The sequence below is a fragment of the Zea mays genome, chromosome 2, assembly GCF_902167145.1.
Source record: "Zea mays cultivar B73 chromosome 2, Zm-B73-REFERENCE-NAM-5.0, whole genome shotgun sequence".
NCBI lineage: Eukaryota > Viridiplantae > Streptophyta > Magnoliopsida > Poales > Poaceae > Zea > Zea mays.
Window position 1 is genome coordinate 203,948,699 of NC_050097.1, and position 70,116 is coordinate 204,018,814.

At 53.5% G+C, this 70,116-nt stretch overlaps 2 protein-coding genes and 1 long non-coding RNA gene across 7 annotated transcripts; 1 reads left to right on the forward strand and 2 right to left on the reverse strand.

Moving 5' to 3' along the window:
* Positions 1–23,298: 23,298 nt before the first annotated feature.
* Positions 23,299–28,881, reverse strand: LOC103647637 (uncharacterized). Its single transcript, XR_004856409.1, has 3 exons — positions 27,936–28,881; positions 27,753–27,851; positions 23,299–23,706 (listed from the first exon to the last, which is right to left on the reverse strand). It is a non-coding gene; the product is annotated as an uncharacterized lncRNA (long non-coding RNA).
* LOC100285205 (NIN-like protein 1) lies at positions 27,948–33,479 on the forward strand. 5 transcript variants are annotated; one of them, XR_561755.4, is made up of 5 exons: positions 27,948–29,269; positions 29,647–29,694; positions 29,984–30,863; positions 31,881–33,017; positions 33,095–33,479. XR_561755.4 is itself a non-coding variant. In XM_008669899.4 (5 exons), the coding sequence occupies exons 2-5, from the start codon at positions 28,463–28,465 to the stop codon at positions 32,762–32,764; spliced, it is 2,619 nt and encodes an 872-aa protein (XP_008668121.1). In that variant the 5' UTR covers positions 27,992–28,209; positions 28,299–28,462; the 3' UTR covers positions 32,765–33,422. The 5 variants fall into 5 exon arrangements, 4 of the variants coding, with proteins under 4 accessions (XP_008668121.1, XP_008668122.1, XP_008668123.1 ...); XM_008669899.4 differs by having other exon boundaries at positions 27,992–28,209; positions 28,299–29,269; positions 31,881–33,422; XM_008669900.2 differs by having other exon boundaries at positions 27,992–28,209; positions 28,497–29,269; positions 31,881–33,422.
* A 1,821-nt stretch (positions 33,480–35,300) lies between these two features.
* LOC100283922 (RNA binding protein) lies at positions 35,301–36,307 on the reverse strand. Its single transcript, NM_001156820.2, has one exon. The coding sequence runs from the start codon at positions 36,230–36,232 to the stop codon at positions 35,429–35,431; it is 804 nt and encodes a 267-aa protein (NP_001150292.1). The 5' UTR covers positions 36,233–36,307; the 3' UTR covers positions 35,301–35,428.
* Between the last annotated feature and the right edge of the window lie 33,809 nt (positions 36,308–70,116).

A 70,116-nucleotide genomic window follows, 5' to 3' on the forward strand; every position in this document is an offset into this window, starting at 1 on the left:
AGATTGTCTAACTTTGTAAAGGGCAAGGCTCCCATGCCTCAGGATAACGAGGGTTACATTTTGTACCCTGCCGGTTATCCCGAGAGCAAAATTAGGAAAATTCATTCTAGGAAGTCTCACTCTGGCCCTAATCATGCTTTTATGTATAAGGGTGAGACATCTAGCCCTAAGAAATCAACCCGTGCAAAATTGCCTAAAAAGAAAACTCAAATTGCATCAAATGATTCTAAAATTTCATTTAAAACTTTTGATGCATCTTATGTTTTAACTAACAAATCCGGCAAGATAGTTGCCAAGTTTGTTGGGGGTAAGCACAAGGGGTCAAAGACTTGTGTTTGGGTACCCAAAGTTCTTGTATCTAATGTCAAAGGACCCAAAACCATTTGGGTACCTAAAATCAAGAACTAAACTTGTTTTGTAGGTTTATGCATCCGGGGGCTCAAGTTGGATCATCGATAGCGGGTGCACAAACCATATGACAGGGGAGAAGAAGATGTTCTCCTCCTACGAGAAAAACCAAGATCCCGAAAGAGCTATTACATTCGGGGATGAGAATCAAGGTTTGGTCAAAGGATTGGGTAAAATTGCTATATCACCTGACCACTCCATTTCCAATGTTTTTCTTGTAGATTCTTTAGATTACAACTTGCTTTCAGTTTTGCAATTATGTAAAATGGGCTACAACTATCTTTTTACGGATACAGGTGTCACTGTCTTTAGAAGAAGTGATGATTCAATAGCATTTAAGTGAGTGTTAGAGGGTCAGCTATACTTAGTAGATTTTGATGGAGCTGAACTCGACACTTGCTTAATTGCTAAGACTAACATGGGCTGGCTCTGGCATCGCCGACTAGCACATGTTGGAATGAAGAATCTTCACAAGCTTCTAAAGGGAGAACACATTTTGGGACTAACAAATGTTCATTTTGAGAAAGACAGGATCTATAGCGCATGTCAGGCAGGGAAGCAAGTTGGTGTTCATCATCCACACAAGAACATATGACGACTGACAGGCCACTCGAGCTCCTTCACATAGACCTATTCGGCCCGATTGCTTACATAAGCATCGGTGGGAGTAAGTACTGTCTAGTTATTGTGGATGACTATTCTCGCTTCACTTGGGTGTTCTTTTTGCAGGAAAATCTCATACCCAAGAGACCTTAAAGGGATTCTTGAGACGGGCTCAAAATGAGTTCGGCTTAAGGATCAAAAAGATTAGAAGCGACAACGGGACGAAGTTCAAAAACTCTCAAATTGAAGGCTTCCTTGAGGAGGAGGGCATCAAGCATGAGTTCTCTTCTCCCTACACCCCACAACAAAATGGTGTAGTGGAGAGGAAGAATCAAACTCTATTGGACATGGCAAGAACCATGCTTGATGAGTACAAGACTTCGGATCGGTTTTGGGCTGAGGCGGTCAACACCTCTTGCTACGCCATCAACCGGTTATATCTTCACCGAATCCTCAAGAAGACATCATACGAACTCCTAACCGGTAAAAAGCCCAATGTTTCATATTTTAGAGTCTTTGGTAGCAAATGTTTTATTCTTGTTAAAAGAGGTAGAAAATCTAAATTTGCTCCTAAGGCTGTAGAAGGCTTTTTACTTGGATATGACTCAAACACAAGGGCATATAGAGTCTTTAACAAGTTTTCTGGACTAGTTGAAGTTTCTTATGACATTGTGTTTGATGAGACTAACGGCTCTCAAGTAGAGCAAGTTGATCTTGATGAGATAGGTGATGAAGAGGCTCCGTGCGTCGCGCTAAGGAACATGTCCATTGGGGATGTGTGTCCTAAGGAATCCGAAGAGCCATCACATGCACAAGATCAACCATCTTCCTCCACACAAGCATCTCCACCAACACAAGATGAGGATGGGGCTCAAAATGATGAAGGAGAAGATCAGGACATTGAGCCACCTCAAGAGGAGAGCAATGAGCAAGGGGGAGATGCCCATGATCAAGATGAGGAAGATGAACAAGTTCCAAGACCGCCACACCCAAGAGTCCACCAAGCAATTCAACGAGATCACCCCGTGAACACCATCCTCGGCGATATTCAAAAGGGGGTAACTACTCGATCTCGTGTTGCTCATTTTTGTGAACATTACTCTTTTGTTTCCTTTATTGAGCCACACAGGGTAGAGGAAGCACTACAAGATTCAGATTGGGTGGTGGCGATGCAAGAGGAGCTCAACAACTTCACCAGGAATGAGGTATGGCATTTAGTTCCACGTCCTAATCAAAATGTTGTAGGAACCAAGTGGGTCTTCCGCAACAAGCAAGATGAGCATGGTGTGGTGACAAGGAACAAAGCCTGACTTGTGGCCAAGGGATATTCACAAGTCGAAGGTTTGGATTTCGGTGAAACCTATGCACCCGTAGCTAGGCTTGAGTCAATTCGCATTTTACTTGCCTATGCTACTTACCATGGCTTTAAGCTCTACCAAATGGACGTGAAAAGTGCCTTCCTCAATGGACCAATCAAGGAGGAGGTCTATGTTGAGCAACCTCACGGCTTTGAAGATAGTGAGTACCCTAACCATGTGTATAAACTCTCTAAGGCGCTTTATGGGCTCAAGCAAGCCCCAATAGCATGGTATGAATGCCTAAGAGATTTTCTTATCACTAATGGCTTCAAAGTCAGAAAGGCCGATCCTACTCTATTTACTAAAACCCTTGACAATGATTTGTTTGTATGCCAAATTTATGTTGATGATATTATATTTGGGTCTACTAACGAATCTACATGTGAGGAATTTAGTAGGATCATGACACAGAAATTCGAGATGTCGATGATGGGGGAGTTGAAGTATTTCTTAGAATTTCAAGTGAAGCAACTCCAAGAGGGCACCTTCCTTAGCCAAACGAAGTATATTCAAGAGATTCTCAACAAGTTTGGAATGAAGGATGCCAAGCCCATCAAGACAGCCATGGGAACTAATGGGCATCTCGACCTCGACATGAGAGGTAAATCCGTAGATCAAAAGGTATACCGGTCGATGATAGGTTCTTTACTCTATTTATGTGCATCTCGACCGGATATTATGCTTTCTGTATGCATGTGTGCAAGATTCCAAGCCGACCCTAAGGAAGCTCACCTTACGGCCGTAAAACGAATCTTGAGATATCTAGTTCATACTCCTAAGTTTGGGCTTTGGTACCCTCGGGGATCCACATTTGATTTAATTGGTTATTCGGATGCCGATTGGGCGGAGTGTAAAATTAATAGAAAGAGCACATCGGGGACTTGCCAGTTCTTGGGAAGGTCTCTGGTGTCATGGGCTTCAAAGAAGCAAAATTATGTGGCTCTTTCTACCGCTGAAGCCGAGTATATTGCCGCAGGCCATTGTTGCGCGCAACTGCTTTGGATGAGGCAAACCCTTAGGGACTACGATTACAAATTAACCAAAGTTCCTCTTCTATGTGATAATGAGAGTGCAATTCGCATGGCGGATAATCCCGTTGAGCATAGCCGCACTAAACACATAGCCATTTGGTATCATTTTCTAAGGGGTCACCAACAAAAGGGAGATATCGAGATTGCATATATTAACACCAAGGAACAATTAGCTGATATCTTTACCAAGCCACTAGATGAACAAACCTTTAACAAACTTAGGCATGAGCTAAATATTCTTGATTCTCGGTATTTCTTTTGATGTTTTGCACACATAGCTCATAATTATACCTTTGATCATGTCCCTTTTATATGCTATGACTAATGTGCTGTCAAGTATATTTCAAACCAAGTCATATATTGAAAGGGCATTCGAGTCTTCGGCGAAGACAACGGCTTCCACTCCACTCCATCAATTACTCACCCTTCGCCGTCTCTCCGAGCAACTCTCCATCTTTGGTATAATCTTCACTCATATTTTGTTTGTCAAAGGGGAGAAAGTAATCATAAAGGGCTTATATTTCACTCAAGTATCTGTTTTTGGCGATTCATGCCAAAGGGGGAGAAAGTATTAGCCCAAAGCAAAAGGACCGCACCACCACCTAATTTTACAAAAAATGATGTCTTCAAATTGGTATCTTATTATGTTCAACAGGGGAGAAAATTTCAAATCTTCAAAATGCTTCTCAAAATCTTATTCATTTACCCTTGACTATTTGCAAAAGGACTTTGAAAAGAATTTACAAAAGAATTTGCAAAAACAAAACATATGGTGCAAGCGTGGTCCAAAATGTTAAAAATAAAGATACAATCCATGCATATCTTATGAAAATTTACATTGGCTCAATTCTAAGTAACCTTTGCACTTACAATTATACAAACTAGTTCAATTATGCACTTCTATACTTGCTTTGGTTTGTGTTGGCATCAATCACCAAAAAGGAGGAGATTGAAAGGGAATTAGGCTTACACCTTTTTCCTAATTGATTTTGGTGGTTGAATTGCCCAACACAAATAATTGGACTAATTAGTTTGCTCTAGTCTATAAGTTTTACAGGTGCCAAAGGTTCACAATATGCCAATAAAAAGACCAAGAAAGGGTTCAAACAAAGAGGGCTAAAGAGATCCCAAAGGCACCCTGGTCTGGTGCACCGGACTGTCCGGTGTGCCACCGGACAGTGTCCGGTGCACCAGGGCACTCAAAGCAGAACTCGCTACATTCGGGAAAATCAGAGGGCGCTCCGCTATAATTCACCGGACTGTCCGGTGTGCCAGTGGAGCAACGGCTACTTCGCGCGCAATGGTCGTCTGCAACCGCATTCAATGCGCTACAGTTCGCGCCAGAGTCAGAGCACGCGCAGTTGGCGCACTGGACAGTCTACAGGACTTGTCCGGTGCACCACCGGACAGCCCAGAGGCCCCACAAGTCAGAGCTCCAACGGTCGAACCCCAACGGCTGGCTGACGTTGCTGGCGCACCGGACTGTCCGGTACGCCATGCGACAGCAGTCTTCCAACGGCCATTTTTGGTGGTTGTGGCTATAAATACCCCAACCACCCCACATTCAATAGCATCCAAGTTTCTACACTTCTACGCCTTACAAGAGTTATAGCATTCAATACAAGACACACCAAAGAGATCAAATCCTCTCCCAACTCCACACAAAGCTTTAGTGATTAGAGAGAGAGATTTGTTGTGTTCATTTGAGCTCTTGCGCTTGGATTGCTTCTTTTCTTTCTCATTCTTCTTGTGATCAAACTCAATTGTAACCGAGGCAAGAGACACCAATTGTGTGATGGTCCTTGCGGAAACTTCGTGTTCCGTTTGATTGAGAAGAGAAGCTCACTTGGTCTAAGTGATCGTTTGAGAGAGGGAAGGGTTGAAAGAGACCTTGGTAAAACAAATCATCGTGTCTCGCTCTTTGTTTGCTCACGATTTGTTTTGCGCCCTCTCTCTCGGACTCGTTTATATTTCTAACGCTAACCCGGCTTGTAGTTGTGCTTAAGTTTATTAATTTCAGATTCGCCTTATTCACCCTCTCTCTAGGCGACTTTCAGCGATATATATAAATATATGATGCCACATAACACAATCAAACAAAATATAGAGCGAAAAAATTGTTTACGAAGGTTGCGCGACAAAGTAACCTTAGGGGCTCAGATAACCCACCACATTCTACGCGAGTATAAGCTCCAGCGTAACTGGTGTCAATGCGTGTGCGGCCATCAGGCCTACGACAATACATCAAGCCTTCGTAATAAGCGCAACAGGCACAATTGTGGCTTAATAGTCGGGGTATAAGATAAGTCCACGCGACATGTGCAACAGGCGCAACTGTGGCTCGATGATCACGACAGATGAACAATACCTACAGGGCATGCGAAAATACGCGACTCGGCGATGGAGGTCCGACTCAACGGGAGTGATTCGATTAAACGAGAGTGCGACATGGCAATCATATGGCGCAGCCAAGTTCGTACGACACAAATATTGTGTCGTGTTGCCAGGGCGCAGCCAATGCTCAGCCATTGACATAGCTCAGTCAATTAATAATATAGTCTGATCAACGTGTCTCAGTACCCACTATATCATTTAATCGCTCGACGTGAGTCCAAAAGCTCAACATAATATAAATATTTATAGCGATTTAAATATGCACAATAAAGCCTTCATATGTATTTTAATTTTCTGCTAAGTATCTACTACAGGAAATAAAAGCAGAAAACAAACACAATAATTAATGAATAAACATAACACATCATATGTAAAAGACAATTTCCCATATTTAAGCACATATTTTCTACTAATTATTTGTGACATGAAATAATTAATTAAGGTAGAAAATATGTCTTATTCTATTTGTTATTTTCAACATGAAATAAATAGAATAAATAATATAGAGCGTGCATACAGAATAAAATTGTATCATAATTAATTAATACAACAAACATTCAATGGGAAAGCTGTATATATATTATATCTAAACGAATAGTATGGAGGACCATTATAGAGATGAATATGTATTGCACACATGGGGTAATAATGTCGCATGCAATATTTTGCACTTTCCTTTTTTTTTCTCCTGAGTCTTTCTAAGCCGCACAGCTAAGGATTTTCATCCAATCAAAATCCGTTTTCCAGGAGACGCTTTTCTCGGCTATAGGCTAGGCCTACAGCCTCTAGGTGTGGTCATGTCATGCAACTGTGCAAGCGCTCGCCTAGAGGGTATTAGGCTAGAGCAGCCCCATTTCGCGGTCGGAACACGTCAACGCTGGCCCCTTTAATCTCACTCCCTTTGACCGTTAACCGATGTGAATGGGAGCATTTTTTTCAACTGCTCCACGTATACACCACTCCTTTCTTTCACTGCGGCAACCGCTTTGACCAGGAACCATTAACGCTACTATATTTCGTCCAGTAGTAGACTCGTGGGCTCGCCAGCAGAGCCGTCGGCGGTGTGCTGCACCGCGTACATATGGCGCGGACACGCCTTGCTTCATGCCGGGGCGAGCGTTGGCTGAGGCGTGACCGACGCGAGCACTCGCGACTAGGGCAGCAGGCCCTCGACGACGACGACATGCGTCACCATTTTTTTGATGAACAGATCAAGAACATTGAATCTATTCTACTTAGAAGACTGTCGGCGTTTCGAGACCGGGGGGTCCCTGGGCCGACGAGTGAAATGTCGTCGCGTGCCCCAGCCCAGATGGGTCGGCGCGAGGCCGAGCGCGAAGGGGGGAAAAGGCGGCCGGAGACGGGCGTGAGAGAGAGGTGGAAATCCCGCGGCCTTCGTGTTCGTCCCGCGCCCAGGTCGGGTGCGCTTGCAGTAGGGGGTTAAAAGCGTCCACACGGGTGAGGGAGCGAGCGGCCTCACGCGAGCGCCTGTCCCGTCCTCTTCCCCGCGCGGCCCCTCTGTAAGAGGGCCCTGGTCCTTCCTTTTATAGGCGTAAGGAGAGGATCCAGGTGTACAATGGGGGGTGTAGCAAGTGCTACGTGTCTAGCGGAGGAGAGCTAGCGCCCTAAGTACATGCCGTCGTGGCAGCCGGAGAGGTTTTGGCACCCGGTTCGTGTGGTGTCGTGGCCGTCGGAGGAGCGCTGGAGCCTAGCGGAAGGACAACTGTCGGGGCTGTCGAGTCCTTGTTGACGTCCTCTTGCTTCCGTAAGGGGGCTGAGAGCCGCCGTTGTCATAGAGCGTGCGGGGCGCCATCATTGCCTATCTGGCGGAGTGAGCCAGATGGGACGCCGCTCTTGTTTCTCGTAGCCTGAGCTAGCTTGGGGTAGGGTAATGATGGCGCCTCCTGTTGACGTGGTCGGCCCGCGCCCTAGGTCGGGCGATGTGGAGGCTCCTCCGAGGTCGAGGTCGACTCTGTCTTCCGTGGCCGAGGTTGAGTCCGAGCCCCTGGGTCGGGCGAGGCGGAGACCGTCGACTGAAGCCAGGGCTGAGTCCGAGCCCTGGGGTCGGGCGAAGCGGAGTTCGTCGTCTTCTGGGGCTGAGCCCAAGTCCGAGCCCTAGGTCGGGCGGAGCGGAGTTCGTCGTCTTCTGGGGCTGAGCCCAAGTCCGAGCCCTGGGTCGGGCGGAGCGGAGTTCGCCGTCTTCCGGGGCTGAGCCCAAGTCCGAGCCCTGGGTCGGGCGGAGCGGAGTTCGCCGTCTTCCGGAGCTGAGCCCAAGTCCGAGCCCTGGGTCGGGCGGAGCGGAGTTCGCCGTCTTCTGGGGCTGAGCCCGAGTCCGAGCCCTGGGTCGGGCGGAGCGGAGTTCGCCGTCTTCCGGGGCTGAGCCCGAGTCCGAGCCCTGGGTCGGGCGGAGCGGAGTTCACCGTCTTCCGGGGCTGAGCCCGAGTCCGAGCCCTGGGTCGGGCGAAGCGGAGCTTCCTATGGTGCCTGAACCTGGGCCTGACTGCCTGTTAGCCTCACTCTGTCGAGCGGCACAGCAGTCGGAGTGGCGCAGGCGGCGCTGTCCTTCTGTCAGGCCGGTCAGTGGAGCGGCGAAGTGACTGCGGTCACTTCGGCTCTGTCGACTGGAGGACGCGTGTCAGGATAAAGGTGTCAGGCCACCTTTGCATTAAATGCTCCTGCGATCTGGTTGGTTGGCGCGGCGATTTGATCAGGGTTGCTTCTCGGCGAAGATAGGGCCTTGGGCGAGCCGGAAGTATGTTCGTCGCTGGAGAGGGGCCTCGGGCGAGACGGAGATCCTCCGGGGTCGGCTGCCCTTGTCCGAGGCTAGGCTCAGGCGAGGCGTGATCGAGTCCCTCGAATGGACCGATCCCTGACTTAATCGCACCCATCAGGCCTTTGCAGCTTTATGCTGATGGGGGTTACCAGCTGAGAATTAGAAGACTTGAGGGTACCCCGAATTATGGTCCCCGACAGTAGCCCCCGAGCCTCGAAGGGAGTGTTAACACTCGCTTGGAGGCTTTCGTCTCATTTTTTTGCAAGGGGACCAGCCTTTCTCGGTTGCGTTTTGTTCCGGTGGGTGTAGCCCCCGAGGCCTCGGAGGAGTGGTTTGACTCCTCCGAGGTCTTAATGCCTCGTGTAATGCTTCGGCTGGTCTGGTCGTTCCCTCATGCGAGCTGGCCGTAGCCCGGGTGCACGGTCGGGTTCCAAGTTCTCGGGCTGGTATGTTGACGCTGTCAACGGTTTGGCCGGAGCCGGGTTTGCGAGAGCAGCCCCCGAGCCTCTGCACAGGGCGAGAGGACGATCAGGGACAGACTCGACTTGTTTACATATGCCCCTGCGTCGCCTTTCCGCAAGGACGAGGGGGAAAGCGCCATGTTGCCCTCGGTGGGCGCCGAACATGGTGTCTCCGGTGAGCTGCTGGCGGGTAATCCAAGCGGACGTCCGTGCCCCATTTGTTAGGGGTCGGCTAGAGGCCCAGAGGCGCGCCCAAAAGTACCTACGGGTGATCTGCCGGACCCGGTCCCCTGTCGACGGGGTCAGAGGGCTCGATGCCTCCCTCTGATGGGATTCCGTTACAAGATCGTTCCCGCTGGTCTCAGAAATGTCCTAGGGTACCTCGGGAGCGCAGCCCGAGCCTTGGTTATGTATCGAACGTACCCATGGTCATCCCTCGCTCTGTGTCTGAGGCGGCTGTGAACCCTTCGAGGGCCAGCCTTCGAACCCCTAATCAGTAGTGGGCACGGAGCCCGAGTGGCCTGAGGCGGCCGTTGAACCCTTCCGAGGGGCCGGCCTTCGAACCTCTGACCAGTAGTGGGTGTGGAGCCCACGCGCTCTGAGGCGGCTGTTAAACCCCTCCGAGGGGCCAGCCTTCGAACCTCTGATCAGTAGGGAGGCTCGGAGCCTGTTTCCTTCACGGAGAAGGATCCTTTTTGGGGTATCCCCCTTTACCGGTCCCAGTTGTAAGAGAGAGAAAGAGGAAAAAGATACGAAATCGAATGACGCGGCGTACCTTTTTTGACGCGGTCATTATGGCGAAGGCGAAGCGTCGCTCGCTTCCCCTGCCAGAGACGTCGTCTGTCCCGCCGCGGAGTTAATGCGACGGGGCGAGTGGTTCGCGGGGCGGCCGTTGCGCGTGCGCGAGCCGTTCGAGGAACGGTCGTTTCGCCTTGGGTTTTTGAATCCCGCGGCGGGTCCGGGCGAAACGTTGAACGGGTCTCGCCTTGGTCTTTATATACTTGGGGGAGGGTCTGGCGATGGTCCTTTGCTCCGCTTCTCGCCTCCTTCTTAGGTTTTCGCAACCTGAGAGGTTCAGCCGGAGAAAAGGAAACCGCCCACCCAGTCCTTTCCGCCGCCACCCCTTTTGCTCGGCGATGGCCGACCGGGTGGCCATCATCTCGCCGCGCGATCCATGGCCCTTCTCCACAGTCACAGCGGAGGACCTGGAGGATCTTGTTGCCGAGGGTTTACTTCGCCCTCTCTCTGATGAGAGGCAGCCGGAGTGGATTCCTCCCGCGAGCGAAACCGCCCCGTCCCCGCCGCCGGGGTACGTCGTGAGCTTCGTCTCCTTCCACGAGCGGGGGTTCGGTGTGCCGGCGAGCTGCTTTATGCGGGCGATCCTGTACAACTATGAGGTGGAGTTGCACAACCTCAGTCCCAACTCCATTTCGCAGGCCGCCATCTTCGTAGCGTTGTGCGAAGGATACTTGGGGATCGCCCCCCACTGGGACTTGTGGACTCATCTCTTCTCCGCGGAGCTTTTTGCTTCGCCGACGGGAGAGAGAAGGGTCCGCGCGGCAGTGTGGGCCGGCGGTTGTATTCTCCAACTGAGGCAGTCGCGGGCGTCGCTGTACATCCCCGCCATCCTCGCGTCCTCGAACAAAGGGTGGCAGCGCCGGTGGTTCTACCTCCGGAATGACGGCGAGATGCTTCCGCCATTTTCTCAACGAGTGGTCACCGCCGCCGCCGATGCCTGGCGCTACGGGACCCCGCACGACAGGCAGAAAAACCTCGAGCCCCTTCTCAAGGCCCTGGAGGTGTTGCGGAAAGGAGGACTCACTGCCGCGGGAGTGATTACCGCCATTCACCGCCGTAGGGTGCTTCCCTTGGCGGAGCGGCGGTTGCCGCTTTGGGAGATGACACCGGAGGCTGACTTGGAGGGCTCGCGGATGTCCTCGGATCCTCTTCCCATCGACGTTCTCCACGGGCGGGTGGCCGTCGCGTTGGGAAAACTGGACGCCAGCGCCTTCTCTCAGCCCTTGATGCGCCCCGACCACGGGTGTGTGGCCCTGGTGAGTGTTCGCTCTTTCCTTCTCCTTGCGTCAGGTTGCCCTTGGTCCTTACGGTCGGGATTTCCGTCCGTCTCCAGGAGGTAGGGTGGCACAAGCCTTCCCGGCCACGGGTCCCGGAGGACGCGGTGGACCGAGCAGCGCGGCGGGTTGCCGCGGAGGAGAAGAAGAAGAAGGACGCGGAGAAAGCCCGGGCCCGCGAGCGGACGTGGGCCCGAGACGCCTTGGAGAAGCTCCGTCGTCGGCAGGAGAGGGAAGGGCTCCCGAGGGAGCCGTCGCCGGAGACGCCTGACGACGACGACGATGAAGATGATGACGAGGACGACGACATGGCTGCCCGCCTCGGCCTCAGCCCGGGTTTGAGGCTAGGCCAGGAGTCATCAAGCCAGCCCCCGAGTGGGCTGGCGCCGTCAGTTCCCGGAGTCGGGACGCCGAGGTCCCGACCCGACGGGCGGGGCAGACCGAGGGGGTACTTGACCCCTCGGCCGGGGAAGTCGAGGTGACCCCGGGGAGTGAGGCCGAGGCGTCTGTTTCTCGGGAGCCGTCGGCCATGCCGGCAGCGCAGGAGGGTGACCCTCAGGTCGCCGTGGCAGCGCCCGGGCAATCCGTCTCCCGGGCGTCCAAGGTGCCCAAGGCGAGGGTGATGCCGAAGCTGGCGGCGAGGCGGACCTCGGCGGTGTCTTCGGGGGTCGAGATCCGAGAGACCTCCCCTCAGGCACGGTTGATCATGGCCCGGAGCGGGTAAGTATCTTGGAGCGTCTTCGTCCTGGCTTCTCATTCGTATGTCCCGACCGCGACTTTTCTTTCCTCCTCAGCAAGTGAAGCCATGGCCTGACCGATCTGGCTCCCCGGAAGGCCGTTAAGACGGCGTCGGCTTCTGCAGCCAGTGCCGCGCCGGGCCTCGCTGTTCAGCTGACCTTCTCGCAAGGCGCTCCACAGCGGGGGGCTCTGGCGGCACTAGCCGCCGTGGAGCGAGTTCCCGAGGCTGGCTCTTCTGCTGAGGCGGCCATCGTGCTGGAGGAGGCGGCTGGCGCAGACGTGGCCCCGGGCCCACCGGACATGCCGCCGGTGCCGGCGCCTACTGCTGCTGATGTCGCTGTCGTCCCAGTTGGGGAGCGACCCGTTGCTGCCGACGCTAAGATGGCCGAGGCGTCGGCGCTCGGTGCCTCGGAGGAGGGGGCGTGGAAACGCGATCCGTCCCACCGAGCGGCAGCCTTGTCGCTGCGCGGCGGAGCTCCGAGGGGCGGCGCCAGTTGCTCCGGTTCCAGACCCGTGGGGCTTCAGATTCCTTCTTCGTTCTCGACGATGAGCGGGAGGAGCAGTCTTGGGACGAGCTTCGCGAGTGCGCCGAAGCAACGGTGGGGTCGCTCCGGTCATCGCTGGAGGTCTTCTGCAGGGACATCCCCAAAATCCTCCAGGTAATGGTTTCAGGCATAGCTTTTTGTGACCAAGGCGTCTCTTGTGACGCCCCGCTTCCTTCCCTCAGGGTCTGACGGATCTGAGCGCCGCCAAGTCGTCGTTCATCCGTCACGAGGTCGATATCTAGGGCTCGCTGCGATCCCTGAGGACCTCGCTTGCCGGGGCTACTGCGCGCCTCTCCCAGCAGGGCGCCGAAGTGGCGGACCTTCGGTTGCTCTGTGCCGATCTAAGAGCAAAGGCGCCAGCGGCCCGCGCAGAGGCGGCAACGGCACGCGCAGAGGTGCAGCGACGGCAGTCGGAGTTCGACCAGGTCGCCGATGAGCGAGACCAATCCCGAGGCCGAAAGCCGGGCTGGAGCCCTTGCAGCGGACCTAGCCGTAGCCCAGGCCGCAGCTTCGGAGCAGCGTGCCCGAGCCGGAGGTATGTCCTGGCCATTTCCGGTTTTCGTTTCAGCTTGTTTCCTCCGCTTGTGTTTGAGGCCTTGCGTTCTGGCTGTTCGTAGAGCTTGAGTCCGCCCTTGATGAGTCCACCAGGGCGCTTGTCGGGGCGGCCGAGCAGAGGGAGGCCGACCACGTGGCCATGTCCGAGGCCATCTCGGACTTCTGCCGGGTCTTTGGCTTCGGCGACGTCCCCTCAGGAAGCTCCCCTCAAAGTCGCCTGCAGGCCTTGGGCGATCATGTGCGTGGCAGACTCCGCGAGGCGCTACACCACGGCATCAGGCGGGCCTTCGCCGTGCTCGCTTCCCACTACGTCGTGGACCTAGAGCGGGTCAGCGAGGGGTATTGCCTTCCTGACGAAGATGAAGCCGCCCTGGCTGAAGTCTAGAGGCTCGACGCGGCCGCCGCGGGTCCGAGCGCAGTGCTGGTGACCACCTTCGAGGCAGAGATCCTCCCGCTTGCGCCGTCGTCCGAAGCCGGGGTGGACTTTGCCGAGGGCGGGGACGAAGCCGAAGGCGCGGCTCCTTCCCCGGGCGACGCCTAACTCTGTCGGAGCAGTTTCTTTTGGATGCACGTGTGTCTTTTTGCGGCCGCTGAGGCATGAACACTTTATTATCGTTGCATAAAGGCGTGCCCCTTTTCCTTTCATTTTGCGTGTCCGGCCCCGCCCGTCAGTAGCAGGGTGGCTTCCCCAAGCAGGAGTCACTTTTCGTGGTGGGTGACGAGTGAGGTATCCGTAACCCAGAGGCGTAGGAGTCCCTCGGCTCAGTCAGCCTTGCCACTTACATGCACCCGCGTTCGCTTCTTGGGGTCCTGCTTCCAACATAGTCGAGGGGAACGCAAAAGCCTTTTTGATTGAAAATTTTGACGCAGAGGGGGTTCCCCCCTTTTAGCCCCCGAGGGAGGGTCAGGCTCTGCCGAGAGAAGGCTGACCCTTCCTTGATGACTAAACCTTGCGTGGGAGCGAGGTATATGAACAACTTGAAAGCATCTTAAGGGTAGAGGCGACGTAGCTGTTGGACGTTCCAAGTGTTGGTGTAGACCTCGCCTTGACTGTCGGCCAGTTTGTTTGTTCCGGGCTTCAGAACTTTGGCGATGACGAGCGGCCCTTCCCAGGGGTGCGTGTAGCCCCCGGGTGTCTGACGCCCTTCGCGGGTGTGGACAATTCGGGTGGCGTCGGCCACCACCGTCGGCCATTAGAAACCTTGTCGGAAGGCGTCTCCAACAAGGGTTCGGGGTGCTGCATGATGGTCGCAAGCCCCCGAGTGTACCTCTAGTAGGAGCTCCTAGCCTTCGGCGATGGAAATGCATCACTGGAGGATGCCTGAGGGGCTGCGGTGGTGGAGCTCCTTCCCATCTCCCAGCAAGACGAACGACTTGGCGCGCCGCGCCAACCGCCGAGCTTCGGCTCGGTCGAGGGGTAGCTCTCCTCGGTGGAGATATTGCAGGTACGGGGTCTGCCAGTTTCGATTAGGCGTGACCCCGCTTCGCTCCTCCTCGACGCGCAGTGCCTCACCCTCGGGGGCCGAGGGTACCTCGGGCTGAACCGTGGGTGCCTCAGACTGAGCCGAGGGTACCTCGGGCTCGGGCGTGTCGTCGATCTTGACGGAGGGTTGATGCGGGTCTCGGGAGAAGGCGTCCGGGGGAACCGTTGTTCGCCCCGAGGCTATTTTAGCCTGCTCCTCCAGCAGCGGGGGGCACCAAGACGGGCGCGTTCATGAGGAGCGCCTTCAGGTTCCCGAGGGCTTCCTCGGCGTCAGGGGTCCAAGTGAAGCACTCGGCCTTCCTTAAGAGGCGGTACAGAGGCAGGCCTCTTTCGCCGAGGCGCGAGATGAAGCGGCTCAGAGCCGCAAGACATCCCATGACTCTCTGTACGCCTTTCAAGTCCTTGATGGGCCCCATGCTGGTGATGGTTGCGATCTTCTCCGGGTTGGCTTCGATGCCCCGCTCGGAGACGATGAACCCCAAGAGCATGCCTCGGGGCACCCCGAAGACACACTTTTCGGGATTGAGCTTCACGCCTTTCGCCTTGAGACATCGGAATGTCACTTCAAGGTCGAAAAGGAGGTCGGAGGCTTTCCTCGTCTTGACTACGATGTCATCGACGTAGGCCTCGACCGTCCGGCCAATGTGTTGGCCAAACACATGGTTCATGCACCGCTGGTACGTCACGCCCGCATTCCTCAAGCGGAACGGCATGGTGACATAGCAGTACATGCCGAAGGGCGTGATGAAAAAAGTCATGAGCTGGTCGGACTCCTTCATCCTGATTTGGTGATACCCTCTTTGATGAACCCTGCCGTCATTAGTTTGTGGATCTCCTCGCCTATGGCTCTGCGCTTTTCTTTGTCGAATCGGCGCAGAGGCTGCTTGATGGGTCGGGCTCTGGCTCGGATGTCCAGCGAGTGCTCGGCGACATCCTTCGGTATGCCGGGCATGTCCGAGGGACTCCACGCGAAGACGTCGGCATTCGCGCGGAGAAAGTCGACGAGCACTGCTTCCTATTTGGGATCGAGCTCGGAGCCGATCCGGATCTGCTTGGAGGCGTCGCTGCTGGGGTCGAGGGGGACAGACTTAACCGTCTCCGCTGGCTCCAGGTTGCCGGCGTGACGCTTCACGTCTGGCACCTCCTTAGAGAGGCTCTCCAGGTCGGCGATGAGGGCCTCGGATTCGGCGAGGGCCTCGGCATACTCCACGCACTCCACGTCGCATTCGAACGCATGTTTGTATGTGGGGCCGACGGTGATGACCCCGTTGGGGCCCGACATCTTGAGCTTGAGGTAGGTGTAGTTGGGGACGGCCATGAACTTCGCGTAGCATGGCCTACCTAGTACCGCGTGGTAGGTTCCTCGGAACCCGACCACCTCGAACGTGAGGGTCTCCCTTCGGAAGTTGGAGGGCGTTCCGAAGCAGACGGGAAGGTCGAGTTGTCCGAGGGGCTGGACGCGCTTCCCGGGGATGATCCCGTGGAAAGGCGCAGCGCCTGCCCGGACCGAGGACAGATCAACACGCAGGAGCCCGAGGGTCTCGGCGTAGATGGTGTTGAGGCTGCTGCCTCCGTCCATGAGGACCTTGGTGAGCCTGACGTCGCCGATGACGGGGTCGACAACGAGCGGGTATTTCCCCGGGCTTGGCACGTGATCGGGGTGGTCGGCTTGGTCGAATGTGATGGGCTTGTCGGACCAGTCTAGGTAGACTGGTGCCGCCACCTTCACCGAACAGACCTCCCGACGCTCTTGCTTGCGGTGCCGAGCCGAGGCGTTCGCCGCTTGCCCACCGTATATCACGAAGCAGTCGCGGACCTCGGGGAACTCTCCTGCCTGGTGATCTTCCTTCTTGTCGTCGTCGTGAGCCCCGCCACCCTCCGCGGGTGGCCCGGCCCTGTGGAAGTGGCGCCGAAGCATGGCGCACTCCTCAAGGGTGTGCTTGACGGGCCCCTGGTGATAGGGGCATGGCTCCTTGAGCATCTTGTCGAAGAGGTTGGCACCTCCGGGGGGTTTCCGAGGGTTCTTGTACTCGGCGGCGGCGACAAGGTCCGCGTTGACGGCGTCGCGTTTCGCTTGCGACTTCCTCTTGCCCTTCTTCTTGGCGCCGCGCTGAGTTGACGCCTCGGGGGCATCTTCCGGTGGGCGGCCCTGGGGCTGCTTGTCCTTCCGGAAGATAGCCTCAACCGCCTCCTGGCCAGAGGCGAACTTGGTGGCGATGTCCATCAGCTCGCTCGCCCTGGTGGGGGTCTTGCGACCCAGCTTGCTCACCAGGTCGCGGCAGGTGGTGCCGGCGAGGAACACGCCGATGACATCCGAATCGGTGATGTTGGGCAGCTCGGTGCGCTGCTTCGAGAATCGCCGGATGTAGTCCCGGAGAGACTCTCCCGGCTGCTGCCGGCAGCTTAGGAGGTCCCAGGAGTTTCCAGGGCGTACGTACGTGCCCTGGAAATTGCCGGCAAAGGCTTGGACCAAGTCGTCCCAGTTGGAGATCTGCCCCGGAGGCAGGTGCTCCAACCAGGCGTGAGTGGTGTCGGAGAGGAACAGGGGGAGGTTGCGGATGATGAGGTTGTCATCGTCCGTTCCACCCAGTTGGCAGGCCAGCCGGTAGTCCGCGAGCCACAGTTCTGGTCTCGTCTCCCCCGAGTACTTTGTGATAGTAGTCGGGGGTCGGAACCGGGTTGGGAACGGCGCCCGTCGTATGGCGCGGCTGAAAGCCTGCGGACCGGGTGGTTCGGGCGAGGGACTCCGATCCTCCCCGCTGTCGTAGCATCCTCCACGCCTGGGGTGGTAGCCTCGGCGCACCCTCTCGTCGAGGTGGGCCCGACGGTCGCGGTGATGGTGCTCGTTGCCGAGGCGACCCGGGGCCGCAGGCGCTGTGTTGCGCGTGCGCCCGGTGTGGACCGAGGCTTCCCGCATGAATCGGGAAGTCACGGCGCGATGTTCCGAGGGGTATCCCTGCCTTCGGGAGGCGGAGCTTTTGGCCCGTCGGACCGTGGCGCCCTCCAGGAGATTCTTGAGCTCTCCCTGGATTCGCCGCCCCTCGGTGGTTGATGGCTCTGGCATCGCGCAGAGAAGCATTGCCGCTGCAGCCAGGTTCTGGCCGACCCCACTGGAAGCAGGTGGCGGCCTTACCCTGACATCGTCGGCGATGCGGTGCTGGACACCCTGGGGTAGGTGACGCATTTCTCCGGCCGGAGGTTGGCCCGCCCATTCCTGCCCGACGTCCCGGCGGATCGGCTCAAGTGCTCCTGCTCCCTCGTCGAGCCTGGCCTGCACCCCGCGGATTTGCTCGAGCTGTGGGTCATGACCCCCCGCCGGAACGGGGACCACAACTAGCTCCCGTAGGATGTCAACGCGTGGCACAGGCCTAGGGAGATCACCGTTCTCCAGCATACCGAGATGGTTGCCCTCAGAGGGACCCCCTAGATCGACGTGGAAACATTCACGACTTGGGTCGTAGTCCTCGTCGCCGAGGCTGCGACTACCGTCGGAACAGTCGGAAAGGCAGTAGTCGCATGCGGTCATGAAGTCCCGCATGGCACTGGGGTTGCCAAGTCCGGAGAAATCCCAACAGAAGTCGGGCTCATCATCTTCCTAGGACCCTGAGGGCCCGTAGGTCGAGACGTCCGTCAGCCGGTCCCAGGGTGACCGCATACGATACCCCAGAGGGTTTGGACTCACCCCTACGAGAGCGTCCGCCAAAGCGAAGCCGCTTGGCGGGTCGAGGCTGAATCCAAGGGGCGTGAGATGGGAATCGGTCGGTACCTCTTGGTCGACGGGCGGTGATGAAGTCACGTCAGGGACTGACTGCACTGTCGTCTCAGGTGCGAGGGTGACGCCCAGCAAGCCTTTCGCGAGCGTGCTGGCGTCGTCCGTTTGCTCGGAATTGGCGTGTTGCGGGGAGACGGCGCTCGTCTTCGTCTCAAGCGCGAGGTCGATGCCCGACGCGCCCCCCGTTGGGGCGCCGGCGTCGTCGACTTGCTCGACAGCCGACGAGGGGCCGCCTCCTGCTTGGCCTTGGTTGCCCCGCTTCCTCCTCCGTCGGCGGGGGAGAGGGCGGGGTGAGCTTGAATGTTGTTCTTCCACCACGCGGGGAAGACGTCGTCGATTCCGCCGCCGGCGGGCGGGCTGTCGGCCGCCATTGTCGCTGTCGCACGGCGGGGGAAGGAGTATCATGTCGTAGCTGCCGTCGAGGGACATGAACTCAAGACTCCCGAAACGGAGCACCGTCCCGGGCTGGAAAGGTTGCTGAAGACTGCCCATCTGGAACTTGACGGGAAGCTATTCGTCAACACGCAGCAGGCCCCTACCTGGCGCGCCAACTGTCGGCGTTTCGAGACCGGGGGGTCCCTGGGCCGACGAGTGAAATGTCGCCGCGTGCCCCAGCCCAGATGGGTCGGCGCGAGGCCGAGCGCGAAGGGGGGAAAAGGCGGCCGGAGACGGGCGTGAGAGAGAGGTGGAAATTCCACGGCCTTCGTGTTCGTCCTGCGCCCAGGTCGGGTGCGCTTGCAGTAGGGGGTTACAAGCGTCCACGCGGGTGAGGGAGCGAGCGGCCTCACGCGAGCGCCTGTCCCGTCCTCTTCCCCGCGCGGCCAACCCTCTATAAGAGGGCCCTGGTCCTTCCTTTTATAGGCGTAAGGAGAGGATCCAGGTGTACAATGGGGGGTGTAGCAGAGTGCTACGTGTCTAGTGGAGGAGAGCTAACGCCCTAAGTACATGCCGTCGTGGCAGCCGGAGAGGTTTTGGCACCCGGTTCGTGTGGTGTCGTGGCCGTCGGAGGAGCGCTGGAGCCTGGCGGAAGGACAGCTGTCGGGGCTGTCGAGTCCTTGCTGACGTCCTCTTGCTCCCGTAAGGGGGCTGAGAGCCGCCGTCATCACAGAGCGTGCGGGGCGCCATCATTGCCTATCTGGCGGAGCGAGCCAGATGGGACGCCGGTCTTGTTTCTCGTAGCCTGAGCCAGCTTGGGGTAGGGTAATGATGGCGCCTCCTGTTGACGTGGTCGGCCCGCGCCCTAGGTCGGGCGATGTGGAGGCTCCTCCGAGGTCGAGGTCGAGTCTGTCTTCTGTGGCCGAGGTTGAGTCCGAGCCCCTGGGTCGGGCGAGGCGGAGACCGTCGGCTGAAGCCAGGGCTGAGTCCGAGCCCTGGGGTCGGGCGAAGCGGAGTTCGTCGTCTTCTGGGGCTGAGCCCAAGTCCGAGCCCTGGGTCGGGCGGAGCAGAGTTCGTCGTCTTCTGGGGCTGAGCCCAAGTCCGAGCCCTGGGTCGGGCGGAGCGGAGTTCGCCGTCTTCCGGGGCTGAGCCCGAGTCCGAGCCCTGGGTCGGGCGGAGCGGAGTTTGCCGTCTTCCGGGGCTGAGCCCGAGTCGAGCCCTGGGTCGGGCGAAGCGGAGCTTCCTATGGTGCCTGAGGCTGGGCCTGACTGCCTGTCAGCCTCACTCTGTCGAGCGACACAGCAATCGGAGCGGCGCAGGCGGCGCTGTCCTTCTGTCAGGCCAGTCAGTGGAGCGGCGAAGTGACTGCGGTCACTTCGGCTCTGTCGACTGGAGGACGCGCGTCAGGATAAAGGTGTCAGGCCACCTTTGCATTAAATGCTCTTGCGATCTGGTTGGTTGGCGCGGCGATTTGGTCAGGGTTGCTTCTCGGCGAAGACAGGACCTTGGGCGAGCCGGAAGTATGTTCGTCGCTGGAGGGGGGCCTCAGGCGAGACGGAGATCCTCCGGGGTCGGCTGCCCTTGTCCGAGGCTAGGCTCGGGCGAGGCGTGATCGAGTCCCTCGAATGGACCGATCCCTGACTTAATCGCACCCATCAGGCCTTTGCAGCTTTATGCTGATGGGGTTACCAGCTGAGAATTAGGAGACTTGAGGGTACCCCTAATTATGGTCCCCGACAAAGACATACCGCTCGATTACGTGGAGGAATCGAAGGCTGTCGCGTATAGTGCTGAGAATTGGGCCGTGCCGGGCCGGCCCGGCCCAAGCCCATCGTGCTTCGTGCCAAACGGGTTCGGGCTAAGAAAGCCCAAACAATTTTTGGGTCGTGCCGTGCCAGCCCGAAGTGTAAAAACAGTGGCCCAGCCCGGCCCTAAACCACGTCGTGCCTTCGTTGGGCCGTGCCGGCCCAAGCCCGGCCCGTATATTTGACCACATAAAATCAAAATATTATAACCATATAAAATTCATATCTTACTAAATTAAAGATATTAAACAATTATAGCATCATTTAACCACATAAACTCTAAATATAACAACAATATAAACTCAATATCTTACTAAATTAAAGAGATTAAACCGTTTGGGCTTAATTGGGCCGTGCCGGCCCAAGCCCGGCCCATCTATGCGTGCCGTGCTGGGGGCCCGACGGGTCGGAATTTGAGGCCCGGCCCAGGCCCGCATTCGGGCCGTGCTAGCCCGGCCCATATTATTTCGTGCCGGGCCGTGCTTTGGGCTCTTATTTTCGGGCCGTGCTCGTGCTGGCCCGAAAAGCCCGACCCAGATTCCCAGCACTAGTCGCGTATGACAGTTTGGCTAGGCCGGGGACCTGCCGACTTGACGGAGAGTTGATGCAGATCTGATCTCGCAGCAACGTCGAGGTAAAGCGTGCTAATAACGTATTGAGAACTATGTTATCACGGATCACCAGATCTGCTCCCTTCTCTCCCGTCAACAGTAGAGGCGCAAGAAGCTGTAGAGAACCCGTCTCCCTTCCCATAAGCACGACAGAGGAAACACATAAGACACAAGATATAGGGTTGGGTCTCTCGCCTCTTTCTGTTCTCTGTCATATAAAGGGGTGTACAGGTTCCTTATATAGAGATGTGAGACCCCTCAGGGGCAAAGTCAGTATTTGTCCACATAACCCTAACTAGGGTTACTTAACATATAGGACTGCTTTAAAGTTAAGAAAAAATTGCGAGCCAATCTCCGTTCAGATATGTGCTGCATTGATGTAGACAGTACCGGTATATTTCTACGGATGCTTCATCTTCGGAATTCTGCCAAAAATGAAAAAATGTCAACTCCGTAAGATCGAGGCAAGCCAAGTAGTACGTAATTTGTGAGTGCTAATGCTAGCTCACCAGGACACTACCTCGCAGTGACCTCACAGTGTGGTGCCCACTACTCCTGTGCCTCAAAAGTTCCTACTGTTGCTGTTACCAGTGCAGAATCACGTGATGCGCCAGGTACTGCTACTCTTGTGTCTCTGTTTTTTTTAATGCAGTTACACAGTTCACTGCAGTCAAACTGGGTCTCACTGTCTCTGCCGGCATTCTCGAGGAATAGTGAAACAACTGCTCGGTTCTAGAGTAACAGAGAAAGGCTTATTGCGATTTTATCTTATATTTTGTGCTTTATAACTCTTGATCCGGTCTGTGCCATCCATTGGTCAAACCAGGCCTGCCAGTTAGCTAGAGAAACAGGCAGCCAATATATTGATTGAGGAAGGTCTGATTTTGTCAGCTTTGAAGTTCTATTCCATAACTACTCCAGTTTTGCTATAGCCCCCACCTATCAATAGTGTTCTTGAATGACCTGACCTCTTTATGAACACATGAGCTTCTTGGCTTGACAATTACTTGTCTTATTATGCGCTTCAGGATGGGAGCCGCAGAATATGCAAGTTCTGAATGTACTGGGCAAGCTTTCGCCCAGTAATCCTCCATGATCTCCGACTCAGCAGCACCATTCAGTGAACGCACAGGCCATATGAGCGGTCTGCTGGCCATAGCCTTCTGTCTCCACCATATTATTCACAACCCGTGCAATTGTGATCTCAAAAGTCTAACCGGATCGGAGGAAAGAGAAGTGTGTTGGACCAGCGAACACTGCCGGAAATGTTTATGCAACTGCTTCAAAATAAAGATTGTGTTGGCGTGGATACAGACAGTACCATTATATTATTGCGGATACTGCGTCTCGTTTAATTTTTCACGGGGACATTAGGTACCAAATAAGAATGAGATCGGTGGCAATCTGACCATTTCAGGCAGCCGAGATGCTTCGTTATTGATGCTTACGACTAGCCATGTCGACATAATTGATAATTTACAAAGGCTATCACCAAAATGAATTCTGGCTCTCTGCTAAGCAGCATGTTGTCTTGTTTGGTATTGGTACAGCTTTTCTGAGTAGCGATTCTCTGAAAATCTAACTGCTCTGAGAAGTTGCTGTCTACGGAATTTGCTGGTGTGAGAAGCTGACAATTTGACAATCTTGATTATTTTTGGGGGTTATCTGTACAAACTGTTCAATCTCTGAAACATAGCATTTTATCTCTAACCTAAATAGTACTACCTCCGTTCTCTGAAACATAGCATTTTATCTGTACAAACTGTGCAAGCCGGAATAAATACTCAAAGAAAGGGGGAGCGTGCTGATGGCATATTGGTGTGCCACTAAAGAACACACAGGCTTTTGGTCAAACAATGAGCAGGTAGCAAATATATGTATCCGCAATGGGCTGTGTGGCAGTGACCCAACCAATATAAGGAAAGGGAAAGCGAGCAGGGAAAAGTGGCCATCCATTCGTTCTATTTTCTGGATTGTGCCAAGGCACTCCTCGCAGATGAGCATTATTTCTTGGTGCCTTGCACTTTATCACTCTTCATCCAATGGAGCCAAGCAATGTGCACCTGTCTGGCCGTCTCTCTCTACGCACGCAGCCACAAACAAGTGCAGCTTAAACAACCACACGATGTCCTGTCACTAGAAAACAGACTAGCTCAGGTAAAACCGTAAAAGACTGCTTCCATGCTAGATTAAACCAGAATTACAGCAGGTGCAAACTAAACTGTAGCCTGTAAAGTACTAACCTGGATGTGTAATATACACATACCATTTCCTGAAAACAGTGTTAGAATACTGGAAGGAAATAAAAAAAATGTTGAAAGTCAATATAAAAAGGCAGACTTGTATTACAGTACTACTACACCTGTACTGTTCTGACTTGTAGCATTACAAAGAGGCGTCAAGATTCCTGTACATGTCACGGAATAATGAACCAAAGCACTATTTTATCGTGTTCCTCCCTGTCCCTGATCAGGGGATCAGGGCGCAGAAACATGTTCACATGGGAGGAATAATATAGTAAGTGACGTCTTGAAAATATTTAAAGCAGTTCCTAAATTTGGAACAGCCTTGGGAATAAAAATTTATTGCTCCATCATATGATTAACCTTTCATTTGGACTTTGGTATCCAGATCACATGTACCTCCACCCAAACCACAATTATGTTACTAGTTTATTGACCTTTGATCACAAGAGCCTTGGAATAACTCCCCAAGTAAAGAACTGCAGAAAATAAATGGAAGCAAAGATCAAAGGCGATTAAATTAAATGACTAGCCAATCCCAAATAGACAAGTATGTGACCGTACGCATGTAGCTTTATGAGATGCAATCCTAGGAGCATGCACAAATCATATTTAACTAAGCGAGTGCTTCTATGATTTCTAGGAATATTGTTGAGCTCGTAAATCGTGTACCATTAAAATAAAATTGGTGCCAAATAGTCCCACAGCTTATTACCGTGATCCAGTATGAAGTGATGGCATTTTGTCTCTTCTTTTTACCAGAAATGTCTAAACATGACGAGCGTGACCCAAAATCAGTTTGGTTTCATGTCTGGGAGATCAACTATGGAGGTCATTTTCTTACTAAGACAACTTATGGAGAGATTCAGAGAACAAAAAAAAGACCTGCATATGGTCTTCATAGACTTGGAGAAGGCTTATGACAAAGTACCTAGGAGTGTAATGTGGTGGGCCTTGGAAAAACACAAAGTATCAACAAAGTACATTAATCTTATTAAAGATATGTACACTAATGTTGTGACAAGTGTCCGAACAAGTGATGGAGACACCGATGACTTTCCAATTAACATAGGACTACATCAAGGGTCGGCTTTGAGCTCTTATCTTTTCGCTTTGGTGATAGATGAGGTCACAAGTGACATACAAGGAGATATACCGTGGTGTATGTTTTTGCCGATGATGTGGTACTTATTGAGGAGAGTAGGAGTGGTGTTTCGCAAAAGTTGGAATTGTGGAGGCAGACGCTGGAAGCAAAAAGTTTTAGGCTTAGTAGGTCTAAAACAGAGTACATGAAGCGTAATTTCAGTGCCATGGGGTATGAGGATGGCGATGTTAGTCTTGATGGGCAAGTGGTACCCAAGAAAGACACTTTTCGTTACTTAGGATCAATGCTTCAGAAGGAGGGAGACATCGATGAGAATGTCAGTCATAGAATTAAAGCTGGATGGTTGAAGTGGCAGCAAGCTGCGGATGTCTTATGCGACCCCCGGGTGCCACACAAACAAAAAGGCAAGTTTTACAGGACAACAATCCGGCCGACTATGTTGTATGGAGCAGAATGTTGGCCCACTAAAAGACGACATGTCATGGACCTTCGGTCCACGGGGATAGTTGTCTTCTCCGGCGAGGTCAGTGGCGGACCCAGAAATTAGCCAAGCCCCGGGCCGAAGCAACATAGACTCTAATAGTAGTATATAAAAAAAAATTGTACCATGAAACAATGTTTCTATAAATGTTAAAGATGATATTCCGCAACTCAATTTTAATAATATTCATAGATAAGAAAGCTCTCTCCACAGATGCTGTTGTCACTGATAAAATCAAAGCTAATTTAATTTAATGAGACGATATACAAATGGAAAGACAACATGCCTGTCACTAGAGATGACAATGGGTACCCGCTACCCGAAACCCGGTGGGTTTTTGCTCTATTAGGGTATGGGTTTGGGTCAATTTCTCTACTCATGGGTTTGTTAATGGGTTCAAATGGAAACCCAACGGGTACGTGGGCATGGATTTGTTCTTCCACTACCCATACCCGCAAACCCATGGGTTTTTAAAACCCGCCTTAAAATCAAAATTTCTTATAAATATGTCTCATAATATTATTAATTAAATATGTTCTAATTGAAATAAACTTCATGTAACAAATTTTAAGCTAAAATTAGTTATCACTTGTTCCTTTTATCCTAGCTTATTAATGTATTGATTGTTATTTACATGATGAATTATTTTTTATGTTGATGTTAGTGGGTATGGAAAACCCGTTGAGTACCCGAAACCCGCATGGGTATGCCATCTCTACCTGTCACTCTGAACCACCGGTAAAATCAAAATAATGAACAATGACTGGCCATTTTTCAAAGACAAGAAATGACTGTCGTCTGCAGGCTGCGGCGGTGGCGCGGGCGCCGGGCGGGCAAGGCGAGCCGGCGAGCCACTTAGCCGCTCAGGCTCCAGCCGCAAGCAGCACCGCGGCAGCCGGCAGGCCGCAGCCGCAGTCGCACGGCGCGTCCGCGCGTGGCCGGACGGCGGACAGGCGACGCCGGCGACTAGGCGAGGCCGTTGGCCGCACGCGGCACGCACAATCCGGCGAGTGCGTGATGGCGCACGGCACGACCGCACGACGCTTGGGCGCTTGGCCGGACGACTGGGCGTGGGCGAGGACGGCTGGACGGGGTCAAGAGTCAAGACTCACCGGATTGCGCGTGCCGGCATGCCCTGCGTGACCGTACGACTCGGCGGAACTGAATTCTGATGGCTGGCGGCTAGGGTTCTGAGGCTGCATCGCACTGATTGTTCGTGGGCCGTGGGCTGCGTATATTTTCTATTTTTTTACCCGCGCCCCGGGCCGTGGCCCAGGTGGCCATGGGCCTGGGTCCGCCCCTGGGCGAGGTTATACCCCTCTGCCGCAGGCTTGGTTCTAGGGTAGCAGCCCTAGGCGCTTGAGAGGATCATTGCAAGAGAGAGATTGGTTTGATAATAATCTTGCTTGATTTATTCCCTGCTGCCATGCGGCTTATAAATAGCCCTATGGCTAACCAACTTCTCCTACAAACTCTCAACTAACTCCTACTTTTTTGGACTTATCTGCTGCTAACCAACTCTCTACAATTCTCTCATCTCAATCTTATTCTCTAGCCTTATCCCAGCTCATCTCAATCTTATTCTTTCCTTTCCTGTGGGTGCGGACTGCATGGTGGTGACCGCTCCCTATGATGCCCATGACACGACATGTCCAACAACTAAGTGTGGCAGAGATGAGTATGTTGCGCTGGATATGTGGCCACACAAGGAGAGATCGAGTCTGGAATGATGATATACGAGAGAGAGTAGGAGTGGCGCCAATTGAGGAGAAGCTTATGCAACATCGTTTGAGATGGTTTGGACATATCCAACGAAGACCTGGAGAGGCACCAGTGCATATTGGAATAATTAGGCGTCCCGAGAATGTGAAGAGAGGTAGAGGTCGACCAACCTTGACGTGGACAGAGGCTATGAAAAGGGACCTGAAGGAGTGAAATATTGATAAAGAGCTCGCCGTGGATAGGAAGGAGTGGAAGTGTGCAATTCACGTGCCAGAACCCTGATTTGTAGTTTCGCTTTTCCTCCTTAATCATTTGACCTTTTCTTGTGCCCCTTTAGATCTTGCTGGTTCTTGTGGGTTTTATTTATTTTTATGTGTTTCCCCGTTTCGTCGTTTTTCGGTTCTCCTTTGCCTTTGTCTCCCTTTTCTTTTCTTTGGGGTTGAGCTCTGAGATTTTCATATGGGGTTTCATCTCTAGCCTACCCCAACGTGCTTGGGACAAAAAGGCTTTGTTGTTGTTGTTGTCTAAACATTTTTACATAGGCATTTGCAAAAGTGGTTCATTTTAAATTGGACATGATTAGAAACAAACGAGATGATAGCATAATTACAAATGTATCTATTGATTTGTTTCAATCAAAGTAAAGGAAAATGTAATCGTTAATAAAGAAGAGAATTATACCATATAAGTTGAGATAACCAGAAAAGAAAATTTCTACTATGACTTTTTCTGTTAGACAGAACCATGTATTTGATGGCAAGGTAGTGGGGGTATTTTACATATAAAATTCCAACCTTTTCAGAAACAGTTGTCCCGGAATTTGTGGTTTGCCTTTATTTGAGTAGAGAGGACAAATTTTGATTGGCCCTACACCAATATATGCTAGAATCTCTAATCAAGAGACCACCCCTGATCCCCTGTTTTCACCACTGAGGTTAGGCCCTGTTGCCTGCATTTCAGTGGTCATGCTTGTGTCACCGGAATCAGAATTGACAAATGAATTTGGTGAGTTATTCAACAATAGTTACAAGTACAAGGCACCTTTTCTACAAAATTCCCAAAATCTACCACAGCATGAATAGACAGTTTGGGTCTCAGTTCCTCTTGTTTATATGTGAAAAACGGCCGTCCCCAGTTCCTCCTGTTTGCAAACCACCATTTTAAAAAAAAAATCTCAAAAAACACTCGTGGTATTGTGCAAGAGAGGATTTTCTTACCAAGGAATCCTTCTGAAGCTGCAGAATCACCCTTGCAAGTTGACTTTATATATGGAAAATATGGAAGCGCCAAGCGGGTATGGACCTATGATTGGATTCCTGCGTGGTGCAGCTGGGCCCTCAGTGAAAGGGAAAGATTCTAACAAATAAATAAAAACAAAATTACGATGGTGTCCCCACAACCTTTGTTGTAACGACGACGCCAAAAAATAAGGGCAACACCAAGCGAAGCCCGGCCAAGCAATTTTTTTTGTTCTCCTTTCCGTTTCGCAGCGCAGCAGGATCCACTAGGACCACTAGATGCAGTGGAGCATCGAGCCATTTCCGGGGGTGAGTTGAGGTGAGCAGAACCGAGCTACCTGGTGGAGGCTGGCACCTAGCTAATCCACAGGAGGAAGAGAGGAGAACGGGAGCCTTTTTGATGACAAGAACGGAGGCGTCAGGCGTGTGATTAACAGTGAGCTGCTTGCTACCTAACTATCAATCTCTTTCGCTGCTTGCTTTCCATTGAAAATGATGTGTTCTCCCACACCCTGCAACCTGAAGGCAACATGCCTAGCACAAAATTCTCCCAAGGATTCCCATGGTTTCCTAGCCCAAGATGTGCATGGAGCCTTGCTTCTTGATCTCCAGCAGAACAGAAGTGAAGCACTGTGGCCTTGCATGCCCAAGTTTTGTTGTTAGCGTTACCAAGATCATAGCTACCACTGATGCAGTGCGTTCGCGATGAACTGTGTAGAGCAGGTTCTGAAGAGAGTGTTACCTGCATCTGCATGGAAGAGGGAGGAGACCCGCAGCTTCCGAGCATCTCCGTGGCACGCACCACGTCCGAAGGCGCGGGGGCCGTCGACTTGGATCTCCTTGAGCAGCTACTGTCCGGCGACAACGGTTGGCTCGAGGTGGTCTCGCGCTCGCCCAACTCGGTAGCGTTTCCTCCACCCTCGGCCTTCTTCTCGGCTGACGCGACGGCCACCACAGTGACGACGACGGCGGCGCCGGCCGCGAACGCCAGCTGGTTGATTCAGACGGGCGGCGCGAGCACCCCCTCCGTGCGGGAGCGGTTCAGCCAGGCCCTGTCCTACATCCGTGATACGCAGAGCGACGGCGACGTCCTCGTGCAGCTCTGGGTGCCGGTCAACCGCGATGACGGGAAGCTGGTGCTGACCACCAGCGGTCAGCCGTTCACGCTCGACCACCGCTCCGACAGCCTCATCCGGTTCAGGGAGGTGTCCACCAAGTACCAGTTCCCAGCCGACGTTAGGTCAGGGGAGTCACCAGGGTTGCCAGGGAGGGTCTTCATCGGCAGGCTCCCTGAGTGGTCGCCGGACATCAGGTGCTTCACCAGCTACGAGTACGCCAGGGTGACAGATGCAAAGTACCTCGATGTCCACGGCACCATGGGGCTGCCAGTGTTCGAGAAAAGAAGTTACAGTTGCCTGGGCGTTATCGAGCTGATCATGACAAAGCAGAAGCTCAACTTCACCTCTGAGCTCAACACCATCTGCAGTGCTCTACAGGTAGGAGACCTCAATCTCACTGCCCCTGAAAGTTCAGAGAAGTATACCGCAAATGCGTTAGGTTAGGAGATCCACTCACCAGCTTAGGACATGTTTAGAAGCACCCAATTTTTAATAAACTTATGGAGGACATATTTAGAAGCACCCAATTTTTAATAAACTTATGGAAATTGAGGTGGTTCCAAACATATGGCTCGGTTTATAGAAATTGAATTCTCAATTTCTTAAAACCAAGAAGCTAATTTCTCCTAACTAAAATATAAAAACCAGTTTTTTAAAAACCGGCTTGAAATACCTGCACGACAATTATTTACTGTAGAAAATCAATAGAGTGTTTCCAGATCTGGGCTTTCCTATTATGACAAGGGTCTTTGCAGGCAGTTAATCTCAGAAGTACAGAAGTTTCGAGCATTCCACGCAAAAAGGTGAGCAGAAAATAAATTATACACTCGTTGTATCGCAGCTTTGAAAAATTTGGCAAATATCTCATTTTTACAAAGATAAGAATCGCAGGACCTCTATATTCCAATTTAATGTAGGCATGTATGAAAATCTACTTTAAATTGCATGTTTGTGAAAAAAAAACTTTGGACGTTTCAATTTACCTACCCTAGCTCAAATATAAAGCAAGTGTATAAGATATTGAGACATGAAACGGCGATGCTTATATATGCTCACATGACTTCATGGCCACTCTTATTGATTGTCCACCAGTTTAGCACTGCTTCCTACAAAGATGCTTTACCAGAGATACTGGAGGTCCTGAGGGCAGCCTGCTTGACCCACAAGCTGCCATTAGCTCAGACATGGGTCACATGTACTCAACAAGGGAAACGAGGCAGCCGACATTCTGACGAGAACTACAGGTACTGCATTTCCACCATCGACGAAGCATGCTTTGTGAATGAAGCCGAGATGCGGGGCTTCCATGAGGCCTGCTCCGAACACCATCTGCTGCGTGGCGAGGGGGTGGCAGGGAAGGCCCTCACGACAAACCAGCCATGCTTCCTGCCGGACATTGGATCCTCAACTAAATTGGAATACCCCTTGTCTCACCATGCTAAGATCTTCAGGTTAAAAGGTGCAGTGGCGATCCGACTGCGGTGCACACGCACTGGGATAGCAGACTTCGTGCTGGAATTCTTTCTTCCAACAGATTGTGAAGCACTGGAGGAGCAGAAGACAGTGCTGGACTCCTTGTCAGGCACCATGCGAAGTGTTTGCCAGACCCTACGTGTGGTCACAGATAGAGAGATGGAAGGCGAAGCGGCGCTGGAAATGAACGAGCTGAACTCTTTTACTCCTCCTGAGAAGGACAAAGATGAGTTGTCCTTTGGAGGCAATTCAGCAGATCGTAGAGGGGCCTCTTGGACAAGTCTGGCAGGAACTTCACAGCAAGAACCCGAGTTAGCTGCATTGCGGATGCATGGAACGTTCTCACCTGTGGGGCAGGGTCCATCTCTATCTGGTGTTCAGGCAACTGCTGAAGGCAGTAAGACAAAAAGGCGCACAAAGGCCGAGAAGACCGTTAGTTTGCAGGTTCTTCGGCAGTACTTCGCTGGTAGCCTCAAAGATGCAGCGAGAAGCCTTGGAGGTGAGTGAATCATCAGATAAACGCAAGATTCAGCAAATGATAGTTTACTACCATCAGGCACTTAGATGGTGTTTGAATGCACTAGGGCTAATAGTTAGTGGCTAAAATTAGCTAGATTCATCCAAACACTCTAGCTAATATTTTAGCTATTAGCTATTTTTAGTAAATTAGCTACTAGTTAGCTATTTGTTACCTAGCTAATTCCACTAGCATTTTTTTAGCCAACTAACTATTAGCTCTAGTGCATCCAAACACCCCCTTAATTATAGTAGTACAACTAATGCAGCCAGCATCCTAATCTGATTAAATAATATATAGTGTTACTTTCCATCAGAGAGTCAACCATCACATGCATCCCATAGTCAGAAGATGAACATTCTTATCAGCATTATCGTGATCTGTGTTTCCTTTCCATGTATAGTATACCACTAGTCCACTATATAGAAAGCACATGAACATGAAGAGATATAATGCAAGTACAGCACAGCAGAAAGTCAACTTTCAAGAGCTGACATAGCAAATAATAATATTGAATCAGCGAGCAGATCAACCTTATGGTTTGTAGCTGATTGAGCAAACAGTGCACATAACCTAGAAATGAGTTGATCAGTTTCAGTATCATTCATTGCTTGCAGTTAAAAAGCAACCGGATAAAACAAAACACTCTGCATAGAAATTATGAAATGATCAATATGATGATCTCACCCTTAGGCCCACAAAGTAACTTATCATGATGGCAATTTTGGCATACATGTAGGAAGACATACATTCCAAATTAAGCCCATAAACAACTTATTAGGGTGACATGATATGACGTTTTCTAGAATTAGAATAGATGGATGTAGAGCTTCATGTAGGTAAAATTATTTCTTGCAGACAAGGGGCAGACAGCATCCTTATCATGTCTGCATTGCATCTCCAGATTGTGATAGAATCTTTTATGACAGACAGCATGCTTATATATCGTTTGATCTGGTTGCAAACTTGCAAATATACTTACTTTTTTATCTCTCCCAGTGTGTCCCACGACCCTCAAAAGAATATGCAGGCAACATGGTATAACCCGCTGGCCATCACGAAAGATCAAGAAGGTAGACCACTCTCTAAGAAAGCTCCAACAGATCATTGATTCGGTTCATGGTGCAGAGACAGCTTTCCAGCTAAACACCCTGTACAAGGATCTCACAGACACCTCAATATCATCTGACAACAATTTGTCAGGAAGTGTCACGGTTCCTCCAACTAACCAGAGCAATCTCACCGACTTCAACAAGCACCAACCCCACAAGTCAAGTAGCAATATGCCATCAACTTCACACTCACACTCCTCATGCAGCCACGGTTCTCAGTCAAGCCCCTCGTGTAGCGTTGGTGCAACAGAACATGCACAACAGGGTATAATTGATCTGATGAAGTCAGAAAATCCTGTGAAAGACAGCTCTATTCAGACTATGCAAACAGAAAACACTTCATTATATGAGCATTTCTCAGTTCATGAGGCTCCAATTGATCTTCTACAGGATGTTACTGAAAAGGCTAATGGTGCACATCATTCTTCTCGAAGCCTGTCATCCCCCAACCCCAAGCAGAACACAGATGCAAATATGAGAGTAAAGGCAACATTTGGCTCAGAAAAGGTGAGATTCCGACTAAACCCAGAGTGCAATTTTCAAGGACTGAAGCATGAGCTAGCGAAACGTTTGAGTATAGTAGACACAAACCCCTTGGTTTTAAAGTACTTGGATGATGATTCAGAATGGGTCTTGATGACATGTGATGCAGATCTGCAGGAGTGCCTTCATGTATACAAACTAGCAGATATCCAAACAATCAAAATTTCAGTTCATTTAGCTGTTAGTCCAGCTACAAGGGTCACAGCTGGTCACACTGGTTTGTCATGACAACAGTATGAGCCTCACCACTTTGTGAGGTTTAATCAAATTCAACCAGGATCACATGGTTTTGTGCAGGGGAAACCAAAGATTCCAGGAGTCCAGGGTTGGTAGCTGTGCAATACTGCAATGTACTATGTACCACCACGTCCCAGTTCTACTGTTAGATCAATTAGTCTTGTTTCTGATGCTCAGGTTAGGAACTAATGATCAAACAAGAATACTTGACAATGAGAGAGTCAAGAAATCAGGATAAACAGAAGTAAGCATGCATTGCTTGTAAATACTTATTGATGAACCTGAATCTCTGAATGACAATGCAATTGATTGAATTAATAGGGTGACGTATCTACAAATCAGATTTGCTCCAACTCCAAGTATGTTTTGTTTCTTTGAGTGCTGATGTGCAACAATCATTGATGGCTTCTTTCTGATAATTGATCAGCTACAATTGTCCCTTAAGATCACAGCATTCCTTCATCGCCTGAGCGATCAGCATGCTCTGTTCAATGCACATGAAATTCTGCTTCTGAAATTGTAATTTTCTGCAGCAAGGATTAGATCTAGAATAGGATGATAGGATACTTAGTTTGTTCAATATGTTTGTCCATTGCAAAAAAAAATAAAAAATGAATGGTACACTGAATTATGGGCCTCTTTGAAAGAACGTCTGCTGCTGTAGACATTATAGATTGTTTTCCTTTAAGAAGCTTCCATTTGTGAACCGTTTGGTATGTCAATTGCCAAGTATCAATATAGAGATTAGATTATGCCACTATTATAATAACCAGAATATGGAAGCACAGATGTGACTGGTGTCAACATATTTAATTAAAGTTAACGAGCAATCATTTATTTTCAAGTTTCCCATGCTAATGAAGTAATGATACAAGTTACACCACAGCAAGAATAGAGAATACAATATATCTGGCTCACTAAATAAAATGTACATGGGTAAAATATGTGTAGCTTACAATACAATATGTGGCCAGAATACAAAATTATATAGATACTTTCACTGACAGGCTCACATCAGAAATATGCTTCTACATTATGAACCAGCAGTCAAATAACAGAAGGAACACCATGCCAACCACATCATGCAAATCTCATATGCAGGGACTAATAATCTGCTTCTAGAATTGAGACGTCAATACCCAGAGATGGCAGAATGATGCAGGAAACTAATACACTACATATGTAGCAACAATCAACACAAAAAATAGATTCTAAACAGATTCCTCTAGTGTATTTACCTTTTTCTCATGCCCCGGATGAGAATACTGGCCAATTGTGTGGTTGTCATGATTCATCACTCATGCCGTCAAATGAGCTCTCACATTACCGAAAGTCAAAAGTCTTGCACAAGAAATAATATTACTGGTCATAACCTAATCAGTAAAGACAGGAGAGTGCTGACATCAGGAGTCCATCCTTACAACTCAAGATTTGCAGTTTTCTTCCAAACCAGAATACCTACAAAAGATTTCAACACCGAAACATTCCTGACAGGATAGAGTTGCTGGTCAAGTTTAAGGCAAAGGATTCAACATTGTATATTCCAAGTTTCCAACCAATCTCAGCTTGATTGTCTCTAAAACCTTCCTGAAAAGTACCTGTAGATATGCTGGTTTTTTTCTTACTGCAACAATGTTTGTGGTCATTGACCTAAAACAACAGCGCACTTACCCATAAACATGATTTAGTTACCAACTAACGAGACCACAAAAGAAATGACATGCTTAGCTGCATACTGTGGACCTTATAGCCTGAACATTACAAAATTTAACAATGTTTCAACTCTCAAGATGGAGATGTTTTTGTCTCTTTTTTGAGCTATCAATTTAAGTACCTATATGCATAAAAAAAGTGAAACAGTCCTGTGATCCACTACAAAAAGCAAGAACTTGCAACAGAAACACAGGGTATCAGAACACAATATTTTCACCACATGTTGAAAAGTGAGAACTAAAGGCTTTTGTTGTTGTTGTTAATAAGAACTCTGAACGAATATGGTCAATTTGTTAAATGAACTAACAGAAAATGATGTGCTAAAGAATTGGGTTGTTTTGGGAATAGTTAAAATGCATAAGTTAAGCAAAGGTTGGGCACCATATACTGCCTTTGTGTCCTCTTCAGTCTCGGTGGTAGGCACAGTGATTCATTGCAATAAGCATCTTAATGGTATATGAAGATTTAATCAGAAGAGATAAAATAAATAAAAACCTACTGATATACGAGAAGTAATTGAGAACCAAGCAGTAAGCATCCACAGGCCACAGCTAGCAACAAGCTACTAAAAGCAAAAATAGCGCAGTACACTATTTTTGCTTTTAGTAGCTTGTTGAGCAGTACAGCACTGACGATATAAGAATGATGACCAACAGTTCTGAAAAGCATTTGGTTATATTTGACCTAAATGATTAACTATTTCTTTTCTGAATGGCCATTTTATCAACAAGTCATAATAGCCAAAGCAGGGATATTGTTCGGACGGATAATAAGCTTAATAATCAAGAAAACAGTACAGTGACAAGACGAAGTCTGTAACAAGTAATCAGCCATAACTTCTGAAATTTAAAAAGCTAGCATTCATACACAAAGCTGTTGATCACGTAACTAACGTTAGATCTATTGTTAAAACACAACAACATTAGCAGGATACACTGAAGCTTAGTCCTCGTCCTCATCACTCTCGTCGCTGAAGTAGCCTTTCCTCTTCTCCTTCCTCGCCGCCTTTCCCTTTTTTTTTCCCTCTTCCTTGCCAGCCGACTTCTCCTCCTCTCCCCTCGTATCCACCACCGACGCCCACCTGTCGTCCTCGAACGCGGCGGCGGCAGCGGCATCTTCATCGTCATCTGAATGCCAATCAGCCTCTCCCCCGCGACCGCGCCCACGCCCGCCAGTGCCCCCACCACTACCACCACCGCGGCGCGACTTCTTAGACGGTGCGGGCCTCTCGCGGGGCCCGAGCTGGTTGCGGGGGCACTCGTAGGAGAGGTGGCCCTCCTCGCCGCACTCGTAGCACCGTGACTTGTCCCGATACACGCGGCGTCGGATGAACTCCGCGGCGCGGCCGTTGTCGTCGGCGATGGAGGCGGAGAGCGTGCGCCCGTTGAGCACCTTGCCGTGCATCTCGGCGGCCGCGGCCGCGGCGTCCTCCCGGAGGACGAAGAGGACGAAGGCGACGCCGCGGCTGCGGCGGGATTCACGGTCCTTGAGGACGGTGACGCGCGCGACGCGTCCGAATCGGGAGAAGAGGAGGTGGATGTCGGAGTTGGTGAGCGAGAAGTCCAGGTTGGACACGTAGACTGTGGATTTGGACGGCGCGAGGCCGCCCGAGCCCCCGCCCCGGGGCTTGCCGCTGCCTCCCGCTGAGACGCCTGCTGAGGCGGCGGCGGAGGGGAGCGGGTAGCGGTAGAGGAAGCTGTTGTCCTCGCCGTCGGAGTCGGAGCCTCCTCGCCGCCGGCGAGACATGTCGTGCCTGCGGATGCGCTTCCGCTTCGTGCTCTGCCCTGTTCTCGGCTCGGCCGCTTGGGTGACCCAAATTCTGAAATTTCTCAGGTTAAGGCTGTGCTCTATTCTGTTGGGTCAGGTTCTTCTTTCATTTTATCTCTACGGGTTAACAAGGCAGCCCATCAGAACTAGGGAGATGAGAGATTTTGGTATTAGATATCCGTTATCTAATATTTGTAAATTAAAACATGACAAATAAAAAAATGGAAGGAGTACCAAATTTGCATGCCTTTTAAAATTTGATACTCATATGTCTTATCACAATGATATGTGGGGTTAGTGTAAGGCACTATTTAGTTAGAGGGACTTAGGTTTTAGTCCCGTTTAGTCTTTTTTTTACCATCGGAAGAACTAAAGTATAGACTAAATGAATTTAGGGGTGTTTGGTTTGTAGGGACTAATGTTTAGTCCCTACATTTTATTTCATTTTAGTTCCAAAATTACTAAATATAGAAACTAAAATTTTATTTTAGTTTCTATATTTAGCAATTTATAGACTAAAAGGAATAAAATTAAGGGACTAAACATTAGTCCCTAGAACCAAACACCCCCTTAGTCTATAATCCCTCAAAAGGTGCTAAAAAGGACTAATGGACATTTTTCCACCGGTTGACCTTGCCCATGCCCATGTCCATGCACAGAACCCTTCCGTCGACCGAACTCAGTAGTATTGCATTCGACTATTCGAGGTATGGATGACAATAGGTTCTAAATTTTACACTATAAGATTTAAAGATCTGATCAAAGGGTTGGATTAGGATCGGACCCTATTTTTATTTATTTTTAAACTAAAATTTATTTAGGATCCTACTATTTTGTGAAGAAGTATTGATATCGTCATCCATTACCACCCCTAATTCGAGGGTTCAAGCGAAGAGAAAAAAGTAGAGAGACGGAAATGGCATGGAACTCCTGCTAATTTTCAAAAAATAATACTATATAAAAAAACAAGATTTCACAATACAGTTGAGATGGCGTGGAATCAAGGCAAGGGGCATTTCAGTCATTGTGTACTGTAATTAATTGGTTCATAATCTGTCTATAATTAAATATGGTATGGACTAAACTTTAGTCTAGAAACTTGAAAGGAAAATGTGTCATTGGGCCATTTCTAAGTATTTTGGTGATTTAGTGTCCAACACAAGTGCCTAAGTGTCGGCGTTTCGAGACCGGGGGGGTCCCTAAGCCGACGAGTGAGTGTGCCGCGTGCCCCAGCCCAGATGGGTCGAGCGTGTGGGCGAGCGCGAAGGGGGGAGAGCGAGGTGGCCGGAGACGGGCGTGAGAGAGGTGGAAATCCCGCGGCCTTCGTGTTCGTCCCGCGCCCAGGTCGGGTGCGCTTGCAGTAGGGGGGTTACAAGCGTCCACGCGGGTGAGGGAAGCGAGCGGCCCCAAGAGAGCGCCTGTCCCGTCCTCGGTCCCGCGCGGCCAACCCTCTCTAAGAAGGCCCTGGTCCTTCCTTTTATAGTCGTAAGGAGAGGATCCAGGTGTACAATGGGGGGTGTAGCAGAGTGCTACGTGTCTAGCGGAGGGAGAGCTAGCGCCCTAAGTACATGCCGATGTGGCAGCCGGAGAGATCTTGGCACCCTGCTGGTGTGATGTCATGGCTGTCGGAGGAGCAACGGAGCTTGGCGGAGGGACAGCTGTCGGAGCGGTCGAGTCTTTGCTGACGTCCCCCTGCTTCCGTAAGGGAGCTGAGAGCCGCCGTCGTCACAGGGCACGCGGGGCGCCATCATTGCCTATCTGGCGGAGCTGGCCAGATGGGACACCGGTCTTGTTCTCTGCGGCCCGAGTCGGCTCGGGGTAGGGTGATGATGGCGCTCCCTGTTGACGTGGCGGGCCCGCGCCCGAGGCCGGGCGACGTGGGGGCTCCTCCGAAGCTGGGGTTGAGTCTGTCTTCCGTTGCCGAGGCCGAGCCCGAGCCCCTGGGTCGGGCGAGGCGGAGGTCGTTCGGCAGAGGCCAGGGCGGAGTCCGAGCCCTGTGGTCGGGCGAAGCGGAGTTCGTCGTCTTCTGGGGCTGTGCCCGAGTCCGAGCCCTAGGTCGGGCGGAGCGGAGTTCGCCGTCTTCCGGGTCTTAGCCCGAGTCCGAGCCCTGGGTCGGGCGGAGCGGAGTTCGCCGTCTTCCGGGTCTTAGCCCGAGTCCGAGCCCTGGGTCGGGCGGAGCGGAGTTCGCCGTCTTTCGGGTCTTAGCCCGAGTCCGAGCCCTAGGTTGGGCGGAGCGGAGTTCGCCGTCTTCCGGGTCTTAGCCCGAGTCCGAGCCCTGGGTCGGGCGGAGCGGAGTTCGCCGTCTTCCGGGTCTTAGCCCGAGTCCGAGCCCTGGGTCGGGCGGAGCGGAGCTTCCTATGGCGCCTTTGGCAAGGTCTGACTGCCTGTCAGACTCACTCTGTCGAGTGGCGCTGCAGTTGGAGTGGCGCAGGCGGCGCTGTCCTTCTGTCAGACCGGTCAGTGGAGCAGTGAAGTGACGGCGGTCACCTCGGCTCTGCCGGAGGGCGCGCATCAGGATAAAGGTGTCAGGCCACCTTTGCGTTAAATGCTCCTGCGACTCGGTCAGTCGGTGCGGCGATTTAGTCAGGGTTGCTTCTTAGCGAAGCCAAGGCCTTGGGCGAGCCGGAGATGTGTCCGCCGTTAAAAGGGGGGCCTCGGGCGAGACGGAAGTCCCTCGAGGTCGGCTGCCCTTGTCCGAGGCTAGGCTCGGGCGAAGCGTGATCGAGTCACTCGTACGGACTGATTCCTGACTTAATCGCACCCATCAGGCCTTTGCAGCTTTATGCTGATGGGGGTTACCAGCTGAGAATTAGGCGTCTTGAGGGTACCCCTAATTATGGTCCCCGACAGTAGCCCCCGAGCCTCGAAGGGAGTGTTAGCACTCGCTTGGAGGCTTTCGTCGCACTTTTTTGCAAGGGGACCAGCCTTTCTCGGTTGCATTTTGTTCCGGTGGGTGCGCGCGAGCGCACCCGCCGGGTGTAGCCCCCGAGGCCTCGGAGGAGTGGTTTCACTCCTTCGAGGTCTTAATGCCTTGCGTAATGCTTCGGCTGGTCTGGTTGTTCTCTCATGCGAACTGGCCGTAGCCCGGGTGCACGGTCGGGGCCCAAGTTCTCGGGCTGGTATGTTGACGCTGTCAACGGTTCGGCCGGAGCCGGGTTTGCGAGAGCAGCCCTCGATCCTCCGCACAGGGCGAGAGGGCGATCAGGGACAGACTGGCTTTTTACATACGCCCCTACGTCGCCTTTCCGCAAGGAGGAGGGGGGGAGAGCGCCATGTTACCCTCGATGGGCACCGAACATGGTGTCTCCGGTGAGCTGCAAGCGGGTAATCCGAGTGGACGTCCGTGCCCCGTTCGTTGGGGGTCGGCTAGGGGCCCAGAGGCACGCCCAAAAGTACATGCGGGTGATCTGCCGGACCCGGTCCCCTGGCGACGGGGTCCGAGGGCTCGATGCCTCCCTCCGATGGGATTCCGTTACAAGATCGCTCCCGCTGGTCTCGGAAATGTCCTAGGGTACCTCGGGAGCGCAGCCCGAGCCTCGGTTATGTATCGAACGTACCCCTGGTCATCCCTCGCTCGGCGTCTGAGGCGACTGTGAACCCTTCGGGGGCCAGCCTTCGAACCCCTGATCAGTAATGGGCGCGGAGCCCGAGTAGCCTGAGGCGGCCATGGAGCCCTTCGGGGGGCCGGCCTTCGAACCCCTGACCAGTAGTGGGTGTCGGGCCCACGTGATCTGAGGCGGCTGTTAAACCCTTCGGAGGGCCAGCCTTCGAACCTCTGATCAGTAGGGGGGCTCGGAGCCCGGTTCCTTCACAGGGAAGGATCCTTTTCGGGGTATCCCCCTTCCCCGGTCCCTGTTGCAAGAGATAGAGAAAGAGGAAAAAAGGAAAAGGATACGAAATCAAACGACGTGGCGTACCTTTTTTGGCGCGGTTATTACGGTGAAGGCGAAGCGTCGCCCGCTTCTCCTGCCAGAGGCACCGCCTGTCCCGCCGCGGAGTTAATGCGACGGGGCGAGTGGTTGGCGGGGCGGCCGTTGCGCGTGCGCGAGCCGTTCGAGGGACGGATCACGGGTGCGCCGTCTTCATGCCGTGAGAGGAGGCTCTCTTGCTGCCCCTGGATGGGACGTGAGCCTGGCTGACGACGCGACCGCTGCTCCCGCCCGCCTGCCACCGTCATTACTGCCGGCCCACTTTCGGCCGTATTGACCGTCGCGCTAGGCTGGCGCCGCTGGGTCGCCTCGAGTCGCGGCATTGGTTCCGCAACCGAAGAGGCGCGGCGGTGGCGCAAGTGGCGGTGCAGTTGCCTGCATGCAGCATCCGGCGCGCCGGTTGCGCGACGCGTGGGCCTGGGCCTCCGTGCTGGCGCGCTGGGAGTCGGAGAAGCGTGTCCACTCGGCGCGGTTGCATGCCGCCTGCATGGCTGCCCACTCCTTCCGCCCGTTGGTCTGGGCAAAAGTGGGGGGTCGCTTGTAACCGCTGGGCGGTTGCGTGCACCGCGCGCGGCGCTTTGGCTTCTTCTACTCTGAGTCGGTTTGCATGACATGCGGGACCCAGCCCCCGCGCCGCAGGGGAGGGCCTTGGAGTGTGTTGGAGAAGACTCAGCCCGTGGCGTTTGGGGGCGCACGTAGGGAGAGCTGCCTTTAAAAGGAGGGTGACCCCTTTTGGAAGGCAACCATGTCTTCTTCCTCCCTCATGCGTCGTGTCTTTCCATCTTCCAAGCCCCCGGATGGGGGGTACCCGCCGTCTTTCCGCCTCCTCGTTGGAGGAACGCAACTCCGTGGGAGTTGGTACCTTTCAGCCATCGTTCGGCTTCAAGGATTTTCATCACACAGCCTGGTTGCTCCCCTCCGCCGGTGGTCACCCAAGACGGTGACCTCCAGCTCCTGGATGGGGAGAGGCAAACCAGGCTGTGATCCCGCCCTCAGCATTGGGGGTGTTCGTCATCCTCGCTGGGGCGGGGAGCGAGGCGAGCCGGGGCTCTACCTCCTGCGCGGGTCGGCGAACCACCTCCTATTCCAGCTTCTGGTTGTGGCAATCGTCCTCCCGCGCTACGACGGAGACGTCCTCCAGTCATGCCGGGGAAGGCGAACTGTTGCTGTCCAGCTAGGATGCAACATTCCGTCCTTTCCCTCGCATTCGCGGCGAGGACGGCAGCGAGGATCTGCCGGAGCACTTGGGAGCGGCCCGCTCTTTGGCTTTGATGGCCAGTTCGCGTCCCTTGAGCGGGACCGCGAACAAGAGCCCTCCGGTGGCCGCGTCTACCCGGGACCATGGCTGCTGCTGCAGAGGTCGCTGGCGAGCCTCCCGATGTTCGTCACCCCGCAGGCTCGAGGCCGCTCATACCCACGGGGACGGAACCGGAGTTCCATTTGTGATGGCACCTTGGATGCCAGTGTCTTTGTTCATTGTGGCTGTCGAGGCCTGAACATGTATGTAATTTCGGCACGGAGCCGTGTTTTTTCTTTATTTTCGAGCACTAAGTCTCGCCTGTTGATTACCTGAACCGCTTCACCAAGCATGAGTCGCCCCGTGTCAAGGTGACGAGTGAGGTATCCGTATCCCGGAGGCGTAGGAGTCCCTCGGCTCGATCGGCCTTGTTGTCTGAGGCTCCTCTAGCTTAGTTAAAGGGACCCCTTGGCCGCTCTTCGATGAGCCGAGGCCAGGGGTAGCGATATCAGTACGAACAGAGGCGGAGTTGGCTCAAAAATGGGAACCTGGTTGGCCGGGGCCTAGCCGGGTTGCCCGTCAGCGGGGCCGACGCCGGAGTCGATCAGCCGAGGCCTCGGGTCGGGCTGGCGCCCTTGGAAGATGGTCGGTCGAGGCCCCAGGGGTAACCGGCCGAGCCGCCTGCTCGGGCCGGATTCCCGGAGAAGTCCCTGGACCGCGTCGCCGTCCGAGGCTGGGTCGGATCTCGCTGAAGGCGTCGTCGATGCCGAGGGTGCTATAGCCCCCTTCCAGCGTGAAGACCCGATCCTTCAGGATCAGATTACCTTGTAGTGTGTGCCTTCTGCGGCCGCCGAGGCCAGAAAACACACCCTCGCTGCGCTGTAAAGCTGCGTCTTTTTTCCTCTTATTCCGAGCATCTGGACTTTTTTGTCGGTAACAGGGATGTTTGTGCGGGCGAGAGTTGCTTTTCGCGGAAGGTGATGAGTGAGGTATCCGTATCCCGGAGGCGTAGGAGTCCCTCGGCTCGGTCGGCCTTGCCGCTTACGCGTACTTTCACCCGTCCATGAGGCCCTGTCTCCGACTCAGTCGAGAAAGCTTGAAGGACCGCTTCGGCAGAAGAGCTTCCGAACGTAAAGACTTGTCCGGTCCACGGAGTCACTTTATCCGAACGCGAGTTACTTATCGCAGAAGGTGATGAGTGAGGTATCCGTATCCCGGAGGCGTAGGAGTCCCTCGGCTCGGTCAGCCTTGGCTGCTTACGTGTACTCCGTCGTTTCCAGGATCCGCTTTTCGAAGTAGTCAAAAAGCACGAAAGAAATTCTGCTAAAAAGAGATCTTTTTTCGAGGAAAAAATTCGACGCAGAGGGGGTCTCCCCCCTTTTAGCCCCCGAGGGAGGGTCGGGCTTTGCCGAGGCGAGGCCGACCCTTCCTTGATGACTAAACTTTGCGTGGGTGCGAGGTATATGAACAACTTGAAAACATCTTAAGGGTAGAAGCGACGTAGCTGTTTGATGTTCCAAGCGTTGCCGTAGACCTCGCCTTGATTGTTGGCCAGCTTGTATGTTCCGGGCTTCAGAACTTTGGCGATGACGAATGGCCCCTCCCAGGGGGGCGTGAGCTTGTGCCTCCCTCGGGCGTCTTGCCGCAGCCGAAGCACCAGGTCGCCCACCTGGAGGTCTCGGGACCGGACCCCTCGGGCGTGGTAGCGTCGCAGGGACTGCTGGTACCGCGCCGAGTGTAGTAAGGCCTTGTCCCGAGCCTCTTCCAGCTGGTCCAGTGAGCCTTCTCGGCTAGCTTGGTTGCTTTGACCGTTGTAGGCCCTCGTCCTCGGGGAGCCGTATTCCAGGTCAGTGGGCAAGATGGCCTCGGCCCCGTAGACCAGGAAGAACGGCGTGAAACCCGTGGCTCGGCTTGGCGTTGTCCTCAGGCTCCAGATCACCGAGGGGAGTTCCTTCATCCATCGCTTGCCGAACTTGTTGAGGCCGTTGTAGATCCGGGGCTTGAGCCCTTGCAGAATCATGCCGTTGGCACACTCCACTTGCCCATTCGACATGGGATGGGCCACGGCGGCCCAGTCCACCCGGATGTGGTGATCCTCGCAAAAATCCAAGAATTTTTTGCCGGTGAACTGGGTACCGTTGTCGGTGATGATGGAGTTTGGGACCCCGAAGCGATGGATGATGTTGGTGAAGAACGCCACCGCCTGCTCGGACCTGATGCTGTTCAGGGGTCGGACCTCGATCCACTTGGAGAATTTGTCGATGGCGACCAGCAGGTGCGTGTAGCCCCCGGGCGCCTTCTGCAAGGGACCGACGAGGTCCAGACCCCATACAGCAAAGGGCCAGGTGATGGGTATCGTCTGCAGAGCCTGAGCGGGCAGGTGGGTCTGCTTCGCATAGAATTGGCACCCTTCGCAGGTGCGGACAATTCTAGTGGCGTCAGCCACCGCCGTTGGCCAGTAGAAGCCTTGCCGGAAAGCATTCCCGACAAGGGCTCGAGGCGCTGCATGATGACCGCAAGCCCCGAGTGTATTTCTTGCAGGAGTTCCTAACCTTCGGCGATGGAGATGCATCGCTGGAGGACGCCCGAGGGGCTGCGGTGGTAGAGCTCCTCCTCATCGCCCAGCAAAACGAACGACTTGGCGCGTCGCGCTATGTAACACCCTGAATTTAGAGGTATAAAATTTCTTTTCTAACATCCACCAAATTCAGGTGTTACCCTCTCTTTTTCTTGCTTTTTCTTTTCTTTTTCCTAAACAGCGAAGAGTTATTTTGTTTTATATATGTTTAGGCCTAGTGAAATAAAACCCTAGAAAGGGAGTCCTTGATTGTTGTATAGCATGTCGAGGCATTTTTTTTCCTTTGCGATGGTGCATTTATTCAAACATAGGAAGCATGTTTGAATTTGAATTCAAAACTAAATCATGTTTTCAAAAGAAAGAACGAAAGGAAGGAAAAATAAATAAAAGGAAAACCTCCCTCAGCCATCCCTTTCCCCCTCCTTTGGCCTTAGCCGGCCCAACCCATCCCCCTCCCGCAGCCCATCTCGCTTGGCGCCAGCGGCCCACCTGGCCACCCCTGCGCCCCGGCCTGTTTCCTGGCCTAGCGCGCCGCAACCCCGCCTGCGGCCCACTTCGCCGGCCTGCTCGACTCGGCAGCCCAGCGCGCCTCTCCACCCTCTGGCCCACCTGGCGCCCACCTCCCGGTCCGCTCCCTTGGCCCACTCGGCACACCACAGCCGCGGTCGCCTGCTCCCAGCGCGTACGTGGGCAGGAGCGCAGGGGCAGCGCCCAGCCATGCCAGGCCATGGGCCCACCTGTCAGTTGAGTACGGGACCCACTTCTCAAGACCAGCAACCCACTGCCGCGCCCCCTCCTCAGCCGACCCACGTGCGCGCATGTAGGCATGCAGCGGCTAGCGCCCACGCACGCTAACGCCCAGCCGCTCCCACGATCTCTCCTCGCGCCCGCGCGTCAGGTGCATGCAGGAGCCCAAGCGCGTCGTCTCTCCCACGAAAAGAAAACTACCTAGCCGTCCATCTCTCTCTCCCTTTCCCATTTTCTCTCCCTGCCCCACGATGCACGCAGCAGCCAGCAGCGCCCAGCGCTAGCGCTCCGCGCGGCCTGCGCTCCCCAAGCCGCAGCTAGGTGCCCCGGCCAACGCCCCCTCCCAACGGCAAGCCGGTGCCCCTCCGCGGCGTGCAGCCATGGCTGCCAGCCCGCAGCCGTCGCGGTTCGTTACCCTGCTCGACCGGCCCTAGCCCTTGCGCGCGGTCGGCCTGCCAGCGCGGCGGCGCGACCAGCTAGCACTATCGTCGTCATGCTCGTGTCCTCGTCGCTCGTGCGGTGCGTCGTGCACGCAACATGTCGTCGTACCTCGCCTCGTCTCACCGTCGTCGCGAGGTAAGCCTCGCCTACCCCTTGCGCGCAATTCACATGAGGTTCGCCCGACGACACGCAAAATGCTAATTACACGTTTTAAACAAAGTCATTTCGTCATGTCGTTTAGGCTAAATAATTAGTTAATGGTGTGGTTATCGGTTGTTAAAAAACATGAGGTTCAATCGAATCTAGTTTATAATTTTAATTATGCGATTATAAATACTTGGCAATGTGATTTTAACCACTTAGATGTTGTATTTAATATCTATTTAGTGTTTGGTATAAAAACAACATTTAGTTAGTGAGTCTTGCATGTGGTGGTGCGCGTCGCTCGTGCTGTTTGGCTCGTGCTAATTCACATGATGTCCATATGTGTCGTCATTCACACGAGTCGTTATTCACACACTTTAATAAAATTATTTCGTCACATCGTTCATGTTAAATAATTAATTACTTATTTAGTGTCGGTTATTTAAAATAATAGTTCAATCAAACCAAATTTATAATTTTAATTACACACTCGCAAATACCTGTTATTGCGATTATGCCAACTTAAATGTATATCTAATATTGGTTTAACAAAAAAACGATACAATTTAGTAGTATTCGTAGACCACGTCATTTATTAGCCGTGAAGTGCTAATTATTCAATACGTTATGTGTCGCAATCCTGTTTTGACTCGTTTCGGACGTGTCAACTCCATAGCAGTGTTAATTTCATTTTAGTAATATTATTTTGTCACGACGTAAGTTTTAATCAAATAGTTAATTATTTGTTGTACAATATTTATTAGAATAACAATTTGAATAAAACTAATTTCTAGTTTTTATTCGCGCTTTTATAGATACATATTAATATGATTACGTCTGCTTGAATATTTTTGAATTAATACTTGTTAGTATAGACGTATTGCAGCGTGCGTCGTCTCTTGTCGATCATGTGTGTCTCGCGCGCTGTCCGCACGTTATTTAATTATTTCCGTTATTGTCGTTTGCGCTAATTAGTCAATTATTGTTTAGTCGTTGGTTATTTAAAATAACAATTCAATTAGAACGAGTCTGTTTTAACACACGCTTTTATAAATATAAATGATAATTAACTTGAGTGATACCAGTATAAATACTCTTACTTAATTGTTTGTTTGCTGTTGTTAGCACGTGGCATCGTTCGCGCGTCATCGTGTTGTTCGCGCGCATAGTCGTGTTGACTCAGGTGTGACGAACACTGTCATGCGCGTTGTTTCGTGTGTCCGTATGTTGTTCGGCATACTGTCGTGCATCATCACATGTCATCCACGTGTGTTGCGCGTGCCGTTTTCACGTGTCATGTGCTATCTGTGCGCTAGGTCGCGTGCGGGCGTGCTGTTTCACGCGTTACGTATTTCGTCTCGCTCCGCTAATTTGTCCCGCTTAGAGTTGCTGATATTATTTAAATTACTTATTTAACTAAGAATTATTAGTGTGGTCAGCTAATTAAAATTGTGTGATAGCTATAGTTTCATTTTAAATAAATATCGATTAATATAAGCAGATCAAACTAAATGTTATGACTAATACTCGTTTAGTGTAGACGCGATAACTTCTCGATCGTAGCTTCGTCTGTCGCGTTTCTTTTTCCTTGCGTGATCGTAGTAACACGCTCTATTTCGTTTTGCATATTTTATTATGTTTCTATTTGAATGGTGTAATGTTCTTATGTATATATGTTTGTTTGTTTGTGCCTGTTTGTATTCGCTGTGCGTCGCGAATAGATTGCGATCCGGTTCCAAGCTTCGAGGGATCGAGGATCAAGCGTTGGCGACCAAGTGATATAGCTTTACGAGTTCTACGATACTAAAGACCCTGAGCATCTGTTCGGTGAAGGCAAGTGTCCTCTGACCCATTATGTCCCATTTACTTTATAATACACTGTCCCGCATACTATGAACAACCTAAGGATTTACTAGCTTTCTATTTACCTTGTCCTTGATTTACCTTTTGGGTTACTATGGTTAGCTACATGCTAGCGCTTTACTTTAATCAATGAACATGATGAGATACAATGATGATACTATGATTTTATTCTGGATATGGTGATATACTTGTGGCATTTAGGGGACTCGGGCTGTTTCCCGAGTACCTCTCCGTAAGGACCTGTTCGTTGAGAGACCACCCGGGATAACAGTGCAACCATGCGGGTGAAATGGGGCGCCCTTAGCTAATTAATTAGAGGAACTAGAGGTGTAGTTGCTTCGCCGTCGTGCCGTCAATGGGGTCCAGGCACAGTGCTTGCTCTGCCGAGGCTGGGTGCCGAGGTTCTTTCGTTTTGCTTTTGTTAGTCACTCTCCTGCGGGGAGGGGTACTGTGTTTATCAAACTGGAGAAACCTAACGGGCGGCTATGACCTCTAGGGAATCTTTGTAAAAGCTACGTAGTGATACCCTGCCGGACCACCTAGGAAGTGATCAATGAGGAGTCATGATCCCCGGGCAAAACGGGAATCACAGCTCATGGGAAAAGTGTGCGACCTCTGCAGAGGGTAATGAAACTGATATATCAGCCGTGCTCACGGTTAAGAGCGACCTTGGGATCCTCTTTGATTAGAGATACATATGATCTAAGATACAATGGTTATATTTATGGTTTTGGTTCGATGATGATAATGATGTTCCCCGATGAGGAAATGATTCACAGGTTGGTTATATGATAAAACTTGGCTTCCACTAATAATAAATACCTGACCAACTAAAAGCAACTGCTTGAGCTAAACCCCACATAAAGCTAGTCCACCTCAGCCAAACGGGACATTTGCTGAGTACGTTGATGTGTACTCACCCTTGCTTTCACAAAACACCAGGTTGCCTTTGGGGCAATCTATGCTCAGGTAAAGAAGAAGGCGTCGAGGCGGATCCCCAGGAATTCCAGGACTTCGACGAGTTCGAGGATTAGGCTAGCGACCTCCCCCAGTCAGCTGCCTGTGGTGGGTTAATTTACGTTGGCTACGTTTCTATTATGTGTACTTTGATTATATTATGTAATGACTCTAGTCTTTAATACCATGACTTACCCTTTATTGTTATTCGAGGCATTGTGCTATGATGAGTCATTTATGTAATCGCTATGTACGTGAGTTCTGATCCTGGCACGTACATGGTTCGCATTCGGTTTACCTTCCAAAACCGGGTGTGACATAAGTGGGGGTTGCGGCGCGCTAGGCCAGGAAACAGGCCGGGGCGCAGGGGTGGCCAGGTGGGCCGCTGGCGCCAAGCGAGATGGGCTGCGGGAGGGGGATGGGTTGGGCCGGCTAAGGCCAAAGGAGGGGGAAAGGGATGGCTGAGGGAGGTTTTCCTTTTATTTATTTTTCCTTCCTTTCGTTCTTTCTTTTGAAAACATGATTTAGTTTTGAATTCAAATTCAAACATGCTTCCAATGTTTGAATAAATGCACCATCGCAAAGGAAAAAAAATGCCTCGACATGCTATACAACAATCAAGGACTCCATTTCTAGGGTTTTATTTCACTAGGCCTAAACATATATAAAACAAAATAACTCTTCGCTGTTTAGGAAAAAGAAAAGAAAAAGCAAGAAAAAGAGAGGGTAACACCTGAATTTGGTGGATGTTAGAAAAGAAATTTTATACCTCTAAATTCAGGGTGTTACAAATCTAACCCCCTTAACAGAATCTCGCCCTCGAGATTCAAGAAGAGGCTAGCAAGAAAATGAGATTGGTTCATTGATTGATCACAACTTTCTTGAGTTGACTTTGACTCTACAAACTTCACTTGTGGACTGGTTGCTTTGACCTTTAGATGCTTGAGACCGATCGATGCAATTCTTGAGGATCCCTTGGACCTGTGGGTTAGGACCCACGCACGCTTCTGTTGCGCCACTGTGATCTTGTTGGCTGATGTTATTCGCATTGTCTTCATTGGGGTTAGCGACTAACCCCCTTAACAGAAGCGTTGATACGCACTTGATAAAGATGCTGTCGACTCTGGTCTTGATTGATTGAGAGAGGTTGGAGGTTGCAAACTGGACAGGTGCAAGAGGAAAGAGTATAGATAGAAAAGGTAAGATAGAAAAGGTAAGCATAAATGGATTAAAGAGAGAAAAGGGAGAGCACCCAACTAGTAAACTGATGTCATTGCGGACCAAAGGCCACAACACAACAACACTCATCACAAAGAAGCAAATCGGTCATCACACAAAGACAAACATCACAAGCATACAACCACCAACATCTCGATGTTATATGTTCCTTTTAATTAAATGGTGGTCTTTCCTTAAAAAGGGAAACTACTCTAAGGCCAACAAAAGGCAAGGAGAAATAATAAGACATGGAGGATAGGGGCATGAGCATAATAAAGGATGGAGCTAAAGTAATGATTGTAACCGCCAAGGGAGAGAAGCCAACCAAGGATGTATTTTAGACAAAACTTGAGAGGCATCAAAGAAGGGGAAGCAATCAATGGTGAAGTAGGTGAGGTATTATTCTCGAACAGGGATGAAAAATAGGAGGCTTTGAAGGGTAGGTTCAAAAAAAGCATGAAGATAAGGGAATAGATATTACAAGGGTTTTAAAGGTAATAACGAACAAGGATGTAGGAGAGGAGGTAAATAGGCATAGGAACAAAGGATATGAATACCATAATGGATGAGGTTAAGATTGGTCCTGCAAGTGGAAGAGGAGAGGGTACGTCCAAGGGCCATATAGGTAAATTGCCACTCTTAAGTCGAGGTGGAAGAGAGGAGATTTTTAAAGAGCAAGAATAAGGGTAAGTATCAGGGAAGGATCGATGGATGACAAGGGGATGGTCATAGCAAATAAACACAACAAAGGATGGAATTAAGACAAAACTTGTAAGGCGACAAGGAGTGAAAAGAAATCAAGGGAGAGATAGGTAACTCGCAGCTCCCAAACTAGGATAGGAGATTGAAGATCTTAGAGAACGGACATAGTTTGATCACCAAGGTAAGATTAAAAGATGAGAAAGGTAAAGGTAATACCCAACTGGAGCATGACCAAGGATGGAGTTAAAACTTGCAAGCGACAAGGAATAGCATACGACCAAGGGAAAATAGGTAAAATACAACTATAAAATTGAGATGGAAGAGTGAAGGTTTTAAAGGCCGGGTATAATATAAACATCAAGGTAAGATGTAGAGGCGACAAGGGTATAGATGATAATCGTGAAAAGCATAACCAAGGATAAAGTTAAGGCAAGACTCGCGAAGTGGCGAAGTGGAGAAAATAATCAAGGGTAAGATAGGTATGATCCAACAGAAAGGTTGAAGTAAAAATTAATTACCGAAGGAAGTTACAAGGAATTAACGAGATCACCAAGGATGTGCGAAATAGAATGAATGCTCATGGATCATCGAGAAACAAGGGTGGTCAAGGGCATGTAAACTAAAATGTTTATAAACAAACATTAGGGTATAAAGATAAGCAAATATAAAAATATAAGAGTATGCAATATCCTAAGGATACGGGCATACCAAGACAAGGGAATAGAAAAAGGCAAAGGATAACGACTTAACAATGGAATAAGAAGGGATTTCAGAAGACAAGAAATTCATGGACATATAAACTGAAGTGTTTAAGTGGGCAGTAGAAATTCAGGTGTAAGTATTTGAACAAGAGTATTGAAGAATCTAATGGTATGAGCATGTCAATACTAAGGGAATCAAGATAGTCAAAAGGTAGCGATTTACTGACGGAGGAGGGAAGAATCCCAGCAGACAAAAAGGTTGTTGTTAGGGGGCATCTACAAAGATGTCGCAAGCATAAGAGTGAGATCAGATCTAAAAGACTGAGAGAAGTATATAACATAATAGAATAAAATACCTTTGGCAAGGGGGCATATAAGAACATAACATAGAATTAGTCGAGGTGACTAATATTTTGAAGCAGAATCAAGGAGGAGGTGAAGTAATAATCAATAAGTCCTTAAAATGGCAGTGCTACTCTAGGTCAGCGGTCCTACAGTCAGCAAGGCTTTGATACCACTTATGTCACACCCGGTTTTGGAAGGTAAACCGAATGCAAACCATGTACGTGCCAGGATCAGAACTCACGTACATAGCGATTACATAAATGACTCATCATAGCACAATGCCTCGAATAACAATAAAGGGTAAGTCATAGTATTAAAGACTAGAGTCATTACATAATATAATCAAAGTACACAGAATAGAAACGTAGCCAACGTAAATTAACCCACCACAGGCAGCTGACTGGGGGAGGTCGCTAGCCTAATCCTCAAACTCGTCGAAGTCCTGGAATTCCTGGGGATCCGCCACACCCGGTTTTGGAAGGTAAACCAAATGCGAACCATGTACGTGCCAGGATCAGAACTCACGTACATAGCGATTACATAAATGACTCATCATAGCACAATGCCTCGAATAACAATAAAGGGTAAGTCATAGTATTAAAGACTAGAGTCATTACATAATATAATCAAAGTACACAGAATAGAAACGTAGCCAACGTAAATTAACCCACCACAGGCAGCTAACTGGGGGAGGTCGCTAGCCTAATCCTCGAACTCGTCGAAGTCCTGGAATTCCTGGGGATCCGCCTCGACGCCTTCTTCTTTACCTGAGCATAGATTGCCCCAAAGGCAACCTGGTGTTTTGTGAAAGCAAGGGTGAGTACACATCAACGTACTCAGCAAATGTCCCGTTTGGCTGAGGTGGACTAGCTTTATGTGGGGTTTAGCTCAAGCAGTTGCTTTTAGTTGGTCAGGTATTTATTATTAGTGGAAGCCAAGTTTTATCATATAACCAACCTGTGAATCATTTCCTCATCGAGGAACATCATTATCATCATCGAACCAAAACCATAAATATAACCATTGTATCTTAGATCATATGTATCTCTAATCAAAGAGGATCCCAATGCCGCTCTTAACCGTGAGCACGGCTGATATATCAGTTTCATTACCCTCTGCAGAGGTCGCACACTTTTCCCATGAGCCGTGATTCCCGTTTTGCCCGGGGATCATGACTCCCCATTGATCACTTCCTAGGTGGTCCGGCAGGGTATCACTACATAGCTTTTACAAAGATTCCCTAGAGGTCATAGCCGCCCGTTAGGTTTCTCCAGTTTGATAAACACAGTACCCCTCCCCGCAGGAGAGTGACTAACAAAAGCAAAACGAAAGAACCTCGGCACCCAGCCTCGGCAGAGCAAGCACTGTGCCTGGACCCCATTGACGGCACGACGGCGAAGCAACTACACCTCTAGTTCCTCTAATTAATTAGCTAAGGGCGCCCCATTTCACCCTCATGGTTGCACTGTTATCCCGGGTGGTCTCTCAACGAACAGGTCCTTACGGAGAGGTACTCGGGAAACAGCCCGAGTCCCCTAAATGCCACAAGTATATCACCATATCCAGAATAAAATCATAGTATCATCATTGTATCTCATCATGTTCATTGATTAAAGTAAAGCGCTAGCATGTAGCTAACCATAGTAACCCAAAAGGTAAATCAAGGACAAGGTAAATAGAAAGCTAGTAAATCCTTAGGTTGTTCATAGTATGCGGGACAGTGTATTATAAAGTAAATGTGACATAATGGGTCAGAGGACACTTGCCTTCACCGAACAGATGCTCAGGGTCTTTAGTATCGTAGAACTCGTAAAGCTATATCACTTGGTCGCCAACGCTTGATCCTCGATCCCTCGAAGCTTGGAACCGGATCGCAATCTATTCGCGACACACAGCGAATACAAACAGGCACAAACAAACAAACATATATACATAAGAACATTACACCATTCAAATAGAAACATAATAAAATATGCAAAACGAAATAGAGCGTGTTACTACGATCACGCAAGGAAAAAGAAACGCGACAGACGAAGCTACGATCGAGAAGTTATCGCGTCTACACTAAACGAGTATTAGTCATAACATTTAGTTTGATCTGCTTATATTAATCGATATTTATTTAAAATGAAACTATAGCTATCACACAATTTTAATTAGCTGACCACACTAATAATTCTTAGTTAAATAAGTAATTTAAATAATATCAGCAACTCTAAGCGGGACGAATTAGCGGAGCGAGACGAAATACGTAACGCGTGAAACAGCACGCCCGCACGCGACCTAGCGCACAGATAGCACATGACACGTGAAAACGGCGCGCGCAACACACGTGGATGACATGTGATGATGCACGACAGCATGCCGAACAACATACGGACACACGAAACAACGCGCATGACAGTGTTCGTCACACCTGAGTCAACGCGACTATGCGCGCGAACAACACGATGACGCGCGAACGATGCCACGTGCTAACAACAGCAAACAAACAATTAAAGAAGAGTATTTATACTGGTATCACTCAAGTTAATTATCATTTATATTTATAAAAGCGTGTGTTAAAACAGACTCGTTCTAATTGAATTGTTATTTTAAATAACCAACGACTAAACAATAATTGACTAATTAGCGCAAACGACAATAACAGAAATAATTAAATAACGTGCGGACAGCGCGCGAGACACACATGATCGACAAGAGACGACGCACGCTGCAATACGTCTATACTAACAAGTATTAATTCAAAAATATTCGAGCAGACGTAATCATATTAATATGTATCTATAAAAGCGCGAATTAAAACTAGAAATTAGTTTTATTCAAATTGTTATTCTACTAAATATTGTACAACAAATAATTAACTATTTGATTAAAACTTACGTCGTGACAAAATAATATTACTAAAATGAAATTAACACTGCTATGGAGTTGACACGTCCGAAACGAGTCAAAACAGGATTGCGACACATAACGTATTGAATAATTAGCACTTCACGGCTAATAAATGACGTGGTCTACGAATACTACTAAATTGTATCATTTTTTTATTAAACCAATATTAGATATACATTTAAGTTGGCATAATCGCAATAACAGGTATTTGCGAGTGTGTAATTAAAATTATAAATTTGGTTTGATTGAACTATTATTTTAAATAACCGACACTAAATAAGTAATTAATTATTTAACATGAACGATGTGACGAAATAATTTTATTAAAGTGTGTGAATAACGACTCGTGTGAATGACGACACACATGGACAGCATGTGAATTAGCACGAGCCAAACAGCACGAGCGACGCGCACCACCACATGCAAGACTCACTAACTAAATGTTGTTTTTTATACCAAACACTAAATAGATATTAAATACAACATCTAAGTGGTTAAAATCACATTGCCAAGTATTTATAATCGCATAATTAAAATTATAAACTAGATTCGATTGAACCTCATGTTTTTTAACAACCGATAACCACACCATTAACTAATTATTTAGCCTAAACGACATGACGAAATGACTTTGTTTAAAACGTGTAATTAGCATTTTGCGTGTCGTCGGGCGAACCTCATGTGAATTGCGCGCAAGGGGTAGGCGAGGCTTACCTCGCGACGACGGCGAGACGAGGCGAGGTACGACGACATGTTGCGTGCACGACGCACCGCACGAGCGACGAGGACACGAGCATGACGACGATAGTGCTAGCTGGTCGCGCCGCCGCGCTGGCAGGCCGACCGCGCGCAAGGGCTAGGGCCGGTCGAGCAGGGTAACGAACCGCGGCGGCTGCGGGCTGGCAGCCATGGCTGCACGCCGCAGAGGGGCACCGGCTTGCCGTTGGGAGGGGGCGTTGGCCAGGGCACCTAGCTGCGGCTTGGGGAGCGCAGGCCGCGCGGAGCGCTAGCGCTGGGCGCTGCTGGCTGCTGCGTGCATCGTGGGGCAGGGAGAGAAAATGGGAAAGGGAGAGAGAGATGGACGGCTAGGTAGTTTTCTTTTCGTGGGAGAGACGACGCGCTTGGGCTCCTGCATGCACCTGACGCGCGGGCGCGAGGAGAGATCGTGGGAGCGGCTGGGCGTTAGCGTGCGTGGGCGCTAGCCGCTGCATGCCTACATGCGCGCACGTGGGTCGGCTGAGGAGGGGGCGCGGCAGTGGGCTGCTGGTCTTGAGAAGTGGGTCCCGTACTCAACTGACAGGTGGGCCCATGGCCTGGCATGGCTGGGCGCTGCCCCTGCGCTCCTGCCCACGTACGCGCTGGGAGCAGGCGACCGCGGCTGTGGTGTGCCGAGTGGGCCAAGGGAGCGGACCGGGAGGTGGGCGCCAGGTGGGCCAGAGGGTGGAGAGGCGCGCTGGGCTGCCGAGTCGAGCAGGCCGGCGAAGTGGGCCGCAGGCGGGGTTGCGGCGCGCTAGGCCAGGAAACAGGCCGGGGCGCAGGGGTGGCCAGGTGGGCCGCTGGCGCCAAGCGAGATGGGCTGCGGGAGGGGGATGGGTTGGGCCGGCTAAGGCCAAAGGAGGGGGAAAGGGATGGCTGAGGGAGGTTTTCCTTTTATTTATTTTTCCTTCCTTTTGTTCTTTCTTTTGAAAACATGATTTAGTTTTGAATTCAAATTCAAACATGCTTCCTATGTTTGAATAAATGCACCATCGCAAAGGAAAAAAATGCCTCGACATGCTATACAACAATCAAGGACTCCCTTTCTAGGGTTTTATTTCACTAGGCCTAAACATATATAAAACAAAATAACTCTTCGCTGTTTAGGAAAAAGAAAAGAAAAAGCAAGAAAAAGAGAGGGTAACACCTGAATTTGGTGGATGTTAGAAAAGAAATTTTATACCTCTAAATTCAGGGTGTTACACGCTACCCGCCGAGCCTCGGCTTGGTCGAGGGGTAGCTCTCCTCGGCGGAGATATTGCAGGTACGGGGCCTGCCAATTTCGATCAGGCGTGGCCCCGCTCTGCTCCTCCTCGACGTCCAGTGCCTCGCCCTCGGGGGCCGAGGGTACCTCGGGCTGAACCGCAGACGCCTCGGGGTGTGCCGAGGGTGCCTTGGGCTGTGCCGAGGGTGCCTCGGGCTCGGGCGTGTCGTCGATCTTGACGGAGGGTTGATGCATATCCCGGGAGAAGACGTCTGGGGGGACCGTCGTTCGCCCCGAGGCTATTTTAGCCAGCCCGTCCGCAGTCTCGTTGTAGCGTCGAGCGATGTGGTTAAGCTCGAGCCCGAAGAACTTGTCTTCCAGGCGCCGAACTTCATCGCAGTAGGCCTCCATCTTCGGGTCGCGGCAGTGGGAGTTCTTCATGACTTGGTCGATGACGAGCTGCGAGTCACCGCGGGCGTCGAGGCGTCTGACCCCTAGCTCGATGGCGATCCGCAACCCGTTGTCCAGAGCCTCGTACTCGGCCACATTGTTGGACGCCGGGAAATGGAGGCGTAGCGCGTAGCGTAGGTGCTTCCCGAGGGGCGAGATGAAGAGCAGGCCCGCGCCGGCTCCCGTCTTCATCAGCGACCCGTCGAAAAACATGGTCCAGAGCTCCGGTTGGATCGGAGCCGTCGGTAGCTGGGTGTCGACCCATTCGGCTACGAAGTCCGCCAACACCTGGGACTTGATGGCCTTCCGAGGGGCGAACGAGATTGTTTCGCCCATGATTTCCATCGCCCACTTTGCGATCCTGCCCGAGGCCTCTCGGCACTGGATGATCTCCCCCAGGGGGAAGGATGACACCACAGTTACCGGATGAGACTCGAAGTAATGTCGTAACTTCCGCCTTGTCAGGATCATAGCATACAACAGCTTCTGAACTTGTGGGTAGCGGATCTTGGTCTCGGACAATACCTCGCTGACGAAGTAGGCTGGCCTCTGAACGGGCAATGCATGCCCTTCTTCTTGCCTCTCGACCACAATCGCGGCGCTAACCACCTGAGTGGTCGCGGCGACGTAGACCAAGAGGGATTCTCCATCAGCTGGGGGCACCAAGATAGGCGCCTTTGTAAGGAGCGCCTTCAGGTTCCCGAGAGCTTCCTCGGCCTCAGGGGTCCAAGCGAAACTCTCGGCCTTCCTTAAGAGGCGGTACAGAGGCAGACCTCTTTCGTCGAGGCGTGAGATGAAGCGGCTCAGGGCAGCAAGACATCCCATGACCCTCTGTACGCCTTTTAAGTCCTTGATAGGCCCCATGCTGGTGATGGCTGCGATCTTCTCCGGGTTGGCTTCGATGCCTCGCTTGGAGACAATGAACCCCAGGAGCATGCCCCGGGGCACCCCGAAGACACACTTCTCGGGATTGAGCTTGACTCCTTTCGCCTTGAGACATCGGAATGTCACTTCAAGGTCGGAGAGGAGGTCGGAAGCCTTCCTTGTCTTGACTATGATGTCATCGACGTAGGCCTCGACTGTGCGACCGATGTGTTCGCCGAACACATGGTTCATGCACCGCTGGTACGTCGCGCCCGCATTCCTCAAACCGAACGACATGGTGACATAGCAGTACATGCCGAAGGGCGTGATGAAAGAAGTCGCGAGCTGGTCGGACTCTTTCATCCGGATTTGGTGATACCCTGAGTAGGCATCGAGGAAGGACAGGGTTTCGCACCCAGCAGTGGAATCCACGATTTGATCGATGCGAGGTAGAGGGTAGGGAACCTTCGGACATGCTTTGTTGAGACCAGTGTAGTCTACACACATCCGCCATTTCCCCCCTTTCTTCCTCACAAGCACAGGGTTGGCAAGCCATTCGGGATGGAATACCTCTTTGATGAACCCTGCTGCCATTAGCTTGTGGATCTCCTCGCCTATCACTCTGCGCTTCTCCTCGTCGAATCGGCGCAGAGGCTGCCTGACGGGTCGGGCTCCGGCCCGAATATCCAGCGAGTGCTCGGCGACATCCCTCGGTATGCCGGGCATGTCCGAGGGACTCCACGCAAAGACGTCGGCGTTTGCGCGGAGAAAGTCGACGAGCACTGCTTCCTATTTGGGGTCGAGCCCGGAACCAATCCGGATCTGCTTGGAGGTGTCGCCACTGGGGTCGAGAGGGACAACCTTAACCGTCTCCGCTGGCTCGAAGTTGCCGGCATGATGCTTCACGTCTGGCACCTCTTTGGAGAGGTTCTCCAGGTCGGCGATGAGGGCCTCGGACTCGGCGAGGGCCTCGGCGTACTCCACGCACTCCACGTCGCATTTGAACGCGTGTTTGTACGTGGGGCCGACGGTGATGACCCCGTTGGGGCCCGACATCTTGAGCTTCAGGTAGGTGTAGTTGGGGACGGCCATGAACTTCGCGTAGCATGGTCTCCCCAGTACTGCGTGGTAGGTCCCTCGGAACCCGACCACCTCGAACGTCAAGGTCTCCCTTCGAAAGTTGGAGGGCGTTCCGAAGCAGACGGGAAGGTCGAGTCGTCCGAGGGGCTGGACGCGCTTCCCAGGGATGATCCCGTGGAAGGGCGCAGCGCCTGCTCGGACGGAGGACAGATCGACGCGCAGGAGCCTGAGGGTCTCGGCGTAGATGATGTTGAGGCAGCTGCCCCCATCCATCAGGACCTTGGTGAGCCTGACGTTGCCGACGATGGGGTCGACGACGAGCGGGTATTTCCCCGGGCTCGGCACGTGGTCGGGGTGGTCAGCCTGGCCGAAGGTGATGGGCTTGTCGGACCAGTCTAGGTAGACTGGCGCCGCCACCTTCACCGAGCAGACCTCCCGGCGCTCTTGCTTGCGATGCCGAGCCGAGGCATTCGCCGCATGCCCACCGTAGATCATGAAGCAGTCGCGGACCTCGGGGTACTCTCCTGCTTGTTGATCTTCCTTCTTGTCGTCGTCGTGGGCCCTGCCACCCTCCGCGGGTGGCTCGGCCCTGTGGAAGTGGCGCCGAAGCATGACGCACTCCTCGAGGGTGTGCTTAACGGGCCCCTGATGATAGGGGCACGGCTCCTTGAGCATCTTGTCGAAGAGGTTAGCACCTCCGGGGGGCTTCCGAGGGTTCTTGTACTCGGCGGCGGCGACAAGGTCCGCGTCGGCGGCGTCGCGTTTCGATTGTGACTTCTTCTTGCCTTTCTTCTTGGCGCCGCGCGGAGTAGACGCCTCGGGAGCCTCTTCCGATGGGCGGCCCTGGGGCTGCTTGTCCTTTCGGAAAATGGCCTCGACCGCCTCCTGGCCAGAGGCGAACTTGGTGGCGATGTCCATCAGCTCGCTCGCCCTGGTGGGGGTCTTGCGACCCAACTTGCTTACCAGGTCACGGCAGGTGGTGCCGGCAAGGAACGCGCCGATGACATCCGAGTCGGTGATGTTGGGCAGCTCGGTGCGCTGCTTCGAGAATCGCCGGATGTAGTCCCGGAGAGACTCTCCCGGCTGTTGCCGGCAGCTCCAAAGGTCCCAGGAATTCCCGGGGCGCACGTACGTGCCCTGGAAATTGCCGGCGAAGGCTTGGACCAAGTCGTCCCAGTTGGAGATCTGCCCCGGAGGCAGGTGCTCCAACCAGGCGCGAGCGGTGTCGGAGAGGAACAGGGGGAGGTTACGGATGATGAGGTTGTCGTCGTCCGTTCCACCTAGTTGGCAGGCCAGGCGGTAGTCCGCGAGCCACAGTTCCGGTCTCGTTTCCCCCAAGTACTTCGTGATAGTAGTCGGGGGTCAGAACCGGGTCGGGAATGGCGCCCGTCGGCTGGCCCGACTGAAGGCCTGCGGACCGGGTGGTTCGGGCGAGGGACTCCGATCCTCCCCGCTGTCATAGCGTCCCCCATGCCTGGGGTGGTAGCCTCGGCGCACCCTATCGTCGAGGTGGGCCCGACGGTCGCGACGATGGTGCTCGTTGCCGAGGTGGCCCGGGGCCGCAGGCGCGGTGTTGCGCGTGCGCCCGGTGTAGACCGAGGCTTCCCGCATGAATCGGGAAGTCGCGGCATGAGGTTCCGAGGGGTATCCCTGCCTTCGGGAGGCAGTGCTCTCGGCCCGTCGGGTCGCAGCGCCTTCCAGGAGATTCTTGAGCTCTCCCTGGATTCGCCGACCCTCGGTGGTTGATGGCTCCGGCATCGCGCGGAGGAGCATCGCCGCGGCTGCCAGGTTCTGACCGACCCCGCTGGATGCGGGCGGCGGCCTGACCCTGACGTTGTTGGCGACGCGGTGCTGGAGACCTTGGGGCAGGTGACGTATTTCTCCGGCCGGGGGTTGGCCCGCCCATACCTGCCCGACGTCCCGACGGATCGGCTCAAGCGCTCCTGCTCCCTCGTCGAGCCTGGCCTGCGCCCCGCGGACTTGCTCGAGCTGTGGGTCGTGACCCCCCGCCGGAACGGGGACCACAGCTAGCTCCCGCGGGATGTCAGCGCGAGGCACCGGCCTAGGAAGATCACCGTCCTCTGGCATGCCAAGATGGTTGCCTTCGGAGGGATCCCCTAGCTCGACGTGGAAACATTCGTGGCTTGGGCCGCAGTCTTCGTCGTCAAGGCTGCGGCTACCGTCGGAACAGTCGGAGAGGCAGTAGTCACATGCGGTCATGAAGTCCCGCATGGCACTGGGGTTGCCAAATCCGGAGAAATCCCAACAGATGCTGGGATCGTCATCTTCCTCGGACCCAGAGGGCCCGTAGGTCGAGACGTCCGTCAATCGGTCCCAAGGCGACCGCATACGAAACCCCAGTGGGGTTGCACTCGCCTCAATGAGAGCGCCCGCCAAAGCAAGGTTGCTAGGAGGGTTGAGGCCGAGTCGAAATGACGTAAGATGGGAGTTAGTCAGTACCTTTTGGTCGACGAGGAGCGACGTAGTCACATCGGGGACTGGTTGCACCGTCGTCTCAGGTACGAGGGCGACGTCCTGCAAGCTCTCCGCGAGCGCGCTGGCGTCGTCTTCTTGCTCGGGATCAGCGTGTCGCGGGGGGACGGCGCTTGCCTTCGTCTCGAACGCGAGGTCGACGCCCGGCGTGCCTTCCGTTGGGGCGTCGGGGGCGTCGATTCGCTCGACGGCCGACGAAGCGCGGCCTCCCGCTTGGCCTTGGTTGCCCCGCCTCCTCCTCCGTTGGCGGGGGAGAGGACGGAGCGAGCTCGAATGTTGTTCTTCCACCACGCGGGGAAGATGTCGTCGATTCCGCCGCCGGCGGGCGGGTTGTCGGCCGCCATTGTCGTTGTCGCGCGGCGGTGGAAGGAGTATCATGTCGTAGCTGCCGTCGAAGGACATGAACTCAAGACTCCCGAAACGGAGCACCGTCCCAGGCCGGAGAGGTTGCCGGAGACTGCCCATCTGGAGCTTGACGGGAAGTTGTTCGTCAGCACGCAGCAGACCCCTACCTGGCGCGCCAACTGTCGGCGTTTCGAGACCGGGGGGTCCCTAAGCCGACGAGTGAGTGTGCCGCGTGCCCCAGCCCAGATGGGTCGAGCGCGTGGGCGAGCGCGAAGGGGGGGGAACGAGGTGGCCAGAGACAGGCGTGAGAGAGGTGGAAATCCCGCGGCCTTCGTGTTCGTCCCGCGCCCAGGTCGGGTGCGCTTGCAGTAGGGGGGTTACAAGCGTCCACGCGGGTGAGGGAAGCGAGCGGCCCCAAGAGAGCGCCTGTCCCGTCCTCGGTCCCGCGCGGCCAACCCTCTCTAGAAGGCCCTGGTCCTTCCTTTTATAGTCGTAAGGAGAGGATCCAGGTGTACAATGGGGGGTGTAGCAGAGTGCTACGTGTCTAGCGGAGGGAGAGCTAGCGCCCTAAGTACATGCCGATGTGGCAGCCGGAGAGATCTTGGCACCCTGCTGGTGTGATGTCGTGGCTGTCGGAGGAGCAACAGAGCTTGGCGGAGGGACAACTGTCGGAGCGGTCGAGTCTTTGCTGACGTCCCCCTGCTTTCGTAAGGGAGCTGAGAGCCACCGTCGTCACAGGGCACGCTGGGCGCCATCATTGCCTATCTGGCGGAGCTGGCCAGATGGGACACCGGTCTTGTTCTCTGCGGCCCGAGTCGGCTCGAGGTAGGGTGATGATGGCGCTCCCTGTTGACGTGGCGGGCCCGCGCCCGAGGCCGGGCGACGTGGGGGCTCCTCCGAAGCTGGGGTTTAGTCTGTCTTCCGTTGCCGAGCCCGAGCCCGAGCCCCTGGGTCGGGCGAGGCGGAGGTCGTTCGGCAGAGGCCAGGGTGGAGTCCGAGCCCTGTGGTCGGGCGAAGCGGAGTTCGTCGTCTTCTGGGGCTGTGCCCGAGTCCGAGCCCTGGGTCGGGCGGAGCGGAGTTCGCCGTCTTCCGGGTCTTAGCCCGAGTCCGAGCCCTGGGTCGGGCGGAGCGGAGTTCGCCGTCTTCCGGGTCTTAGCCCGAGTCCGAGCCCTGGGTCGGGCGGAGCGGAGTTCGCCGTCTTCCGGGTCTTAGCCCGAGTCCGAGCCCTAGGTCGGGCAGAGCGGAGTTCGCCGTCTTCCGGGTCTTAGCCCGAGTCCGAGCCCTGGGTCGGGCGGAGCGGAGTTCGCCGTCTTCCGGGTCTTAGCCCGAGTCCGAGCCCTGGGTCGGGCGGAGCGGAGCTTCCTATGGCGTATTTGGCAAGGTCTGACTGCCTGTCAGACTCACTCTGTCGAGTGGCGCTGCAGTTGGAGTGGCGGAGGCGGCGCTGTCCTTCTGTCAGACCGGTCAGTGGAGCAGTGAAGTGACGGCGGTCACCTCGGCTCTGCCGGAGGGCGCGCGTCAGGATAAAGGTGTCAGGCCACCTTTGCGTTAAATGCTCCTGCGACTCGGTCAGTCGGTGCAGCGATTTAGTCAGGGTTGCTTCTTAGCGAAGCCAAGGCCTTGGGCGAGCCGGAGATGTGTCCGCCGTTAAAAGGGGGGCCTCGGGCGAGACGGAAGTCCCTCGAGGTCGGCTGCCCTTGTCCGAGGCTAGGCTCGGGCGAAGCGTGATCGAGTCACTCGTACGGACTGATTCCTGACTTAATCGCACCCATCAGGCCTTTGCAGCTTTATGCTGATGGGGGTTACCAGCTGAGAATTAGGCGTCTTGAGGGTACCCCTAATTATGGTCCCCAACACTAAGTGTTAAATGGTGGACAAAGTACAAATCAAATATAAAGGTATATTTCTAAGACTTAGTATATTGTTTTGGAGACTAATGTATTATGTCTAAGTGCTGGAAACAGGAAAAATCTGGTTGGAATTAAAGATGGCTTTGTTCAGTCGAAGTCAGCTCAGTCTGGGTGCACCGGACTGTCCGGTGGTGCACCGGACAGTGTCCGGTGCGCCAGGCTGACTCAGACGAACTTGCTGCTCTCGGAAAATCGTCGGCGGCGTACGGCTATTGTCGGCGTTTCGAGACCGGGGGGTCCGTGGACCGACGAGTAAACTGTCGCCGTGTGCCCCAGCCCAGATGGGTCGGCGCGAGACGGAGCGCGAAGGGGGGAAGGCAGCCAGAGGGAGACGGGCGTGAGAGGTGGAAATCCCGCGGCCTTCGTGTTTGTCCCACGCCCAAGTCGGGTGCGCTTGCAGTAGGGGGTTACAAGCGTCCACGCGGGAGGGAGCGAGCGGCCTCACGCGAGCGCCTGTCCCGTCCTTTCCCTGCGCGGTCAACCTTTTGTAAGAGGGCCCTGGTCCTTCCTTTTATAGGCGCAAGGAGAGGATCCAGGTGTACAATGGGGGGTGTAGCAGTGTGCTAACGTGTCTAGCGGAGGAGAGCTAGCGCCCTAAGTACATGTCATCGTGGCAGCCGGAGAGGTTTTGGCACCGGGTTCGTGTGGTGTCGTGGCCATCGGAGGAGCGTTGGAGCCTGGCGGAAGGACAGCTGTCGGGGCTGTCGAGTCCTTGCTGACGTCCTCTTGCTTCCGTAAGGGGGCTGAGAGCCGCCGTCGTCACAGAGCGTGCGGGGCGCCATCATTACTTGTTTGGCGGAGCGAGCCAGATGGGACGCCGGTCTTGTTCCCCGTAGCCTGAGTCAGCTTGGGGTAGGGTAATGATGGCGCCTCCTGTCGACGTGGTCGGTCAGTGGTGCCCTAGGTTGGGCGATGTAGAGGCTCCTCTGAGGTCGAGGTCGAGTCTGTCTTTCGAGGTCGAGGTCGAGTCCGAGCCCCTGGGTCGGGCGAGGCGGAGACCGCCGGCTGAGGCCAGGGCTCAGTCCGAGCCCTGGGGTTGGGTGAAGCGGAGTTTGTCGTCTTCCGGGGCTGAGCCCGAGTCCGAGCCCTGGGTCGGGCGTAGCGGAGTTCGTCGTCTTCCGGGGCTGAGCCCGAGTCCGAGCCCTGGGGTCGGGCAAAGCGGAGTTCGTCGTCTTCCGGGGCTGAGCCCGAGTCCGAGCCCTGGGGCGGGCGGAGCGGAGTTCGTCGTCTTCCGGGGCTGAGCCCGAGTCCGAGCCTTGGGGTCGGGCGAAGTGGAGTTCGTCGTCTTCCGGGGCTGAGCCCGAGTCCGAGCCCTGGGGTCGGGCGAAGCGGAGTTCGTCGTCTTCCGGGGCTGAGCCCGAGTCCGAGCCCTAGGGTCGGGCGAAGCGGAGTTCATCGTCTTCCGGGGCTGAGCCCGATTCCGAGCCCTGGGGTCGGGCGAAGCGGAGTTCGTCGTCTTCCGGAGCTGAGCCCGAGTCCGAGCCCTGGGGTCGGGTGAAGCGAAGTTTCCTATGGCGCCTGAGGCCGGGCCTGGCTGCTGTCATCCTCACTCTGTCGAGTGGCACAACAGTCGGAGCGGCGCAGGCGGCGCTGTCCACTTGTCAGACCGGTCAGTGGAGCGGCGAAGTGACTGTGGTCACTTCGGCTCTGTCGACTGGAGGGCGTGCGTCAGGATAAAGGTGTCAGGCCACCTTTGCATTAAATGCTCCTGCGATTTGGTCGGTTGGCGTGGCGATTTGGCCTAGGTTGCTTCTTTTCGAAGACTGGGCCTCGGGCGAGCCGAAGGTGTGCCCGTTGCTGGAGGGGGGCCTCGGCCGAGACGTAGATCCTCCGGGGTCGGCTGCCCTTGCCCGAGGCTGGGCTCGGGCGAGGCGTGATCGGGTCCCTCGAATGGACCGATCCTTGACTTAGTCGCACCCATCAGGCCTTTGCAGCTTTGTTTTGATGGGGGTTACCAGCTGAGAATTAAGAGCCTTGAGGGTACCCCTAATTATGGTCCCCGACAGTAGCCCCCGAACCTCGAAGGGAGTGTTAATACTCGCTTGGAGGCTTTTGTCGCACTTTTTTGCAAGGGGACCAGCCTTTCTCGGTTGCGTTTTGTTCCGGTGGGTGCACGCGAGCGCACCCGCCGGGTGTAGCCCCCGAGGCCTCGGAGGAGTGGTTTGACTCCTCCGAGGTCTTAATGCCTTGCGCAATGCTTCGGCTGGTCTGGTCGTTCCCTCATGCGAGCTGGCCGTAGCCCGGGTGCACGGTCGGGTCCCAAGTTCTCGGGCTGGTATGTTGACGCTGTCAATGGTTTGGCCGGAGCCGGGTTTGCGAGAGCAGCCCCCCGAGCCTCTGCACAGGGCGAGAGGACGGTCAAGGACAGACTCGACTTTTTTACATACGCCCCTGCGTCGCCTTTCCGCAAGGAGGAGGGGGGGAAAGCGCCATGTTGCCCTCGAAGGGCGCCGAACATGATGTCTCCGGTGAGCTGCTAGCGGGTAATCCGAGTGGACGCTCGTGCCCCATTTGTTAGGGGTCGGCTAGAGGCCCGGAGGCGTGCTCAAAAGTACCTGCGGGTGATCTGCCGGACCCGGTCCCCTTTCGACGGGGTCCGAGGGCTCGATGCCTCCCTCTGATGGGATTCCGTTACAAGATCGTTCCCGCCGGTCTCGGAAATGTCCTAGGGTACCTCGGGAGCGTAGCCCGAGCCTTGGTTATGTATCGAACATACCCAGGGTCATCCCTCGCTCTGTGTCTGAGGCGGTTGTGAACCCTTCGAGGGCCAGCCTACGAACCCCTAATCAGTAGTGGGCGCGGAGCCCGAGTGGCCTGAGGCGGCCGTTGAACCCTTCTGAGGGGACGGCCTTCGAACCTCTGACCAGTAGTGGGTGTGGAGCCCACGCGCTCTGAGGCGGCTGTTAAACCCCTCCGAGGGGCCAGCCTTTGAACCTCTGATCAGTAGGGAGGCTCGGGGCCTGTTTCCTTCACAGAGAATGATCCTTTTCGGGGTATCCCCCTTTCCCGGTCCCTGTTGTAAGAGAGAGAAAGAGGAAAAGGAAAAGGATACGAAATCGAATGACGTGGCGTACCTTTTTTGACGCGGTCATTATGGCGAAGGCGAAGCGTCGCTTGCTTCCCCTGCCAGAGGCGCCGCCTGTCCCGCCGCGGAGTTAATGCGACGAGGCGAGCGGTTTGCGGGGCGGCCGTTGCGCGTGCGCGAGCCGTTCGAGGAACGGCCGTTTCGCTTTGAGTTTTTGAATCCCGCGGCGGGTCCGGGCGAAACGCTGAACGGGTCTCGCCTTGGTCTTTATATACTCGGGGGAGGGTCTGGCGACGGTTCTTTGCTCCGCTTCTCGCCTCCTTCTTAGGTTTTTGCAACCTGAGAGATTTAGCCAGAGAAAAGGAAATCGCCCACTCAGTCCTTTCCGCTGTCACCCCCTTTTGCTCGGTGATGGCCGACCGGGTGACCATCGTCTCGCCGCGCGACCCATGGCCTTTCTCCACAGTCACGACGGATGACCTGGAGGATCTTGTTGCTGAGGGTTTACTTCGCGCTCTCTCTGATGAGAGGCAGCCGGAGTGGATTCCCCCCGCGAGCGGAGCCGCTCCGTCCCCGCCGCCAGGGTACGTCGTGAGCTTCGTCTCCTTCCACGAGCGGGGATTCGGTGTGCCGGCAAGCCGCTTCATGCGGGCGATCCTGCACAACTACGGGGTGGAGTTGCACAACCTCAGCCCCAACTCCATCTCGCAAGCCGCCATCTTCGTTGTGGTGTGCGAAGGATACTTGGGGATCGCCCCCCACTGGGACTTGTGGACTCATCTCTTTTCCGCGGAGCTTTTTGCTTCGCCAACGGGGGAGAGAAGGGTCCGCGCGGTAGTGTGGGCCGGCGGCTGCATCCTCCAGCTGAGGCAGTCGCGGGCGTCGCAGTATATTCCCGCCATCCTTGCGTCCTCGAATAAAGGGTGGCAGCGCCGGTGGTTCTACCTCCGAAATGACAGCGAGATGCTCCCGCCGTTTTCTCAGCGAGTGGTCACCGTCGCCGCCGATGCTTGGCGCTACAGGACCCCGCACGACAGCCAGAAGAACCTCGAGCCCCTTCTCAAGGCCCTGGAGGCGTTGCGGAAAGGAGGGCTCACCGCCGCGGGAGTGATTGCCGCCATTCACCGCCGGAGGGTGCTTCCCTTGGCGGAGCGGCGGTTGCCGCTTTGGGAGATGACGCTGGAGGCTGACTTGGAGGGCTCGCGGATGTCCTCGGATCCCCTTCCCATCGACGTTCTCCACGGGCGGGTGGCCGTCGCGTTGGGAAAACCGGACGCCGGCGCCTTCTCTCAGCCCTTGATGCGCCCCGACCACGGGTGTGTGACCCTGGTGAGTGTCCGCTCCTTCTTTCTCCTTGTGTCGGATTGCCCTTGGTCCTTACGGTCGAGGCTTTTCATCTGTCTCCAGGAGGTAGGGTGGCACAAGCCTTCCCGGCCGTGGGTCCCGGAGGACGCGGTGGACCGAGCAGCGCGACGGGTTGCCGCGGAGGAGAAGAAGAAGAAGAAAGACGCGGAGAAGGCTCCGGCCCGCGAGCGGACGCGGGCCCGAGACGCCTTGGAAAAGCTCCATCGTCTGCAGGAGAGGGATGAACTCCCGAGGGAGCCATCGCCGGAAACGCCTGACGACGACGACGATGATGAAGACGATGACGAGGATGACGACCTGGCTGCCCGCCTCGGCCTCAGCCCGGGTTTGAGGCTCGGCCAGGAGTCGTCAAGCCAGCCCCCGAGTGGGCTGGCGCCGTCAGTTCCCGGAGTCGGGACGCCGAGGTCTTGGCCCGAAGAGCGGGGGCAGACCGAGGGGGTACTTGACCCCTCGGCCGGGGAAGTTGAGGTGACCCCGGGGAGTCGGGCCGAGGCGTCTGTTCCCCGAGAGCCGTCGCCCACGCCGGCAGCGCAGGAGTGCGACCCTCAGGTCGCCGTGGCAGCGCCTGGGCAGTCCGTCTCCCGGGCGTCCAAGGAGCCCAAGGCGAGGATGGTGCCGAAGCTGGCGGCGAGGCGGGCCTCGGCGGTACCTTTGGGGGTCGAGATCCGAGAGACCTCTCCCCAGGCACGGTTGATCATGGCCCGGAGCGGGTAAGTACCTTGGAACGTCTTTGTCCTGGCTCCTCATTCGTATGTCCCGACCGCGACTCTCCTTTCCTCCTCAGCAAGCGAAGCCATGGCCTGACCGATCTAGCTCCCCGAAAAGCCCTTAAGACGGCGTCGGCTTCCGCAGCCGGTGTCGCGCCGGGCCTCGCCGTTCAGCTGACCTTCTCGCAAGGCGCTCCACAGCGGGGGGCTCAGGCGGCACCGGTCGCCGTGGGGCGAGTTCCCGAGGTCGGCTCTTCTGTCAAGGTGGCCGTCGCGCTGGGGGAGGCGGCTGGCGCGGGCGTAGCCTCGGGCCCACCGGACATGCCGCCGGCGCTGGCGCCAGCTGCTGCTGAAGCCGCAGCCGTCCCAGTCGGGGAGCGACCTGTCGCTGCCGACGCTGAGATGGCCGAGGCGTCGGCGCTCGGTGCCTCGGAGGAGGGGGCGTGGAAACGCGATCCGTCCCACCGGGCGGCAGCCTTGTCCCTGCGCGGTGGAGCTCCGAGAGGCGGCGCCAGTTGCTCCGGTTCCGGACCCGTGAGGCTTCGGATCCCTTCTTCGTTCTTGACGATGAACGGGAGGAGCAGTCTTGGGACGAGCTCCGCGAGTGTGCCGAAGCAACGGTGGGGTCGCTCCGGTCATCCTTGGAGGTCTTTTGTAGGGACGTCCCCAAGATCCTCCAGGTAATGATTTCAGGCATACCTTTTTTGTGACCAAGGCGCCCTTTGTGACGCCCCGCTTCCTTCCCTCAGGACCTGACGGATCTGAGAGCCGCCAAGTCGTCGTTCATCCGCCACGAGGTCGATGTCTGGGGCTCGCTGCGATCCCTGAGGACCTCGCTCGCCGGGGCTACTGCGCGCCTCTCCCAGCAGGGCGCCGAGGTGGCGGACCTTCGGTTACTCTGCGCCGATCTGAGAGCAGAGGCGGCAGCGGCACGCGCAGAGGTGCAGCGACGGCAGTCGGAGTTCGACCCGGTCGTCGATGAGCGAGATCAATCTCGGGGCCGGGCTGCCGAGGCCGAAAGCCGGGCCGGAGCCTTTGCAGCAGACCTAGCCGTAGCCCAGACCGCAGCCTCGGAGCAGCGCGCCCGAGCCGGAGGTATGTCCTGGCTGTTTTTGGTTTTCGTTTCAGCTTGTTTCCTCCACTTGTGTTTGAGGCCTTGCGCTCTGGCTATTCGAAGAGCTCGAGTCTGCCCTTGATGAGTCCACCAGGGCGCTTGCCCAGGCGGCCGAGCAGAGGGAGGCCGACCACGCGGCCATGTCCGAGGCCATCTCGGACTTCTGCCGGGTCTTTGGCTTCGGCGACGTCCCCTCAGGAAGCTCCGCCTCAAAGTCGCCTGCAGGCCTTGGGTGACCACATGCGTGGTAGACTCCGCGAGGCGCTACACCACGGCGTCAGGCGGGCCTTCGCCGTGCTCGCCTCCCACTACGTCGTGGATCTGGAGCGGGTCAGCGAGGGGTATTGCCTCCCTGACGAAGACGAAGCCGCCCTGGCTGAAGTCCAAAGGCTCGACGTGGCCGCCGCGGGCCCGAGCACAGTGCTGGCGACCACCTTCGAGGCAGAGATCCTCTCGCCTGCGCCGTCGTCCGAAGCCGGGGTGGACTTTGCCGAAGGCGGGGACGAAGCCGAAGGTGCGGCTCTTTCCCCGGGCGACGCCTAACTCTGCCGGAGTAGTTTCCTTTGAATGCACGTGTGTCTTTTGTGGCCGCTGAGGCCCGAACACTTTATTATCGTAGTATAAAGTCGTGCCCCTTTTCCTTTCATTTTGCGTGTCCGGCCCCGTCCGTCAGTAGCAGGGTGGCTTGCCCAAGTAGGAGTCATTTTTCGTGGTAGGTGACGAGTGAGGTATCCGTAACCCAGAGGCGTAGGAGTCCCTCGGCTCAGTCAGCCTTGCCACTTACATGCACCCG

Coding starts and splice junctions, on each gene's coding strand:
- LOC100285205 (XM_008669899.4), top strand. CDS start 28,463: ATGCAGTGCGTTCGCGATGAACTGTGTAGAGCAGGTTCTGAAGAGAGT. Junction 29,695..29,983: donor CGAGCATTCCACGCAAAAAG/GTGAGCAGAAAA, acceptor ATTGTCCACCAG/TTTAGCACTGCTTCCTACAA. Junction 30,864..31,880: donor TGCAGCGAGAAGCCTTGGAG/GTGAGTGAATCA, acceptor TATCTCTCCCAG/TGTGTCCCACGACCCTCAAA.
- LOC100283922 (NM_001156820.2), bottom strand. CDS start 36,232: ATGTCTCGCCGGCGGCGAGGAGGCTCCGACTCCGACGGCGAGGACAAC.